The sequence below is a fragment of the Xiphophorus couchianus genome, chromosome 21 (assembly GCF_001444195.1).
Source record: "Xiphophorus couchianus chromosome 21, X_couchianus-1.0, whole genome shotgun sequence".
Taxonomy (NCBI): Eukaryota; Metazoa; Chordata; class Actinopteri; order Cyprinodontiformes; family Poeciliidae; genus Xiphophorus; species Xiphophorus couchianus.
Genome location: NC_040248.1, coordinates 20640998 through 20713086, shown reverse-complemented (window position 1 = coordinate 20713086; position 72089 = coordinate 20640998). Strand labels below are relative to the sequence as shown.

General features: G+C 41.8%; 1 protein-coding gene across 5 annotated transcripts; it reads left to right on the top strand.

Annotated features, from left to right (window-relative positions):
• The first annotated feature begins 28128 nt into the window (after nt 1-28128).
• On the top strand, nt 28129-67533 carry LOC114137061 (homeobox protein Mohawk-like). 5 transcript variants are annotated; one of them, XM_028005570.1, is made up of 17 exons: nt 28129-28278; nt 29396-29555; nt 29748-29854; nt 31381-31509; nt 32032-32143; nt 38139-38319; nt 38403-38464; nt 40641-40755; nt 43183-43371; nt 43548-43769; nt 52189-52445; nt 54922-55081; nt 57712-57865; nt 59681-60028; nt 65365-65398; nt 65516-65672; nt 67152-67533. In XM_028005570.1, the coding sequence occupies exons 6-17, from the start codon at nt 38164-38166 to the stop codon at nt 67191-67193; spliced, it is 1896 nt and encodes a 631-aa protein (XP_027861371.1). In that variant the 5' UTR covers nt 28129-28278; nt 29396-29555; nt 29748-29854; nt 31381-31509; nt 32032-32143; nt 38139-38163; the 3' UTR covers nt 67194-67533. The 5 variants fall into 5 exon arrangements, with proteins under 5 accessions (XP_027861371.1, XP_027861370.1, XP_027861368.1 ...); XM_028005569.1 differs by lacking the exon at nt 28129-28278 and adding an exon at nt 28895-29051; XM_028005567.1 differs by lacking the exons at nt 28129-28278; nt 29396-29555; nt 29748-29854; nt 31381-31509; nt 32032-32143 and adding an exon at nt 35467-35517.
• The last annotated feature ends 4556 nt before the right edge of the window (nt 67534-72089 follow it).

Sequence of the window (72089 nt, the reverse complement as noted above, 5' to 3'; positions counted from 1 at the left end):
GGTAATTCAATGGCCAGAAACAGCCCACTGAACGGTTTTAGACAGACACTGCTCTGCTGTTCCCTCACTGGTTCATTTTAATGACCCACTTCCTCTTAGGGGTTCTGGGATTTCTAAACTCCTCCTTGCTCCATGAGCAGAGGGCAGGTAGGAAATGTAGTCCCCTGCAATTCCAATCAGAGGAGCAGAAGTCTTCTATGAGGTCTTGCAGAACTTCACTCCTGAAGTTCAGTTGACTAAATTGATTAGTTGAGATGTAGCAGTGGAAGGCAGTCCCCTGACATGACCCACAGTGTTCATAATGAATTAGCATGAGATAAGTCTCTCTCTGTTTTTCAGTTATTTTAAAAACAAATCCTTAGAGAACTTGAGTTGAACAAGAAGCTGAAAACTTTGAACTGATGCTGAAAAAGAAAGAAAAGAGTGAGAGGAGAAGATGCAGGATGGAGCTGCAGAGCAATATATGGAGAGAGGAACCATCAGAGGAGCACAGTCAGCAGTAGACATAGGCCTGGTTCTACAGACATGGAAGGAGATGAGCCTCGCTCAGGGACTATTTCAGGCCACCTCAATGTTGCCCCAGTACCATAAACTACAGGTTAATTGGAGAAAACCTTGGAGAGCCTAAAGTTACTAAACGGAGGACAGAGGTGCTGATTGAAGAGAGGGTCTCTTCCTCTTCCTCTCTAGTCCAGGAGCTCCATCAGCTGGAATAATATTGGTGTTGGCAAGAGCTGCAGTCAGTGGGTCTGTTTACACTGAACATTTGTAAGATGAAAATAATCCCTTCCCTCTCTGCCTTCATTGATTCCTTCTTTGGTTAGAAACTGGCCTTTAAAGAGACACTAGTGCTGTTTAAGACCGTTCTTAATCAGCTCCATGTTAGACCAGCTAACTCTCAGCTTGACTGACCAGCCTGGCATTACCGCCTCCTGCCTTTCACCCCAGCTTCCTGCCATCAGTCCTTGGATCTCATCCACTCTTGGAAAACCTTGATGACTTTCTTTGCTTTCTTACAGAGAGTCTGTTTCTGGCTGACATGCAAACCTCTCCACTGTCTGACCGGTTGCTTTACAGACTGATAAACATGTGGACCCACTTATCTCTCACCTTGGGGGTCTCTGAGTCTCACTTAATACATTAAAATGTTTCCCATATTTTTCATGCTCCCAATCTCCGCAGTAAAGAATTGAACCATTTGAAAACAAGTCTTGGGAAGTCCTAAACCTGTCATTTACTTCAGGTCCAGATACAAGGGCCAACTGAGGAGAGTAATGAACAAGAAAGCAGTGTTATTCTCCCAAGGAGAGCCCTGTGGAGGCCACCCTCATGGTTCATCCACGTCCTACATTTTCATTTCATGCTTTTAGTCTAACTGTTGAGTTATTAGTTACACTCTGTGCTCATAACTCTGGGCTACGTCCAGGGCTCTTACCAAAGGTCATTTCTGTTTGTCTTCCTTCCTGGTTAGAGATCAGATCACAGCTCGGATGGTCTAATCCATACTAAGAGATCAGTTGAAATCTGAACGGTGCTGCTGTGGATCAGGCTGTTTTCCATAGCAAACAGCGAGACTGGGTTTTCACACTGAAACACAAAAGGTGAAATAGTTTCCCAGATTGCGCAGTGGAAGCATCAAATACAGCTTACAAAGTAGAGAGCTCTGGAACAACTTGGGCTCATCTTATTTCCTGCAGTCCAGCCTACATTTGCTTCTATCAGCAGATTATAAATAACATCTGCTTGATTCTTTATTTTAGCTTCATTGAAACAGTTTGGCTCAACCTTTGTTTACAACATGTCTGATTGTTGCTCGGGGCTGATTGGTCCTCTAACCAGCAGCACATCCTCTTCCCTCTGCGCTTCCATCTATTTAAATGCTGCCCTCATCTCCTCCATCTGTCATCTTCTGTGGTGAATTAGCAGCAGGCATGGGAGAACAGAGGTTGTACTCCTTTCAGACCCCAACTTCAGCTCAATGTCTTTTGCTCCCCTAATGTCTCCTTGGATGTCAGGATAAATGGCTCTCTGAACTGGCTCAGTGAGCCAGGATCTCAGTGTTCTCAAACAGATCATTTCCTGCCTGATCTCCATACTTCTCTGTTATCACATGGTGCTTCATTAGAGCAGGAATGCTCATGTACAAGGCCAGGAGGCCATTAGACAATGTGAACCATTCCTGGTCAGATAGACAGCAGATGAAAGCCTTGCACAGAATAATAAGGCAGCTCTGGGAAGGATTTAAGATATCTTTCTCGTTCTCATGTTGTCCTTATTGTTTGCTCTTAAAGCTTTGTTTCATCCTCTCTCTCCCAAATCACATCTCATCCTGTTAGAAATGTGGTTTGGCTGTTGGTTCAACTTAAAATTTCCCATTCCAGCAGGAGGAGGGGAGCATGAGAGCAGAAACTGATGTGAGCTCTAACATGCGAAACTAGATGTTAGATTAAGGTAGAAATATTTGGTTCAAACTTCAACACCGGTCTCTGCTCTCTGGCCCGTAGGTTGTGCCATCAAAGTACCCCTCAGAAATCAGTCCTGACTGCCAGCTGGCAGCACTTATTTCATCCATGATGCAGCTTCTCCCTGAGCTCTGGGGAGCAACAGCACTGGCCGGAAGCTGGTCTCATGCTGTCGTGGGTGTTTTTATTTCTCAGGATTTGAATGAATTGGACTGAGTGAAGAACAGGAAGCATCTAGGAATGTCTCCAAATGTCTTCAGAGATCAGAGCAGAAGTCACATGACCTTGCTCCAGCTGCCGTTTAGAAATCTTTAACCTGCTGTTGATGCAACTCAGGAGCATCTGGAGGAAATTCAAAGGCTACTTTAAATTATGGTGAAACATCTCACTCTAAGGTCCATCTGTCTTGCTTTTTAAAAAGTTCTTTTTAATTCAAGTTACTCCCATGATCTCATTACAAGCATGCAGCATCATGATGGAAGATGTTAACACAACCCTACTTACACAAGTTTTGCAGAAGCTTGTTACCAACTATCATGGTAACAATTTCTCAGATTTCAGTTTCCATCTAGTTGAGACAAGTCACTTGGTTCTCTACAGACACTCAACCACATCCATGTTTCTTCAACAGAGGCCTGAGAATAATGAGAACAAGTGTCACATGATGAATTCACAACCTTGAAATGAGGACAGAGAGGCCAGTCCTGCTTAAAATTCTTATCAACCATGAAATCTCAATACGTACAAGGTTACATCCCGGATCCACAGCCACTGCTTCCAAATGCTCTACCCAGGAACTCGTTAATTTTCCACCACAGAAACAACTATCTTGCAGAAGGAAAAACCTAAAACATACAGGGCAGTGTGCCTTGAGGACCTGGGAAGGGAAACCCTGCTCTACAAGACCTCAGCCTTTCCCCATCCTTTATGTGAGGGTTGTAGAAAGGGCTCACAAAGTCTCTTCTCCCAGGGCTCACAAAGTCTCTTCTTATCCTGGACCTTGTGGTTCCAGTGGGAGCTTTTTCAGCTGGACTGAAATCATGAAATTTCTTTGCTTGCGTCCAATATCTGTCTAAAACTCGACCCTCTTCACTCTGATTCAAAGAGATGGCACCTTAGTGAACAGAATTATTAGGTTTCATAGTTTGACTCAAAGCTTAATCAGTGTGAGTTTTTCTGGGTCTAAATCTTCAGAACCTGTCTCTTCCCTTTCAACGGGATATCACTAACGCTCCACTCTGATTGGTTGTTGTGATAATGCCAACTTTTGTCGATATCAGTTCCAGTTTGATGGCTTTTTACAGGAGAAATGTAGATAAATGGGGAGATGTTTTCCACTGTGAGGGGGAGGGAAAAGGGGTTCTGGTGCTGAATGAGTAGATTACTCACAGGAGAGATGGCACAGACCATGAAAGCCACAGCTTGGCCAGAGTGGAACAAAGTCTGCCTCAGTTCAGTGTAAGACTATATCCAGGCTGCGTGCCTTCACTGCTTCTTATACACATGAGCTTCTCCAAAAGCAGTGTTGCTGTGCTGCTGTGACTTACAGCGTGTTTCATCTGGAGCTCAGCGTTGGTCGGCAGGTCCGTCTCTTATTAAGGGACTGTTTGGAAAAGAACAAGCAGAGAAAAATGTGACTGAGATGTTTGTCGGCAGAGAAACACAGCTGTCTGAGGATGTTGTGGAAAGTATGAGGCCGGCTGTTATTTAGCCTCTCACTTCATCATTTCATTTTGCTTCATTCGTTCTGCATCATGTATCTGACTTTTTATTTATTACTGATTGAAATATAAGGAAATCCTAAAAGTTAAATCAAGTCTCACTTAAGAGCAGCAAGCAGAGAAATGCATTATTTTTCAGGTTTCAGCAACACTGAAAAAATAAACCGTCTGCTTAAATACATTATACATAAGACATCTGACATTCAGAGGTTGTAGTGCAGCTAAATATGGGTCATATAAAGCACAAAATTCTTGCAGTCATAAAGTGATGTAGACTCAAGTTTTAACTGTTTTCATCAATCATGAAGATTTCCTGTTCCAAACAGTGCACTCACTCTGAAAATCAAAGTTCGACAGTAATGTTTGCAAATTTGAACAAACTGCATAAGAACAGGGTGTTAAGATACAAACTTCATCAAAGATCCGACAGGATCTGGGAGGTTTCTTCAACTGATGAACTGCTGTGGGCCATGTTTTCACCAACAGCTAGTCTAGAATAATTTTTATTCTAGACCAGAATAACAAGTAATTATTATTACTATTTCTGTTTTTATAAAGGCAGAGCGGAGCTAAACACAGGCTGGTGGTCCTAGTGGGTGAGTAAAGAGCCTGATGGTAATCAGTGAAATCACTGCTCACCTCACACTCTGCTGCTGTCAGACTTGGCTCTGTAGAAACTGTTTTAATGAAACTCCTCAAACACTTCTAGATGTGTGACCTCTGGGAGTCCAGAAACTCCAGATGGATGGGCCTCAGTCTTCCATGATCCAGGAGAAACATGCGGTCCTTCATTTAGCTCTCGAGGGACAGACGGTGCAGAACTCGCATCAATCAGTCCCATTAAACGCTCTCACCTCCTGCACCTCTCTGTGTCTTTTAAACCTGTCCAGATGATGGAACTGGTAGCACCTGCCTGGAGCAGCAGCTACTGCTGCTAGGCTCTCCAAAGAGCTTCACTATGATGTGCCGAATTTAGTGGTTCCTCCTTCTGGGTTTGTGGTTGGAAGACGAGTGTTGGCAGTAAAAATGTTGGAACAATGAGCTGAACCAGGTGCAGCAGTGAAGCTTTAAGTCTCTGTCTAGACCAATTGGAGCGTCAGGGAGCTGTCGACTTCTCCTCGTTTTCCAATTTTAGGTTTCTGATGAGAACAAAAATGAGAAGAACGTCTCAGACAGAAATGGAGAAACAGCATTCCTCAAGTTTTCACTGGGAATCTCTTCATTGTTTCCATTAATCAAAGGAAAACTCACACATCTGTTCCAGCAGCTTCAGTTGGATATTTCAGGAGTTGTTTTTCTTTATTATTATCTAATCTAGAAGGTAAAGAGCATCTTCCTCCTTTATTTCAATGGTTTGTGTACCCTTGCTTGATTGGCCAACTGAGAGATTGAGAAACTATTTTCCTACCAACTGTTCAGAATCCTCCTAACATAGAGGATGTCCCATCTGTAATCTTCCTGAAAATATTTTCAGAGAACTTCCACAGGTTGGAGGACAGTCTGTGGACAGAGTGAAGTGGAGAAAGGAGGACTCTGCTTTGTGTTTCTCAACCTCTCATTCATCTTTTTCTGCATCTTTCCAGACTCTGTATTTTTCTTTTTAAACTACTTCACTCTGTTTTTCTAGAAGTGACTCCATATCTGTCAGTTTTACAGTCTAAAATGTAAGATGATTTTCTCAAGTGTTTGAAAGTTGTTTTTTTTTTTTATAGAAGTGAGTGCTGAGGACTGTCATCGGACAGGTCTTGATTTCAGATCATCAGGTAGAACGAAGAACTTTAAGCCCAAATCTCAAACTGAATGTGTTAAAGATATAACAGATTAAATTTTGTGACTGAATTAAAATGTAAGGACAAACTGTACTCGTTTCCACATTCATTGTTTTCTTTGCAGCTTTTCCCATAGCCAGTCATTTATCTCCATCTAACCCCATCTCCACATCTTTTTCTCTCACACCATTCATGCTATAGATAAATCTCCTCTTTGGTCTTCCTCCTGCCTAGCAGTTCCATGCTTAGCATCCTTCTATCAATGTTCTCATCACCCTTTCTTTGTACAAATCATCTCAGTCTCATATTCTACATGTGGGGCATAACCAATAATAACATTGAGCATCACACCTTCAATTTCTAACTTCAGACTCATCAACCTACCTGACACTCTTTTCACCTTCAAAACATTACTGTCAAACTCCTTCTTTAATCTCAGAAATAACACAACAAATGGTCTATGGTTTTGTCACTCAACACTTCTATCAAGAGGAGTTATTGAGTTGGTATTACTGGTTACAGCAACCTCAAAGCAGCGACCTGGTTTTCATTGCATCCCTACATTAATTTCGAACAGATTTACTTACTAAACTTAAAAGATTTTAGAAGATTCATAAAAAATATTAACCAAACTTAAGATCAGCCTGTTGCATCTGTGGAGTGAATAAAAGTGTTTGAGGAGCAGCTTCTACTTTCTAACATCACCAGTTGTTTTGAGTGTAGATCTTCCTGTCATCTATTAAAATGTGTTTCTGCAGAGAAGTGAAGTCTGTAGGAGCTGCACACAGGACATGGCACTCAGTGCCTGACTGGGCTTCAGCCCAGAACCTTTCCCTCTCTTTAACCCACCAGCTTTCTTGCACAGTGTTTTGGATCAAACATCCCTCTCTCTAAAAGCTTTTTCCTAATGCCTGAAGGGGTTTGTTCATTAAGGTGAAAGCAGCGTCAAAAGCAACCTCTAATGACAGAGCTGCAGCCTGCTGTGGGCACTCTGAATCCACAAACAGAACCTTTGGAACACTTAATTAAAGTGTTCTATTGATGAAAAGCTGAAGGTTGCTCGGGTTCCTGCTGCTGTCCACTGGGTGAAGCAGCAGCGTGAGCGCTGCTGTGATGTTGTCTGGTTCTGATGAGAGAAGCTCAGGTCTTAGTCTGTTCTGCTAAAGCTGCATGAGACCTGAATGTTTGGCCTGGATGTTCTTCAGTGTACCACATTAAAGGTATGCTGCTCTATTATTGCTTCTCTAATGAGAGCAATAATAGAGTCTGACACTTTTAGTGCTTAAGTAAACTGCGAGCAGAGACAGAAGGAGGGAGAGAGAAACCCAGAAACACAGCTCAGCAAAAACAGCAGCACTATTGTTGGCTTTGGGTTTAGATTGGAGCATTATGACTGGGTGGTGGTTCTGTTGGACCTCTACAGTGTTGGTTCTCTGATCCTGAGACTCCATATTCCTCCTCAGACTGAGGAAAAACTAGCCTGTGTGTGGTTTTGTGTCCTGCTGGGTTGCCCGTCTGCACTGCTGAGATAGGGATCATTAAAGAGACTCTTTTACCACGCTCTGCCACCTTTATGTCCTACAACAACATCGGTCCTGAGCCTTGTTCAAACAGCAGCACTGCATTCCTCCCATATTCCACAACCTGAGTCCAAATGAACTCCATTTCCTGATCTGAATAAATCAGCCTACAACTCAGCTCCTCTGTTCCTCCAAATGTTTTTCTCCGAATGTAAAACTTCTCTCTGGCTAAGATTGATCGCTGTCTTTGCTTCAGTTTGTGCTTGTTGACTTGAGAAGGTGACCACAGAGTGTCCAGAATGCCCCATGCTCTCATTCCTCAGACACATTCTGATTTCACTCTAGACGCTCTAAATATGGGCTGAAAGACTGACTGTGTGTAAAGGTTTCCAGTGATTAGAGGTCGGACTGAAAGGGTCATGGTGATCACACATATCGATCAGGTTGTGGACCTCCACTACACCTTTCTCCTCATTCACCATTCTTGTCTCTGTTGTGGGACACAGAGACAAAGGAAGAATAACTTCTTCTCCTGAGGATTTGGTTTATTTTTCCTTCCCTTCCTCACTACCGACTGAAGTCATTGTCTGTTTTAGAGGAGCATGTTCACCTGAAGAAATGAATGTTCAATAGGGCTGACCAGAACATTCTGACCAGAACATTAGCCATGTCAAGAATGTGGAGCCAGATCAACCGGTCTTAGACAGTCCACACACTGCAGAGGTCCAACACTGAGTAGCTGAGCTATCCTCAGGTCCAACTCTGATTTCTCATCCAGTTTGGTCAAGAAGTCCAATGGGTGAGGTGGTGCTGGGAAAGTAGAAGATAAGACACTAAGGAAGATGTAGAGAACCGAGGGGATGTTAAATAGTTTCCAGGAAAGGAAAATTTATCTCAGTCTTTGTTTCCAATAATTATTATGAAACAGATGAATAAACCATTAGAACCTAGAGGTCTATAATGAACCAAATCAATCTGATTTCTGAGTTTAACTCTCCTGGTTCTTCATACGGGCCACTGTAAAAACCAAACCACTCATTAATCAACGTCATAAGTTTATCTGCTCTTACTTATTCTGCTGGTTCTCACACTGGGAACATGATGGAGAGCACAGCTGACCAGCAGCAAAAAAGTTTTTTTTTCTTAATCTCTTCTGTAAAACTGGGTAATTTCTCTATGGAGGAAGGAAAGTTGGAGATTTTTATGGTAACTGAGGTCAAATTCTGTTTAAGTATTAAAGCATATTTGGTCATAATCTACATCAGCACATCTGGTGACCTTCCATCAAGCAGGAAACAAATGACCCTGGTTCTATAGGGTTCTGAAGGATCAGTGTGAGTCTGCAGCACCAACAACAGAACCCGGCTGTGAACCCATCACTCATTTAACTCATAGTCACTTTGTCCTTTCCCTTGTAGAAAAGCTGCAGTCTGGGTTTAAAGGAATTATCAGGACTATTAGTATTAACTGCTGTATTTTTCCCATGCATGAGGCATGCTGGACATGTAACACTTAGAGTCAGACACCCAAAGTGTCCCTGGTTTTAAAATCTGTTTGCGGTTCTGTTATCTGTTCTCACATGTGATGTTGTTTAATTCAGCCCAGATAGTCAGATATAAACCAGATTGGCACAAGCTTTGTCTCTCACTGAGAGGACAGAGGTCCAGAAAGTGTCCAGTCTGTCTCTGTCTCTGCTGATTGTTGTCAGTGGACACATGCAAGTTTTCAACCCTTACTGTTGTTTCAGATACAACCTGAAACCGTTTTGTTCATCTGAAAACAGAAACCTGGAGACAGCTGCCAGCTTCAAATAGATATCAGCCATCTGACACAAGGAGCATGCCATTCACCCTGCAGAACTCAACTTAAACATTGTGATCCTGATCCATGCTTATGGATGTTCTCCAGGATTACAAAACAAATGCACTTTCTTTTATGTGCTTGGATTTCTTTTTCCTGCCACCAAGCAGAGCCCAGAACAATGTGTGGTTGATGTTGCTGCTCTGAATAACGGCTGCTTTACAGCGATGCTCTCAGTGTCCATGACATGGAGAGTTAATCTCCTGACCCTGAAACATCCAGCAGGCTTCCTGCTCACGTTCCCTCCAAGTGCCACTCCCACCACCCATGTGCAGTGACGCTTTCAGCTGAACGACCGAATAAATGCTCCCAAACTTGGTCATATTCCAGCTGCCAACGCCACGGCCTTGGGGCCACGTTACAGGAGACACATTTACTCAGACTGTGTAAAGCAGAGCTGAGTGTCTGCTGCTGCAGCCCTTGCAGGTTGTGGGTTTTATTGGTCTGTTAAAGCCTCATATATACAAGGCCTGTTTTTCAGGCCTCCAGATCTATTATGACGTGGTCCAGTTTCAAGCAGTTGGTGTTAGTGGTGTACAATAATTACCGGCTCAATAGCAAAAAATTATGACATCATTCTTATTTGTCAGATATAACGAATAGCACCAATGACATGTTCAATGGTGTGAATATTTTTTTTTAATCAAGAACTCAAAATCATGCATGAGAACATAAAGAGTTCAAGGAGTGTCAGTATAATTGGAGAAATCATTTTTCTGACTTGAAATAGATTATTTTGAAACGATCTCATGTCAGCAAACAACTCATTTATCATTTTAATAATAATTTGAAATAATATAGCAATTACCCCAGGGTGCTGTCTATAACAGAAATATAGACATAAAAGGTCAGAATTGACTCCCAACACCATGTGAATGCATCCCAACCTGAGAACATAGTTTGGAACTCCTTGAAGGTGTTAGAGGAGGACGATACGCTGGCTTTGTTTAAAAAATGTTGAAAGAAATTTCCGTAAGGAGAAATACTGCGTTTTTAACACATATTTTATCAGTCACCTTAAACACAACCATCACTTTGACAGACTATTCAAAGTGTTTGAGGATACCTGCAATGTCAAAGACCGTATCAACAAGCAAGTCTTCAAGAAGCCATCATGACACAAATCCATTGGCAAAGCTTTTGACTTAAGAAAATTTGCTCAAGAGGACACAAAGCCTGAAGCAATTAAAGATCTCATAATGGAGGTGACTGCATTTAGTGACCAGGTCTCCATCCTCATTGAAGACTTATTAGTCACTTAGAATAGCGTTTTATCATGCAGAGCCACCGCTACTTTTCTAATGTGCATCTTTCAGATAAGTATGATTCAATCACCAAATACATTCACAATTTGATTGACAGCAACATTAATAACATGAGCATAATCTTCTACTAATAATTTTCAGCAGGCTGAAGACTGGTTTAGAATAATGTCAGTTTGTCTCATATTGATGGAATGTGTTACTGTAAATTATTGATCATTGGCTGTGATTATTTTCTGCTACTTGTTGCATTTATTGACATGACATGTTTATGTTTCTGCATATACTTATGTCAAAAGTCTAACATTACAGAGCCTCCTCCAAACTCCACTAGAGGAGGGAGAGTGCAGTCTGTTTGTTGCCACTGTCAGTTTGGTGTCAGTTGTGAGTCTCTGTAACTCAGTGATCTGCTGATGACGGGGCGGGGCCCTGTGCTGTAACTGGTGTCCAGACAGGGGACGCCAGGTCTCCGTCTGGGCTTCCTCCTGTACTCGGGTTCCTCTCTCTCTGAAACTGGCCTCAGGGCAGCATATCGCCACATTTGTGGCCAACTAATTAAAGTGCTGGTTGTAAAGCTCAGAAGGATGATTGATGCCTTTCTGCTGCTGGAGGGGAGAAAAAGAAGACATAGTCCTGCTGCAGGGTGGACACGCAGGACATTTGTCCACAAACATACACAGTTCCATCCAGAGTTGGACATGGAGGAAGTTTTGTGGTCCTGAGTGAACGCAGACAATCCCAGCATGCAGAGAGCAGGAGTGGAGGTTGGTGGCGCTGTTGGAGGAGGTGTTATATTTAGGGCATGCTGCGGTGGAGGTGGAGGCATGCGATGTTTTTCACTGAGTCGGAGGGATGAGTGGCAGAGCTGTGATGTGGGCTGGAAGAGTGGAAATGTCCACTGTGAAATTACAGGCAGCTCAGTGAAGGAGAGGAGATGAACTTGTTTATGTTGTGGCTCATTGCAGCAGCAGAAACGATACGCTCAGCTCCCAAATAAGAGGCCACAACAACGGTGTGCTCAGCTTGAAGAGCTTTCCCAGAGGAAATCCTCTTCCGTGTCAAATAACCAGACGGCCTCACATTTGACTCTTTATTACATCGGTTTGGTTTCAACAAAGAGCAGGTGAGTTTTAGTACAGCAGTGAAGCAGGTGTCCTCCTGATGAATCGTTGTGTCCGACTATTAAAAGTCAATATCTGGACACACTGCCAGCGAAGGGCTGAAAGATTTTACAGCCCCCACATTCTCTTGAACAGGAAAGATGGCCAGTCTCCCTACCCACAAAGAATGTTCACCAAATGTCACAATATAACCAAAAACAAAAGAACTAATACAAACACATTTTAACTGAAAACAACATAATATCAATAATCAACATGGGATGGAAACCCTGGTCTCCATCACACAGTCCATAAGGAGGATTTTCTTACTGCTCTGATTTTAGAGCAGAAAGCCATCATTAAACTATAGAACAGACACAAAGCAACAGAGAAAACCATTAGAAATACACAAAAACACTGCAGCGAGAGTTTTTGGCCTCAGGATAACCTTTAGTGCTTCGACAGGGCTATGCTGCTCCATGAACTGCAAATTAATAAGTTCTGGCTGCTGTTACCTCTGACCAGGCTCAATCACTGGATCCAATAAATATACACTCCTCTCTGACTGTTTCCTCTTAATGCTGGGAAACAACAGACTCTTTCAATTTAGCTGTGAAGCTTATCTATTCTGAAGCAGAAAACCAGCAGAGATATTCTAGAGCAGCTTCTGGCCGAAGGCGGCGTCTCCAGAAACTGAGCTGTTCAGGAGTTAGAAGTTCTCACCAGCCTGTTTGTGTTCATGTTTTCTGCTGCCACTCAGTTTGAATCCTGCAGGATTGTTTGTGTCTCTGAGTTTCTCAGCATGAACTTGTATCTTTGTGTGTTTGTAATTGTCTGTTTGACAAAGTGGTTCTCCATAAAACCACATCTGTCCTCCAGTCTAAAGCTGGATGTTCCCAGTAAAACCAGAAGGCTAAATGAGTGCAGCCATGTTCCAGCTCTGCTGCTGCACTGAGGGGGTCGGGGTCATAGGGGTCAACCAGAAGCCACATGGCTTCAGTCGGTTTGGTGAGCTGTGCAGTCAGTTCACAAGCTCCCATCACACAATGCAGACTGACACAAATGTTCCCTTTCCTTTCTGTAAATTAGAGCTGTGTGTTTTGCTTTTTGCCTGTTTGGAGGAGATTTCTGAGGACGTCTTGTTTTCTGAGTGGAGTGGATATTCCTGTGTGTTGAATGGAAGAAAAAAATTAAAATTTCTTGAAGTTTCAGATCATATCATGTGTGAGAATCATGTCTCATTGAAGATAGGACAATCTCTGCACACATTGCTTTTGGAAATGTGTATTCAAAGCAATGTTTTTTGTTTTATTTCCTGGAGTTAAGCCCCATTTTATAATGCAGATACTTTTAACATCTTCACAGAGCTAATTTTACTACCTGTTTATTTTCTTCCTCTGTGGTTTTGACTCTGCAGGAGAAGGACTTCCAGGAGATGTGGAACACTGCTGAGATGACGGAGAGTCAGTACGGCAAACTGTTTAAGGTTATAGTAAATGATGACTTCATTTCTAGACCTGCAAAGCTAGTATTTTGTGGCATTTACTGTGATAATGAGAACAGTCTTGATTAAAAGTATCATAACTTTTGCCACATTATTTAGCAATAACTATGCCATTGTAAACAGTCAAAACTCAACAAATACAGAGGTAGCTTAATTCCGTGAACAAGCTTGTAAGCCAATTTCCTTGCATTTCAAATTATCTTTCTCCATTTAAAATAATAATATTTTTTATCCATTCTTTGCCCAGTAAAAATATTCCCAAGCCATGCTAAATTATAAAAAAAATACATATTTTTTGTTAGCAAAGAGACATGTATACTTTACTCGTGCATAATAAAAGAATAAATGCTTCCAGTGTTCTTACCTTGGGAGCAGAAGGGAAGGTGGATGGTTTGCACACAGTGTAACATTTTCTGCCTTACTAGTTTGATAACTCTCGCACTCATGCATGTCTGATCTTCTGGTTCAGTTCTTCTTTTAAGGTTTTTGGGCGGTTGGGAAAAAACCTTGGCTGTGTATTACCGCCACCAACTGGAATTCCTGCGTCATTTCAATAAACTTCATTCTTTTCTTCGTGTGGATTAACGAGTTGAGGTTTGAGCTGATGCTATGTCCATGCTTCAACTAGCGGCGGCATCTTGAAGCACGACTCGTAACTCAGACTTTCACTTGTATTCCAGTCAATCCTTCACTGACATAAACACCACTGAAGTATTTTAGGGGTGCACAATAATTATCAGCCCACTATCAAGATTTTCTTTAATGTTTTATTAGCTCTAGTGGCCTTTATTTGAGATTGGTCAGACAGAAAATTGAGTAATGAGAGAGGAGGAAAACATGTGGCAAAGATCATCGCATTGTCTGAACATCAAAATGTACACAACCTTCAACTTACTGATCAAAAATACAAATACAAGACATAAAGTATGTAAGTCCCAACTTTTAACCTCTAGATTCCTACACTTAAATCTGAGGTATGCCACTTTTATTTAAAAACTTGTTTTTACATATTTTTTTAATGTCTCATACTGGCATGACATGGTGAAATTTTTTACAAATATGTAAAATAAATAATTGTTTTATACAAGTTATATACCCCAGCTTTGATGAACAAAGAGTTGTCTCTCTGCATATAGCTTTGGCTAGATTCACTTTCGTCTCAGGCTCCAAGCTACTTTTAGAGTTACAAAATTAAGTACACTGAATATGATTCACTACAAGAGCAAAATAATACTCCTAGAACCAGACTTAGTAGGGATATCACAATCTGTGAATCACCTAGTCCTGCCACTTACAAATGATAGCAAAAAGGTACAAAGAAACCACAAGTACCATCTACTGAAAAAAATAATTTGTAAACATCTTACCGTAGTATGGTGTGTATCATACCATGTACAGACCTGAAGAAAAATAAAACAGGAGAGAGAAATGATAACTGTGCCACTATAATTTAACATCGTGCCCTTCCCCCGAAAACCAACCTCAAAGCAACAACCCTCACCAAAGGTTCTGCTACACAGCTCCCCTATTAACCTCAGGAAAGCACCGAATACAGACAGACTGACATAATAAAATACAAACTAAACATAATTCATTTATTTAAAAACAGAATTATTTTATATAAAGAATATTTTAAAAATAACCAAAATAATGTGGTGACACTTATTAGTTTTATAGCTTTTCAGAGTTTTATCATTAAGGCAGTGTTGTCATAAACTATTTCATGGGTTCATATGGATGAAAATCATTCTTATATCTCAATCTGCAGGAATTACCACCGCTTTTGTCATATTTAATCAATACATGTAGATTTCTTTTTTTACTTCATGTTGTTTTTAGCTTTTTAACTCATTTTCTGTTCATCAGAATCCGATTTGTACAGTCTCTAGAGAATCAACGGGTTTAAGTCCTTTCTGTAAATGATGTTAATCAGGCAAGTTGTATGAAATAATACTACATTTCTTAGACAGAATTTAATTTAACTCTCCTAAAGTTGTATTCATTTTTGCATTTAACAAAGGTCTTGGAGATTTGGGAGGAGGATCATTTAAAAGGATTCCTGTGGTTTAGAGATTTGTCCCACTGAGTGTCACTGGAATCTATTTCAGAGAAAAAAATACTCCAGTTCATGTATTTCATCTTGTAAATGAGAGCACTAGAGAGCAGTAAGTCATTCAACAAATACTTTCCATACTTGCATACTATCCCAGCTGAATATGAAGAACTTTGTCTACATTCCAACCTCAGTTAATTTATTAATCCAGTTGGTTTATAGCGTTGTATCTCACTGGGACTTGATCTCCTCAGTCTCACTTAAAATGCTGAACATTAAACTACATATAGTGCCTGACCAGAAGCTGACAATGTTTTGGGTTAATACTAGATAGATGGGATGGTAATTGACAGGAATCTGGGTGGATGTTTCTGTAAAGTTGGTTTATCTTTTCTGGAGTTTTCATGTTCCCCATCGGAGGGTGCTTAGGACCGCAGTTCCCAAGTCAGGAGGGTGGGGCTGAGCAGATCCAGTTCTGTGCACCTGTTCTTCATTCAGGATCGTCATCTTGCGTATAGGAAGAGCTGACCCTTCATTGCTTGAGTGTTGACCTGAATTTTGGCACTAGGAAATTCCAACTAAAATGCCCTCCAAAGTGAAACGTCCTTCTGGGAAACCAGGAGAAGCTCCCGAGTGCTGCCATTTACGACTTGACAGACGGACTTCACGTTTCCGTGTGGCTGCTCATCGCATCAACAGTAGTAATTTTATGTGGGTATTTTGCAAGACATAAAAAACTGCATCTAAAATACATGTTACATGTAACACATGCAACTCTACACACAACAAATTAGAAGTGAACAATCTAGAAATTTATCTATGAAAGGTAAAGCTTAAAAGATGTTTGCAAGAGCTGTGCAAACTATGTTTATGGGCGTCGCCATTTTGATGTTCCAACGACTTAAGTAGAATGTTGTCTGACGTCAAACCCAGTGCCAAGTCACTTCCCAGATAACTGGAAAGCAGTACAAGTGGTAACCTAAGCCCTCTGAAATCTTCCTCAACTATTGTGCAAACCTCCACTGCTTCCATCACCCAAACTCCATCACCGCTTTCCATTTTTTACCAACCACAGACCAACCTCCCCACCTGTCCTCCACCTCTGCATCTCTCAATAAGCTCAGATTCTCCTTCTCAATCATCTATTTCACATTTTCCCCGTTCACTTTGTCCTCACCACCTCAATGGCTCACCGTCCCAAACGTCCAGCTGCACCTCCCAGACCAGGAGCTCCACCTTAAGGAACTTTCTAAAATCTTTCTCTGGTCTTCTCCTAAGTATATGTCTGTTAGGTATTTCAACAAAAAAATGACAATAAGATGTTCAGTTTTACCACAAGAAGTGAGCCAAAGGTGTCTTGGTTGTAGATTTAAGGAATCTGCCTCTAACCTCTTAGATTGTTGCCTCCATTGTCCAACTCAGGCCAGTTAAAGTCATGTGTTAAATGACCAAGTATTTCATCTGCTCTGACTTTTCTGTGTTTTTTGACTCCGTTTCACTTTAAGGAATCTGAGCTGTGTTTTGATTCCACTCAGATTGCTGTAAAAATGGTTTCTGGACTCTTCAGACGTGTATTTTTTCTTCCAGTGAGTTTCTGATGGACTGTTATCATTGGTACTGATGGACCCTCTGGTTCTGCTTGTCAGTTTTTGAAATGCTGTCAGCTTGTTCCATGAGGAGTGTGTTGCGTCGGCCCAGATGTTGCTCTTTATTTACTTCCAGTTGAAGATGACAGAAACATGTGTTCACAGATCAGGTTGGTTAATGAACAGACAGGATCAGCCACATATACCAAGGTACTTAACATGAGCGATGATGCTTTAAAACTATGTGTGTACTTTACATGTAATGTATTAAATGGCACTGCACAATATAAGCACAGGAATGGGAAGCTTTCATAAATCTTCATTTAATGCAGAGAAAGGAGGCCGTCTGGCCTTAACTGAGTTAAGATAACAAATCCCTGTTTTCCCTTTCTTCATGTTTCTCTGACGTCCTTTGAAAAGTGAGCTGCCATGTGTGTAAAGAGCAGCCAATGACTTCCCCAGCTTGGTCATGAGCAGCCACCAAATCAAAAATCTGCTCCCCTCCTGACGACCAGAACGCTTTAACAGAACTTGTTGGAAGTCTGAAGATTTATAAGAAGTAAAGCTCTGCTTGTATCTCAGATCCAGGAGATTCGTGGTGCTGTGTAGAAAGGTCTGATGAGGCTCTTTCTTTCTGTGTGATGAATTCATATTCATCTGCATAAACCTATGAGAAGCCATTGTTTAGCAGAAGATGGAAACAGAGCCAAACAGCCAAAAGCCCGGCCCAGTCTGAGAGAGCTGCCATAGTGGGTCTTTCAGCGTTCCCCTGATGCATTTTAGAAACCATTAAACTGAAATGCCTCCGTCTCCCGTCTCCATGTACGCTGCAATCATTTTTATTTACGGACCGTGTCCCAACCAGGGCCCAGTCTGAGGAGCTCTGTCTGGATAATGTGTCTAATTGTTCAGCGTTAGCATCAGAAGGACTCCTGCTGAGAACTCTGGACTTTTTCTTTCTGAGGTTCCTGCTGTTCTTTCTCTCTTGTTTCTCTATCCTGCCTTTTGCCCGGCCTTTCATGTGGCGACTCAGTCCATTACCTTTACTTTACCACAGAAACCATCCTGGGACGCTCCGTTTTCCTCATTTTGTGGTAAATGGACATGGAGATGATGTTGCTGACAAATGGAGCATCAGGCCTGGAGTTTCCACCACCTCTGTGTTCTCCAGATGATCAGCCTCAGCACCACCTCAAGTCTGCATCTAAAGGTCTTTAGTCCATGTTATCTTGAGCTGGATTTCTCAGTTAAAGTACTTCATCACCAGGAGAGCTGGAAAGTGAATACAAGATGTCCTTCATTCTCTTCTAGCCTGAAAACACATTTTTAACCCTGATGAGATGTGTAGAAATCAGAGCAACATGCTCAGTGTAAAAACTGCAGACTAGTTGGTCTTTAAGGTGCGATGTGTCAGACTGCAGGTTAAAAATTAGGTCAAAAAGGTCAAAGTTCATCTGCAGGGTCGGCACAGTTTAAGAATTCCACTGACCAGCATGGAGTAAAAGCAGGATCTGCCGAATCTGAAGGAAGCTAAGTTCTAGAGGAGTTCACAGATGACCACCTGGTTCCTCTTAACCTTTCACTGTGGCCTTCCCCTGAGCGTCACTGACCTCTGTTGAAGCAGTTTGTATTGACATAGATTCAGAGTTGCCATTTTCTATGCCGGATTCTCTAAAGGTCAGAACCTTCCTATTCTACAAATTAGTCTCGAGATCTGCCATCAGTAACGGGAGAAGAACAAAATACTACACCTTTCTCTAAATCTCTGTATTTATTACAAATAAATATTCTTTTTATAGTGAATTTTATTAGCATGAAAAGATTCAACTCTCAAATGCAAGAAGCTAAATCATGTTCCAACTATCCACTCTGAAGGAGCACACTTTGGACAATATGTAGCTCACTTGTATCATTCAAACATATCGCTTTCAAAAATAAGATTGTTGAAGGAGTTTTCAGCTGTAGATAAGATACTAATGTAATAACCACATATGATTGTATTAAATGACAGGAAAACCATAAATCTGTCATATTGCTCCTTACAAGCTTGTTAGCCTTCTGCTGTATTGAAATTCACCAACATGCTGCCACCAAGGTTTTAGCTCCTGTTCAGTAAAGTCACAGTAACAGTTAGTTCTGTAGCTCTGCTGTAGTAATTTCTTGAAAAAGATGAGAACACATACAGTATATCAGTGTATCTAAGACCTACCCTGAGCTTAGGGAAGCTGCATACACTCTGATGGTTTGTAGTTATGTGATTCTAGTCCTGATTTAATGGACCACAAGCCCAAAGAGATGCATGATGGGAATTCACCTGATAGATTCAGATTCAGACCATGACCAAATGAAAGAGGGTTGTGAGACTTTCTTCCTTGTTAAGAAAACCAACAAGCAGCAGAGTGATTGTGTAATGAGGCCTGTCCCTTTATGAGCTGATGTCATTTCCAGTAAAGAACCACTGGTCCACAGAGGATGCCAGTATATTATGTGTTGAGCAGGCAGCAGACGCTGCTACCAGGTTCTGCTGAGGCCCAGCCAGTGAACAGAGAATGGATCTGTAAAAAAGTCGGTTCCATCCAACATCATAAACTGACCAATCAGTCTGTCTGGTGAGAGAAACCATGTGGCCGGGTCTGAAGACAAACAAACCATAAAGCACAACACCAGTGCCAGAGACGTTTATCCTCCAGTGAGAGAACTTGTGGACCTTTGAGGTGCTGATGAGGAAGTACAGCATGAGGTCAACATGAAATGAGTGAAGAAAGAACCTTCTAATGTGTAAAAGAGTCAGAGAGAAATGTTTGGGGACTCATTAAGCAAAGGCAGCAGAACCAAAGGAAATCCTCCGAGCCGACGGTCAGAACCTCCATGTCAGCCCTCAGTAAGTGTTGATGGTAGGGAGTGGTTCTGCAGTGGATGGGGAGCTTTTCAGCTTTTGGCCATAATGAGTGGTGGTCCACAGGGACTGGTTTACAACCAGTTATATGATGAGGAAGTGGAGCTGTGCCTTCCAGAAACTGGAGCTTTCTGAGGAGGAGAAATGCTGTCAGGCTAAAGTCTGGCTGCTTGATGCTCTGACCGCTCTGCTGAGGGTTCTCATTCCTCTGAAGATCCTGCTTCAAGGCTGAAACTAAGCCCTCTTTAGTCAATGCTGAGGGACACAGGCTGCAGACAGGCTGATCAGTCCTTAGAGCTCTGGGAGTCAGCTAAAGGGTTGGTGTCTGAAAAACTCAGTCTGGATGTCTTGGTCTGTTCAACAGTTGTACAGAAATATCTTCTCACTTTCCAACTTCTTAAACAGCAAAGAGGTCAGAGAAATACTCCCTAAGAGCTGCTTTTCTTTGTTGGAGCTATGGACACATTCCTGTTTGGGCCTAATGGGTTACTGACAGCCATTATCTGAGGATCGGGTTTTGCCTTCTTGCCTTAGATTACTGCTTTAAGATAGGAAAGAAATGCCTCAAGATGCTGAGCTCTACAAGGCTTTTAATGAGATCAAGCATAATGTGTTTCATGTTACTTTTAGTTTTCTCTAATTATAGAAACTTTTTTTTTATCTCTCCCTTGGAATTTCAGCTTCTTGAACTTAAAGGACACAAATGCCTCACAAATCCAACCTGCTTCAGTAAATGTTTGAATAATTACATTGGAGCACATTGGCTATTATACAGTTGAATGCAGTTTACCATTTGCCAGTACATTTAGTTTTCTTGTAAAACACCCTTCCTGTGCAGCAGGTCAGTCGGCTCCAAGCAAATCAAATGAACACGAGGTTTTAGATCGAATGGTCAGACAGAAATTCCTCCTTCTGTAAAACCAACATGGGTCAGCAGAGGACCATCAATGTTTCTCATTCATGAATCTCTGTTCTTGCCGCCTGCTGAGGCTGATATTGCTGCATACCTGCAGCCTGCTGTGGCTGCATGTTAGTACACAGTGTGGGGTTAACTGAGGCTCTTAAAGAAAACGATAACTGAGGGTCAAACATGTGAGTTCTGCTGTGGAGAGAATCAACTACAGCTCAGCCGACATGTAGATGGTGATAAGAGCTCACTTTTCTTCTGAAACAGGTAAAAGCTGTTTGAACATTATTAAGGATCAAAGTTTAAACCTAATAAGTCAAACATTATTTTGCTAAGACCAGCAAAACAACGACTGTAATCAGAACCACAGAGCTGCACTCTGCTGGGCCCTGAATAAATCAGGTGAATCTGCTCTCAACTGAATGTGTCTGTTTGCAGGAAAGTCTCTTTTCCCTCTTCATGTCTTTCATAGTGATGTCATTATTTCCCAGCAGCAATATTCCTCTCCTTTCCTCACTGATTGGTCTGGCAGCAGCAGCACTGGAGCTGCACCAACATAAAGGTCTCAGGCCGAAGCTCCTAACGATGGGAGAAAATGGAACCAGCTCTGACTCACCTCAGACTCTGACATGCTGTCCTCTTTGTCCTCCCATCAGCTTCTCTTCCCACCTTTTCCATTTCCCATCTTCCAAGCAACATCCGTCTCCATCTCAGTTTTCTTTCTTCATCGACATGTTCTTCTCACCAGCAGGTCCACCCCTCTACAACTTGACCCTCTGTCCTGCCTACTCTCTTCTCTTCTGACATCTCCATCTTCTCTCCTGACAGAGAAGGGACAGAACAAAGGACTATTGTTGTCTCTTGAAATAAAAGTCTCAGCATGCTGGAGCACTCAGGGATTTGAGAGAGTGTGAAATATTAACAGATGCAGATGCTACGCAAATATAGTAAATACATAAATATTTACTCTCAAAGATGAAGTGATGGAAAAAGAGGAGAATGTAGAAGATGGGAGGAGAAGTAGAAGTGCAATATTCTGGACTTTTATATAGGTGATTTGACTCTTCAGAAAGTAGGAAGAGGAGAGGAAAATGGAGGAGCTAAAGCTCAATGGGTCTTTAGAGGTATATTGTTTTACACCGGTTGAAATTTGTTAATGTTTCTTAATGATATATTGGACCAAACAACAGAGCAAAAATCCCAATGAGACAATAGTAGAGTTAGAAAGACAAATTGGATTGTTTGTTTAGTCTGAACATCTTTTGATAACAGTCAAATTACTACAGTTTACTGTTTATACGATTTCATAAGAGCTTCATCTCCTCCACTTATTTAACAGATACATACATTATATGGAGATCACGTCGACATTTGTCTCCAAGAGAATGATTTGTGCCAATGACATTCATTACTCATTGCTTTCGATACATTTTTGCTGTTCACACAGTCAACAATACATTCAAGTTCTCATTCGCAGTCAGTTTTAATTTGACTAAAAGACACTGCTGCTATATATACTGCAGTATCACCAGCAAACATTGAGATTCCTGCTTTTGGCTTAGCGCTGATGGTAAGCCATTTGTAAATATTGTATATAGAATTGGGTCAAGACAACTGCCTTGTGGCACTCCATGTTTTACAGTTTTACTGTCTGAATAGCAGCCGTTATAATGAACCAGTTGCCTCCTGACATTAAGATAACTACTGATAAACTGCATCGCTGATTCTTCAAAGCCATAGGATTCAAGTTTCTTCAACAAAATTTTATGATCAATAATGTCAAAGGCTGCTCAAGGTTTTCATCTAGGATACAGATCAAGATCAACCTCATAGCAGCCTTTGGATATTTTCTAGAGGGCTTTATGTAAAGTGTTGATCCCATGGTTTTATTATTGTTCTTCTGTTTCACATAAATTGACAAACTGCATTAAAACCGGCCAATCAAAGCAACTGAAAATATTCCAGTTTATGATGATGTGATTTTCTCAAAGATGTGTTTTGTGTGCTTTTTAATGTTCCCATTTGGCTCAAGCACTTAAAACATAGGAGTCAAGTGTCCATGAACAGAACTGGAACCAGAACAGTCTGTGAACTCCTGTATGCAGAGTTTGACTTTGGGTTTCTCCACAAGTTTTATGGCCATAAATCTCACAATGCTTCTATATTTGACAAAAGTCTGTCCCCTCCAAAGAAAACAGTGGCACCGAGGCCTCAACCCCTTTAAATACAAACGAACCACATTATTCCAAAGCCACAATTACAGGTTTGTGTGCATAACAAGTCCAAGCAGTGATATGGAAATCTTCTCAGAGGTATCAGGGTTTGTTTACTGAGACTCATTTAGATCAGAGCTGATTGGTTCTCATGTAGCCAACATTATGTCTCTATGACCCTCTTGTAGTTCATCCACCTCATGGATTAGGTCATAGTTCAAAATCTTCTCAGTTTGTCAGGTGCAAACGAGTTTTACTCAACATCAGGAAGGAAACAAAAGCAGCACCTACTGCTGTTGCTGCTTATTAATCTAATAAGAGGAAGAAGACATTTCTTCATCCTTCAGCCACAACTGCAGGCTTTACTTCAGCTGTCTGTCTAATGCATCTTTCAAATTTCGTAATTTCTTTAGAGTCACTAAGTGATCTTTTTACTGTCAGTAAAGTAAAAGACATTGTGCAGCTAAGCTGTAAATCTGAGTACATGTGAGCTATAAGAAAGAAACTTACCGGTCAGATTTAAAGAATCTTTCAGCCCCACTTAACCAAGTTTAAAAGGTTTTACCATTTTCCTGTTTGTCCCAAATCACAGAGGATTGTGGGAAAAGACAGGCTGGTTTCAGAGAGTATTTTACAACTTTGGGATGTGGTCACACATATCTAGCAGCTCCTTCTCACAATGACCAGAGTCACCTTCATATTTCCCTGCTTTAACCACATGAGCCCCACTGATCTGGATTTAACACAGAGCCTGGAAAACAAGTGAACTCCTCGGAGAGAAGAATGTGACTGAAAAATGACAACAGAGACCCGATCTGACTCTCTCCAAACCAGGAACAGGAACAGTAGTAGGAGTCTGAGCACCTTCTCATCACTCTTACTGCTCACACACTCCTTCTGTGTGTGTTTGGTTTGAGCTACAATGGACTGGTGGACACACTGAACTGATGCAGGCTGCAGTAGGTTTCTGTGTGTCATCCAGCAGTTTCCATGAAGTTTAATCAGGGCCTGAGCTCCTGCAGTGGAGAGACAGTATGGAGAGCAGCCTGTGTTTATTATGCTGTATTAAGTTTTAGTCACAGAACATGTAAGAGAGCAGGTGCTTCTAAACACGCTGCAGATCAGTTTTCCTTTGGAAAAGACCCAGAGATCATTCCATTTAATCTCTGCTTTAACAAACAGCAATTAGGTCGGCTAAAGAGACCTGGGTTAGATATATAAAGACCCTCGTTTATCCTGCTTCTGCTTCCACATTTTCACGCAGTCTTCAATCCATCTTCTTTCTTTGTTTTTCCTGTTCAAAGCCAGTCAGGTGCTCACATTAAATCATGCACTAAGTTAACTCTCTAGTGTGTCTGAACTCTGTTGCACACAGAACTCAACATCGACTCCAGCAGCCAGTGGCACATTTTCAGAAAGTCCTCCAAGTAAAATACCTGCAGAAGGAGGAAAGCTCATAAATTCACTTCTCTAACAACAACAGCATCAGAAATGATTTGTCTTGTTACTGTAGATGAGCTGCTGCCTCTCCTCCTCTCAGGGGGAATTTCACTGATCGGTTCACATTCTGACCCCATCAAGCTGATTCCTACAAACTGTGGAGACAAAGACGCTCCACCTGCTCTGACTTTGTTCTCAACCATCTGAAAGACAGAGCTCACCTTCCTATTGGTTCAGCTGGCAGATAAAGCGTCAAACAGGTCAGCATCAGAGGAAATCAGTGACTTTACTGATAATCAGAAAGACGTTCTCTGGGTCAGACGTCAGGACTGGAGAGGAGGGTTGACAGCAGGAAGGTTGCGACAGTACGGAGACTGAAGATGTCTCCTTGTCTCTGTGGCAGATCAGTGTTTGGTTTCACCACAACATTGCTTCTTATCCTGCTCAAACTGGAGAACATTGTGGAAAATCAGAGAACGCTGAGATGAAAGACCTGAAGAAGAACTTGTACATTCATCTTAAAGCAGGACCTTCCAGCCTGTGGTGAATAACTCTGAACTGAGTGAACCTTTGGGTCTGAACAGAGAGAGTGAACACAAACAGAATATTTTCAGTCCTCAGTGTTTGTCTGCAGCACAGAGCCAAACCAGAAGCCAGAGAGGAAACGAGTTCTCAAATATGAGCTGAGGTGGACAATCTTATTGAGATAATATTTACTAATATTTTTTCACATCCTGTCATTGCATTTCAGGCTAACATATATCAAGAAAACTGTCTGCCTACATGTTCCAGGGCAGTTTTGCTTTAAAAAAAGAAAAACCACACACATCTGAAGGCATCCGATTTGCTTGATTAACTTCTCTAACCAGAGCATCTGAGAAAATTTTGAATGTAAAAGTTTTGGAGACTTTATTAAGATATTTTTGTTGAAATGTAAAAAGTACCTTCTATGTTTGAATGTAAAAGGTAAAAAACATCTCATCATGTTACGTTTTAACAGTTACCTTTTATTTTTAACTGTGTAACTTTTCTGTGTTAAGAAAAAAGAAAAAACTTCCTAGAAGTTTAAACGATTATATTTGTAATATCAATACTAAGGCCAGCAACTGCGTAACATTACAAACCAATGTGTTTACTATGTCAGGTGATTCACATCAAAAAGTGGGTTGTAACTAGTTCTAACCACCTTTTGTGGTACTCAAGTTCCCAAAAATTACGAAAGTAACTTTTTATTTAAAAAAAAAATAATAATAATAATAATAATAACTTTTAGGAGTAGTTTTATAACATTGCACTTTTTACTCTAATTCGAGTAATATTTCTGGATACTCAAGAAGAACAAATGTTTAACCAAAAATGTGTTCTTTCTCAGTTGTAATGTTTTGTATCTGCTGAGCCTGCTGTGCTATTTGGCGGTCAAATTAATGAAGCCCAGATTAATAGAGCACACAGAACTTCAAGTAAAAGGAGTACTTTACTCTCAAAAGGCACAATTTTCTCCGAGTTGCAAAAAATGGAAAATAAAGTTCAAGAAATGTAGCAAAAATAGTCTTGTTAAGTGAATGGCCCGTAAATACTATTCTAAAATACTTTATGCTAGTCAGTAAATACTAGTATAAAGTTAGTATAAATCTCCTAACCAGCAACGGCTTCCACAAAATGGCGCCTTAAGAGCATTATTAGGCCTAAAAGGTACGTGGAAAAGCAGCTTCACAGAAAACAGAAATACAACAGTTACGGCAGGGGCACCTCTAAAAGAGGGAAATGACGTCAGCAATATCACTTCAGCTTCGTATACGGAAAATAATACAGTTCAGACATTAATTACCAAAAATCTGGATTCTTCACTCTTGAGGCCTTAAAGTTGTCTTCTCCGACAGGTTTCGGCTCAAAAATGTCCTTCTCTTCAGTTTTACCTGTTAAGTACGGAGCCCCCGAGGGGACATGAAGGATTTACCTTTTTTTTTTCTTTAACGTTACCTCGCAAAATTGTGGCGTTTCCTTGCAATATTTTTGCTTTACTTCCCAAAAGGTTTTGCGTTCTCTCGCAATAATGTACTGATCAGTTTATGCGGAATAATTGAATATTGTAAGCTTTTGTTAAGGTGGCCATCATTCTTTCTGCTTTGATATAAAGTTATTGTAAGGTTTTTGCATGTATATTAATATTTTGTTGTATCTGTTTTATAAGTTTTAGAACTTTTTCTTTAGGATAGAAATGCACCACAAACCTATGATATACACAGAAACTTTTCGAAAGTAGAAAAGAAAAAAAATACATTCAAACTATTATGACTATTGAGTTATTATCGCGAGGTAATAAAAAAAAAGTCAGCTGACAGTTTTGATTGTCTCTTATGTGTTGGTAATCTGAATGGTCTGAATGTGCAGTTCCATCTCAACCTTATACAAATAGACATAAACATGCAGTGAATAAGTCGATTTTCAATCAGTTTTTTGCACCAAAGAGTTAAGAATAAACACGTTTTCACTGAGGCTCTTTAAATGTGTATATATTTTAGAATTTAAATTTACATTTGTGACTGTTTACAAACTAGACCAGCAAATATGCCAGGGAGCATATTGTGAGGGAACGCAAAGGTTTTGCGAGGTAACGCAAAAGAAAAAAAAATTCCCTATGTCCACTAGGGGGCTCCGTAGTTAAGAATGCCAGAGTACGTAAACAAGATGTTTGTTTGTTTTTTTTATTTCTGGTCATTTTAGACCTTTTTGTAAAAACAGCACCACATACTGACAAAAAACAAGAATTACAACCAGTAGGTGAAATAAAAGCAAAAAAGGGTTTCCAAAATATATTTTTCAGGCACCCATTTTTCACCTAGTGTTACAGGTACCCATTTTTCATATAGTGCAAAATGGGTACCTGTAACACCATATACTATTACTGTAGTATATGTAACATACTGTAACACCATATACTATCACTGTAGTATAACATACTGTAACACCCACCATATACTATCACTGGAAGTACTTAACCCAGTTCTAAAATACATACATTCTGAAAGTATGTCTTTCATATTGAAAATATTGTAATCATTTGTTAAAAATACAGAATTTGGACATAACTTTCTACTTTTGTCTGTCTAATTATTTTTAAGACACCAAAATATTAAAGTATCAAAACAATAAACAAGTATTCAAGTCGCTCAAGTCTTGCCTACTAGCCACCTCTGCTCACACCTGGTTGTATTTTTTCCTTGTTGTATCTGTTTTTGGGGGTCAATAAAGCATTTTTGAATTGAACTGAACTGAATTTTGAAACGAATTTTTAATTTTGAGAAGACGTAATTGACGCAGTTTCTAAGACACAGCATAGCAGTATCAAAGCTGCTTACAGGTTCCCCTGACCAGCTTGGTTTCCCCGGTAACCATTAATTATTGTCACCTGCTGACGATTCTACAGAACCACCTTGTTAAAATACGGTAATGTCATATTTTAATGATATTAAAACACTTTTACCATGGACAATAACTAGTTTCTGCCTTCAGCTGAATAAGTGAGTTTGTTCAACGATAGTTGAGCTTCAGCTGCTTTCTGTGTTGAAACTGTCAGCTATGGCTACTAGCTGCTCCGCTCGTGACTGCCGCTCGTGTTGTTTTATTTGCTATACAAGACTGGTAAAACCAAGAAACAACCATTTATGTCAATTTTCTCAGCTTCAAGGTCTTTGTTCAAGAACCACACTGAACTGAAGCGACAGTTGAGTTTTGCCTCCAGTTTGTTCTACTCTTGAGCTTCAGGAGGCGCTATTGAGCTGATACCGACCAGGGCGGCGCAGTGGACCTGCTCCAGAACACCGGCTCTAGCACAGACGATTTGCAGTCCACGCCACTGACCGGGTATAAGGAAATCCTGGACTTGTTGGGGAATTTTGTTTCCAGGCACCCATGTGTTTGAGGAGCCGCTTCAGTGGACCACCACGTTAAAGAAATCTGATTTCAAAGAAGACTATGTCATCAGGTTGGTCTAATGATGAACTGGCTGCTGCTCTCACTGTTATCTGTCTCACTGAGGCAGGCTGTCATCACTCAGTCTCTCAGTGTCAACACAATCTCAGGAAGTTCGTTTTCCTGGGCCCTGCTGCAGCAATTCAGACTGTATCCAGCTGAATAACTGAGTTTTGTTGCAATTAATTTATTTTTCATCTTCAGTGAAACAGAGAAGGTTCCATTTTCATACAATCAGATGTTCTGGTCTGCTTTTATTGTGTGGTTGAAACTGAACCTCCCAGGTGTGTAGTGGAGAAACGCTACAACAGGATTAAACATTCCTTCCAGTGTTTTGGAGAAGGAGGCAAGGAAGCTACATACCTGTGTGAGTTCAATGAAGCATAATCAAGTCAACCTTTACTTTTTCACTTTTTATTTCCATTTTTTTTTTAGATAAAAGCCATTTCTGTCTTTTCTTTGTGTGGCAGATGAAGTTTTGCCTAATTTCTCCAAAATTTTAGGTGACCCAGTTATTTATGTTTTTTTTGCTTTTATTTCCCGTGCAGTGGCTGGACATAAAAACAACACTGTGTTACCTTTTATTTTTAAGTTTTCTGTGTGTTCAATTAAAAATAGTTTGTAGAGGTGGGACAGCTGTACAGTCCCTTGAAAAAGACAGTGAGGGGAAGCCACTGTTGCAGTATTTTCCACCTTTTGTTTCTGTTCGTACCATCAGCCAGCTCTCTAAACTGCTGCAACTGGCAGCTGACAGGAAGCGTCAAGAGCTCCAAGCGTGTCTAGAAGGTAACTGTTTCCATCCTAAGCTGTCCAGCGTTCCTCCATCACCTCCTGATCTCATTTGTCTGTGTTCCTGCTGATGCTCTGAAAGCATCCAATTATGTTGCCTTTGGCAGTTTTTCATTGATGGCCTTTTATTTTAGTGCCACAGACAGAGATGGTAATATGGACAGTATTTGTCTGAGAAAAGAAGGTGGAACTGATTTCCTGGGTTCTGGGGATGAAATATTAACTTCATTTCAGTGTGTGAACATGTACAGTACATTATAGGCCAGGGGTATTGGCAGTGTAAAATAATAACTATCATTGTTTGTGTTTAACTCTGTAAATCTGATCTGTACTGTGTCCAGAAAATAGAGACCTCATAGCTAAGATTGTTGGTCAGCGTCTCGTCAACACACCAGAGGAAAACCTCTCAGCTCTGGAGTTAGATATCAGAGTCAAGCTGTTTATCCTGCTCAAACACATTGATGAAAAGATCCTCAACAAGTTTGTTGGAGAAATAGCAAAGTGAGTACCTCTCTCTCTACTTAGACACGTCTTCACATTCAATCAGACCACGACTACTGTCCTCATTCAGACTGATCTGCTGTGACCTGTGGTTCTGTCGGACAGAAACAGGCAGCATGATAAAAGATGGCAACATGACTGAATCAGATAGGATCTTTGATCTGTCTTTATTTTTCTACATTTTGACTCCAGACAAGTCAAGCTTTTACCTGTCGCAGTGGAGGAGGAAGTGGAGTTCTTGAAACAGTACTGCACTGAAGGGGGGAAGAGGCTGCTGAAGTCACTAAGATACACATCAGGTTGAAATCTTCTTCACAATTTACTGTTAACAGGAATGCTGGCTTTTCCATAAGAAAAATATGAATATTGTGCAGCTGGAGCCAACATGGAGGTCATTCTGTCTGACAGATTCTGGTTTACAGAGTCTTTAGTCTGCAGATGCTTGTTGTCTAACTGAAAACAAAGCATGAGGCAACACAAGTTTCCATGTCCTTCTGCTCTCCAGCAGAATCAATTAAAATACTCTCAACAAATAATTGTCTGGATCTGTTCCCCTTAGATTCCTTCATTGCTTCAGTCATTCTTATGGACAGGCTCTCTTCAGGTTCTAATTGAGGAAACAAAGTTGCATCATTGCAGCTCCCTCCTCTGATGGCAAAGCAGAAGCTCAAACCCACAAAGCAGCAGCCAGAGACACCAGCAGCTGATCTCCAAACATGTCTGCTTGTTGTTGAAGTTTAACCAGCAGTGCTGGACCAGAGGACCCCAGAGGGGACGTTAGGACACCTACCAATAAAATAGGTTTTAGTGCTCAGAACTCTCCGACATCACTCTCACTTACAGCGTTTTAAAAACATCTGGAACAGAGTTTGATTTTATTCTAGGGAGTGTTCCCTTCAGCAAACACATGGCTCTTGTCCATTTCACATATAAGAGAATTACAGAATTTTGGTTAGCCTAATAAAGTCTGCCTGTTAGTCTGTGGTTGGTTGAACTGACTTGTATGTTTCCAGTAGCGAGTCACTTTGTGTTTAATGAGAGACGATGGGCCGTGCTTGGCTCCAGCTGATGGTGAACCCAACCTGCAGATGGACGCGTTCATTCCTTTCCCTGCCCTTAACAATGTGCAGCTCCTAACAGCCAATCAGAGTCTGAGCTGTTCCTGCAGAAGCAGGTGTCTGTGATTAAACTGTGACCTGCTCTCCATTCATACAGGCACGTTGGCATTTTTCTACAGGCTGTAAAGTTTGCTGTTAGAGCTTCAAATCCTCCAGAACCAGAATCAGACCTGATGAACAGCAGCTCAGTTCAGACTGAGCTGGGAGCTTTTAGTTGGATTCTGAGGAATGGGAGACGTTTGATGTCATTCAGATGATTAAAGAGGGATTTGTGCTTTGGAAAGCTTTGGGAACGTGTTCTTTTGTTCCAGTTCCTCAGTAAAGAACCAGTCCTGATGCAGGCCTGCAGATTGTTCACAAGGGATTTTATGGCAGTTCATGGTTTCTCATTTGCTTCTAATAACTGCTCTGTTGTTTTCATTTCCCTCTTCTTGGACTGACATGACAACACTTTGTTAGACATTAATATCCTTTTTGTCCAACAATGAAACATAACTAAACTCTAATGTTGGTTGGGACAATATTCAGAACACATCTTCACAAGTAGCAGGAATCAAACTGACCATTTGGGTTTAATAAGTAACATTTGCAGAGTTTTACAGACATATTTTACAGATTTGTTCCATCAAGATTTATTATATTTGACAAAAGGAAATCTTCTCTCTATTTCTCTATTTTTAACCTCTTTCTTTTTCTGTCACCATCAGTATTTTGTAGAACAGAAACCTCGTAAGAGTATTCATCTGATCATTGCAGCTCCCTCCCTGATGGCAAAGCAGGGGAGGGATTCCTCTATGTCAGAGATGGAGGAATCTTGGTGTGCTGAGTATATTTGGGTAAGTGAGAAGTGATGTAATAAAAGTGGCTTTAAATTTGACCAGACTACCATAAAGAGATCGAGGCAGTGATCCTTCTGTTAGTGCAGAGGAGCTTTGGAGCAGAAGGATGCTGAGCTCTCTCCACATCTGCTCAGCATGCCTGCCAGCAGTCACACTTTATGAAGAGATAATTGGATGCTTTATGAATATCAGTGGTAATATTCCTGATGGCTCAGTGATCGGAGTTAATAAAGACTTCATAGTGTGGAAACCCTGTCTGCCCAATTACAGACACCAAACCAAGAGAAGTTGTGAAAAAACCCAGCGATCACATCTGGTCTCTGACTGATAAATAGATCTAGAAAAAGCTGAGCTGTTGCAGCTGGAGCTTTAGATAAGTGGACAGACTGGAGGAGAAACTGGCTCAAGTTGAAAGGATCTCAGTGGCTAAAAAGTACCAGCCTTGTCTCAGATTGTTAAATAATGATGATGATAAAAAGTAGAAGCAGTTATAATGACTCTTATTTGAAATTATTGCAGTGCCAGTGGAATAGAAGGCCAGGAAGAGCTCTGCAGAGAAGAAAATTCTGGGACCATGATGAAGGGTGGACTCTGCATCATCTTCACCTGGACTCACAGCCTTCCTGAGGAGGTAAGTCTTATCATTCTGAATGGCCCAGCTTGGTTGAACTGTTGGCGGCATGTGTTTGATGTTCGTTTGCACACAGACTTTTCACAGTCCACAAGGCACACTGAGCCAAACTCCACCTCCCGCTGCAGTATACGTCATGGTGTTACACATGTGTGACTTGCAGCACAGTAAACACGGCAGTCATTGCAGAGAGGAACGACTATTACGAGTTCACACGTTTGGAGGAGGAGGATATAATAATTGATGGGCTGGAAAGCCAAATTTAATTTTTCACAATTTGAAAGAAAAGGAACAAATGGCAGAGTTGCATATTTCAGTACACATTTCATCACTCCCTTGGACAATTGCTCTTCAATTGTTCTATGATTAAAACCAGTGTTGTAACTATCTGTGTTACCTGACAATCCATTATACTTTGCACAGATAGTCAGAGTATAGGCTAATGGTTGCTCAGTATGAGCCATGGACGTAGAGTGGTGCAGTTTTACACACAAATGAAAATGCCTGTAAAATTCAGACCAATCCAACATTAAGTTTGCACAGAGAGGTGGACAAACAGTTCACCAGGGAGGTTGTGACAAGAAGGATGGATGACATGAGGATGAGAACAAAATGACATAATCTTTGTCATGCACCTGCAACTGACTAATTACAGTCAACTAACAGTTAACTTACTAATTTCTCACTTTTGCAGTTCAGCTCGACCTCTGCAGATTCCAGAGCAGAGTGCTCGAGTCTAGAAGGAAAGGTTTTTGCTCCACAGCTGAAAAACTCCCACTTTACTTAATCACAAAAACCAGAAAAAGGAAGCTTGTGTTTTGTTAAATGAAAGCAGCAGAAGTGATGAAACTTGTAACTCTGACAACTACAGAAATGTTTACATGTGGCAGCTGCAGCAGAAGTGGTGACGGAAACAAATTCATAAAAAATGAAGAAGGGAAGGCTAGAAACACTGGAGAAAACCAAAGCTCTCTCAACTTTGTTCTGTTTAGTCTAAAATAACCATGTATCTGAAAAAGGAACCTAGTTGTGGTTTCATCATTGTTTGTACATCATAAAGCAAATGCCAGAACAGAGCCACAGAAGCCATTAGAAAGCAGAAGAGCCATGCTATTTTAGGCTCTTAATGTTAATCCAATATTTTGAAGTGTGGCAGACATGGATTGAACAGCTTTGTTCACGTCCTCTGCTGCCATTGCTAAAACTACAGGCATGCTACAATTCTGCAGTGCAGATAATGGATGCCGTCGTTCATAACATTTCCTTCTGTTCACTGATTGGTCTGATAGAAATTCTACTAGAGAAATCCACTTTAATTGGAGAAAGTCCAGATGGAGCCCTGAACTCGATTAGGATTGAGTGGACTTGCGTAGGAAGGCCATGGCCAGATTATCAGAGCAATAATTAAGCCAAAGCTATACAAAACATATGAATTTTCCATTTAAGATATTTAAGATTTCTGTAAATATGTTCTATCCACATGGTTTCTGTCTCATGTGGTTCTTTAGAAAAACAAAAGAAGGAACTCCTACTCAACACTTTTTGTTATCCAACTATTAATCCAAAAAATAATCAACAGATTAGCCCTGCACTGTATTAATGGTATGTCAAACAGAAAGGACTGAGAGTTTCACATGTTGATGCTAGAAATATTTGCCTTTAGTTTAATGTAAAGGGATGCAATGTTATTGTATTTTAGACAATAAAATGTTTTTTTTAAATCAATTTAATCATCAAAATAATCTATAGAATAACCGCTTAATGAAAAAATTGTTAGTTGCAGCCCTAATCTAGACAGGATCATTCAAACAGACTACTTTAGAAAATGATCTCCCTCATTCCCTCATTCTTCAGTAGTAGAAAACCATTATAGCTCAATAATCTTAGTGAGACAGAAGGGCTTGATGTTCAGGAAGCAGTTTGTGATTTTCTGAAATGATTCCCTTCTGACTTCCAGAGCTTGTTGGTAAATATGATCCTTCTCACTTCAGTTGAGAAAATGTTTTGTGGAAAACTCTGCAGTCGAGAAGATTTCTAAGTGAGAAGAAAATAGAAAATAATGGAAGGAAATTCCCTGTCTAAAAGTAGGCATTCACTCTTTCCAAAAGGGGAACAAAGAGATGGAAGTGATATGAAAGAGGCAACATTCAGATCAAATCAACACACTGTTCAGTGTATTTTAAAGTTTAACATCAGGATTGTGCTGATGGCTTTAGGGTTTTGTGTTTTCCTGCAGCAGAAAGATGCATGTAACTCTAAACAGCATGTCCTGCTCTCTTTCTGTCTGGAAACCCCACAGTGCAGTTATTTATGATCTTTGGTCTGCAGTCATTTTACAATATCATCACCATAAATAAAGCAAATAAAAAATATCTGTTTTTATTTTAGGAACTGATCTTTTCCCTCTCTCTCCACAGACTGCTGCTTGTTGTTTAGAAAGTGAAACACTTTCACACAGTGACACATGCATCATGATCTGTTTGATGTTTTAATGATGTTTATGGGGGAATATTTGCTCAGGGGTCTGAAGTGTTTGCTGTTCTACCTGGACGGCTGCAGGCCTGTTCCTCTATGAGGCTCATGTTGATTCTCACAACATCCAGAATGCAAACTGAAGTCAGTTTCTGACAAACATGAATTCATGTGTTTGTTTTACATAATTCTCACTTTCCTCTCCAGTTTCTGATGCATCAGTGTTAAAGTATGAGCTTCGTTTCATCATCCCTGTTATAAACAGATTTATTTTAACAGGAAGGAACTGAGCTGATAAAACTAGAGATATTTTAGGAAGATGATGTTAAACTTGTTTAAATATCAACTGAGATTTTCATTAAACTAATGAATTTAACAGTAGCTGATTGATGCAAGCTGTGTCCTCGTTAAGGTTTCCTCCCTCTGCTGGCCAGAAGCAGAACTGCTGCATTGTTCTTCTCAGATCTTCATGACTGATTGCTGCAATAAAAATGATCCATAAAGCAGTCAGTAGCAACAGGTTTTCTCACCAGAAGCTCATTTCTGTCTCATTATGTTGTCCTCTAACATCTGATGGTTTGTTTTAGTTTTTCTAATAATTATTTATTCTCACAAGTTTAATGATGACATCATTTTCTTCTTGTGAACAAAGCATTTCTCAACTCAAAGACTAGAACTTCATTCTAGTCAAAGACTAGATCTAGATCAAGATCTAACCTTTTAGGAGTTAACCATTAGAGGTTAACTCCTTTTATGACACCGATAAATATTAAATCAGTGTCATAAAACTGATGACACTGATTCATGCGCGGGGCCGCACCCTGCGCCCGGGGCACTGGGGCACCGGCTGCTGCCACCGGGGCCATTTGGAAGTGTTCAATCAGCATGGAGAACGTAGCTATGTATGCACACAACTTTACTATTTATTGTCCCTCCTGCAGTCATGGAGATACATGTTAACACACCATGTTAGACATACAGAACACATGTTCTCTGCCTTTCTTTTTGTGATTTATTTGGGGGGTAAAACTGATCAGAATGACTTCAACAAATCTCTACCTGCTCACTGGAACAGCGTTTGATACAGTTCTGTGTGAAAGAGGTTTAATAAGAATTAGACATTTCATCCCCACGTGCCAATAACCTTTGGAGCCTGTGCTTGCTCAGCTGATGTGCTTCACAGCAGTTTCTCAGTGTGCAAAGAATTAACACAATGGATCCAGAACAGGAGGTTTAGCCTGCTGCAGCTTAATGTGGCATCAGTTCATATGTGAGTTTTATATGCAGCCGTTACTTAGGCACGACTCACTGTGTCATTGTTTCCACTCTCTTCTGTCAGATCCTTTTTCAGTTTATGCAGTTAAAGAGATTATTGGTGTAAAATGTTCAGACTTTGTTCAGATTCTATCAGCTCTGATCTTTGATGTGTTTACTTTTAGATTTCAGTCTTTCCTCTATTAACAATGGATCAGGCAGATGTGCAGACTTTACAGGCCTCAGTCATTTAAGGCCCGTTAGAACTCCACCAGTCGGGATCACAGTGAAATCAGCCTGGAGACATTTTTTTGTTCTCTCAGGATTATTGAGTCTCTGATCAGAATCTGAGTGAAGCAGTTAAATCATTACTGTCAGGAACAAAGAGGCTGCTAATCAAACAAGGTTTTAAGGCCCCGCCCTCTTTTCAGAATCTGTCACAGGCTGACAAGTGAAAAGAAAATCCTGTTAGAAGATTTTAGACTGTTGTAATAACTGGAGCAGTCTGAGATTTTCTGTCTTTGATTAAGTTAAATTCATCTTCCTGCAGACAGAATTCAGTCTTACTTTAGTGACTGATTTATTTGGTCTGGACAGTATGGAGGTCTTGTGGATTTGAGACAAGTAGCAGCAAATGTTAAACCTTTACTGATTTAATGAAGGAATGAAATGAGAAATGATTGATGTCCTGAAACATAAATGTGTAAAAAGCTCATTGTCACAGTTTGTACTTTTTAAAGGCCTCCCACTGAACCAAGGACAAGGCTCTGAATAAAGTGTGAGGACTGAGAAACAGTGAAACATTTAGTTCAGATTTTTAGCTTGTCCAGATGTGTCCTCTTGGGTCTGTGGACAGAGGTGTTATAGACACACTGAAATGCTGTAAAGGGCTTTAACAAAAGGCTGAAGCAATAGGTTTACAGTGGAAAGTGGAGACTGCCAAGTCTTGGAGTGTGTTTGCCAGAGCAGCAACGGTTGGGTCAAGATTGTAAAGTTTGCTTCCAGATCCTGGCTTCCTTCCATCTTAGTTCTGCTGCAGGCCGACCACGAGCAGAACATAATCTCCTCTTTAAATGATTCTTCTCTTTATCCGACTGCAGCTCAGCGTTTCCTCATGTTAGTCTGTGCCCTGATAGATTGATTTGTTTATTATATTCCTCATTGATTCAATGATTGTCAGGTTTCTGTGGTCGTTGCTGGAGATCTCAGGGTCCCTGAAACGTCTTAATATCACTTGGACCTTCTCTGAAGCTCACAGTAGAAAATTAATTCTCTATAATGATGAGTTGGTGAAGAAAGGACTGAAGATGAAAACGTGTTGCTCACACAGAAGCTCCTCTGTGGTTCCTGTCTGCTCTAACATGCTTTATGAGCCTCCAGCCATGTAGAGGCCTGTGTTTTCAGTTGGAGCTGCTTCAGGCAGCTTTGTGTCAAGTTACTCCTGCCAGAAAACAATTACCTCAGCTGGACCTGACGGAAATAGACATGACACAGTGTTGATTTATCATTGTAGAGTAGTGAGCTGCAGATGATGGAGGAAGACCATTGTTGTTCATGATGCTGAACTGGACTAAAGTTCATTAGCAATGTTTCACTCTGAAGAAGAGGCTGTGGTTCAGTGGACCCTGCCCAGAACCAAACAACCTTAGCCGTCTACAATAGCTTACAGGCTATGATGCCAGCAACCGTAACTGGGAATAAAAACAGCCAGAGAAATGAACTGTGCACCAGAGGGTTGCTGAGGTTTTAGTGGAACCACAGTATATCCCTTCTGAATGTTGACTATAGTTTACTACTCTATAGCGAAGGCAAACAAGGCAAAATCACACAGTTAAAGATGGAGGAAGAGTTTCCAAGGTTTGGTGCTGCAAAGCGAAGATGAGGGACGGCTGTGAGGAGCCGTGGGAAAATTGTTTGTTCTGCTGAGTTACAGCAAGATGCTGATGTTACTGAAGGGAAAACAATCTTTACCTTTGACCCAATCATCTGATGATCATGTAGCTCTGTACAGAGGAGGTTCAGGAGACACATTGTTAGTCTGGCTGTCAAATCACTGGATCATGGAAACTTTAATAAATTTGGCCTCTGGGTTGAAAACTAAACTAGTTTCAGTTTTGTTTCACAGTTTTGTCTTCTCTCTCAAGAGCAACAAGATCAGTTGAATTGACTTTTAGTCCATGTTAGTTGTCCAGTTTCTGTAATAAATGAATCAAAGCACCTTAATTATATTCTAATGCAATCATCTCTTCTTGATGTTGTTCCTTCAAAGCTTCCAGGAGTACAAAGCTCTGCACATGCTGATTGGTCTGCTGACTGATCAGCCTGAAGAGGTCCTGGTCAATGTAGTGGGAGCTCTGGGACAGTTTGCTCAGATCCAAGCTAACAAGGCCGCCATCTGCAACGGTGGGGGCATAAGGGCTCTCATTAATCTGCTCAATGGAACAAACCAGGTATATAACTTTGGTTCTTCTGCAGTTCTTGTTCAAAATAACTCCTTTATTGATCCAACATCTGCTCTGTGTCATTTAACCAGGCTCTGCTTGTAAATGTAGCAAAGGCTGTGGGAGCTTGTGCCACAGAAAGGGACAACGTGGCGTAAGTTTATTTCTTCCTTTTCAATGCTTCATGCTCTGTTTATATTTACAGTAGGTCCATCAGGCGCCTGTTAAAATGTGATTAGTGGCTTATTTCCCATAATCAGTGAATCAGCCCAAACTCACTCCTGGCTGTTTATTGATGTCATGTGTTTTTACAAGGAAATGAGACCAATTGTAGGATGTAAACACAGCCTCATTAACCTGTCCTGGGCTGCTGCTCAGAAAGATTCCTGTAGTTTTCATTGGGAGCTGTGCAGGTAGGCGTCTCTTTCATCCTTAGCCCAATGACCAATTTTAAAAGCTTTGTTTATTGTAGCTGCTGTGTTAAATATGGTTGTGGTTTCATTCTCAGTGTTTTACTATAGCCATGCGGTCGCTGAGCTGCTCAGACTAACGTGCCTAAAGCCCTGCCCTGTCCAAAACTCCACGGCTGGAAAACCCAGAGAAGCAGAGTCTAGAGCGGTGGCTTTCTCTCTGCATTTAACCTCAAGCATCATGGAGCTTCCATCTGCACCTCATTGCTTTTATAAACCGGTTCCAGACTATAAGAGCCATCTTAATTATCACTGGGCAGAAATATCACTGAACCTGTGAGTTTATGGTGTTAGTTAACTGCTTCTGCTGCGGTACGACTCTGTTAGACTGGGAAACAAACAAACCCTGGGCTGGATAAAAATGAAGCCTGTCTAAATAAAGCTGCTGACTGTGGTAAACTTGACACAACCAGAGACGTCTGTTACATCAGATCATCATGTTCTCCATGTTCTCTCTCACTCTCCATTTTTACAGCAGATCTTCCAGTCTGTCAGCCTCCATCTGTCAACAGAGCTCTGATTCAGACAACCTTTGTCTGGATGTTGGGCCCCATGGCTTGTTTCCACGCATGTTGAGTCGTTTGTAAAGAAATTAGCACAACTCACAGTAGATATTTATTCCAAACCAGAACTGACAGAAATGTTTGTCAGATTACCAGTTTTAGATGATTTATTGCTGATGATGTGTGATAAAACCCAATCAGCTGCATCATGTTTGTCCCTGCTGGACATCATTTTACCAACAAAGTTTCTGTTATCAGATCAGACCTTCTGCTGGTCACCACAGTTCTTCTCTCATCATGATCCTGAATCAGGTCGTCCAGAGCTCATGAGAGCTGCATGATCACTTCCCAGTTTCCCATCAGATCCTCCTGTTTGTTTTCATTCTTCACCAGTAGGCAGTGTGTGGTTAATGACATCACACTTCCTCCAATGAGTCCAGGGGAAGAACAAGAGTGAAGACGGATTTTTAATGCCTTCAAGGTCTGTGGTCTCCCCTCTAATCCGTCACTGTCAGCTGCAGCTTCATTGTAATCTGTTTCCTAGCTGCACCATGGGAAGATGGAGCCGTTTTGGAGGATGATATGAAGCTTCACTTTAGTTTTTGGTCCTGGACTGAAGAGGCCCTGCAGACTGGAGTCTGATGTTCTGATCCCTCTGGACTGATTTCTGTGCAGAAGGAAGACAGATGGAGCAGAGGACGTCCCTGATGAGCGTCCGCTCATTGGAGTCATGAAGACACTGTGATTAGGGAGTGTTTAGGTCATTATGACAGCATCAGTGTGGGCTTTGTTAGTTGAAGCACACATGGGGAACACATTCCATGTTTTTATAGCAGACAATGGAGGGTCTGTGGTGGAAATCTTTGACCTCTCAGAGGCAACTCCAGTTTGAAACCAGTCATGTAAATGAGATGAAATCAAACTGCTGCTTCAGAAAACTTCACTTAGACTTTCTGAAATACGGAGCCACCTGTCTCTGGTTCTGTTTGTCTTGGGAAGGAGTCAAACAGAACTCCTTTCCAAGTCAGGAAAGGAGTTTCCCATGTTGGCCAAAACATGAAGTCAAAGTTTGTCAGCATCTATTTATAAATCCATGTAGGAAGAACTAGATCCAGATGTGTGCTGGTTGACCTCTGACCTGAGCTTTTCTGAGATTCTTGTGGAAAATGAGTTGAGAGTGGGTGGTACACAGACCCTGCAAAAGAGCTAAGTGTGAATAAAAAGTGCTGAAATCAATTTCTGCTTCCATGCTGTTTAGTTATAGTCATTGTTAAATCTGCTTCTGGTCGGCCTGATGGAGCCAAATCTTCACGTTGATTTGATTCTGCAATGAAACGATTCTCTGTGTTTCCCTCAGAATCATTGACCAGCTTGATGGAGTCCGCCTGGTTTGGTCACTACTAAAGAATCCCAATGCAGAAGTTCAGGCTAGTGCTGCATGGGCCATTTGTCCGTGCATCGAGAATGCAAAGGTAAAGTAAAGATTCAATTTTTTAGTTCTGGGAGACATAAAGTTCATCATTGTTTCTCAGAGCAGAGTGTTTGCCTCTTAAACACACATTTATCAATCAGAGATTTTCACATTAAAAGGTCGTCTCAGTCAGAAAGCAGAAGCTTGTTTCTGTCACCCAGTTTGTCTCTCAAGCTGCTGCTTCTGCTGGGAGGTCAGCAGAGGCAGGGCTGTGTCAGCAGAGGCTTACATGAACCCTGGGCTAATATGAAGCAGAGGAGCTTCCTTGGCACACTGGGATTGATGAAGTGAGGAACAGACTGAGAGAAAGATTGTAATATCCTGTGGGTCTGATTTCCTTCCTGAAAATCTTCCCTCAACATGCTGAGAGATGGTGGACCATGCAGCTTCTGTGAAGCCACTTCTCCAATAAAAACACTGAAACTGGAACAACTACATGACCATAAATACTGCTTATATCATTTTAGCTGCTACTATATTTACTTCAACATTAAGAGCTTTTGTTGGTCGATTTTCTGTCATGAAAACAGAAGATCTTACCTGCATTTAGACATCACTATAACTGACATTAACGCTGCATGTTATAATACATCTGTGTCTACAATATAAACTCCAAACCATCTGCTGGAACATAATTTGTCAGACATTAGCTCAGTTTAGATGGAGCTGTTTTGTTACATCAGAAGTGAAATCATAAAAATGTTGAGACATTCAATCAGAACAGACCGATCTGACCCCGCTCAGTCAGTATCAATAATCATAAACACATTAGCAGGATTATGGTTTTACTCTTCTCTTCTCAACAACAGCTGTTATTTAGACATCTGCATTCCAGTTTTGATGAAGCTTCACAAAGGCAGTTTCTTGGTGTTTTTATGGGACGGGGCAGTGATGAGCTGAACCCGATTCAACTGCTTTACTGCCGTCTTTGTTTGGATGAAAACCCAAAATGTTTGAGTTGGCAGATCGGTTGTAAATTTATGACAGAACAGTGGTATAAATGCAGTGATGTTGCTGCTCTGCAGACACGGATATTTACAGGAGCTACACTAACTGTCTGTAGGTTATTAACTGGAGCTGATTTTATTCAGTAAAATGAGCCAAACTACAGAGCAGCAGGTCCTTCCAATCAAGTAAACGGACCCCTCTCAGTTCCACATGATGAGGTGTGTCATTAATCTGCCTGGTTGTAGAAGCACATTTAGATGATTGGTTGATTTTTCCTTTGCATGTGAGCAGTGAAAGTCCTAGAAGTCTGATTGGTCCAGAGAAGAGCCTCAGAGCGTTCTTCTGAGCTCAGCTTCATATCAAACACAACAGATAATGTGTTTTCTATTTCATTTCATCCTGAGGGGGAGGTTAGTAAAAAACGTATTTCCAAGTGCAGCCTCTTAATGCAGCAGCCTTAAGAACTGGGGGCCCGTCTGGGGCATGAAAGGGATTCTGGGTAGTCTGTGGCAGCTGGTGGCTTGAGAGAGCTTCCTCTGTCGCAGGGACTCCCAGCCAGCCATCATCAGTATTCCTGAGGAAAAGCTTCCTGTGTGTCGGGGGCTCTGTGGCCTTGGCAGCTCCCTCACTGGCCTGCACTGTGCACACGCCTCATCCTCTGGCATGGAATCACAGGGCCCATACACTGCACTGACTCCTGATCCCAGCTCTGAGCTCCCTGCTGGAGGGGAGAACACTGAAGTACATCCAGTTCTCCCCCAGGAGTTGACGAGCCAAACTTCAAATCAACTTTTGCTTTTTATCTTTGCTGAATTTCATCAAGACGCTTAATTTAATCTGAAAAATGTACAAATTTGATTAATTCAGGACCACAGAACCATGTATCAGCTCCTGACATACAGGCGATGTTGAAACAGACTTGATTTCAGCCAACTTTGCATTTTCCATTCAGTCGTTGAAAATTAATGCTTTGAAAGACATTTCATCTGCATCTTTAAAGCCCTGATCATTACAGACTGAGCCGCCTTCATGTGTTCTTCTATGGCAGTGATATGGTATGTTGAGTTTTAACAGCAGTCTGTTGCTCCAAGTTCTACTGAAAGCAGCCTCTCTTTCTCTGTGGTTCACTCTGTTTGGTAGGAATCTCACCACAAGTGGTTCGGAGTCTTGCGGTTCCAGCTCAACTCAAAGCTAGAGAGCACAGAGTTCTCACTGTGGAACAAAGTTTTACATGTCGCTTTAAATCTCTAAATCCGGTTTCAGAATCATTGGGACAAGTTAGGATGCAGGAAGAAAAACTCAACAAACTGATCAAACTACAGGATAGAGTTGGGCTGATTCCAGTTCTTCATCCAGACTTCCTAAATGTGGTCAACTTAACCTGCCCTCCTCTCCTTTTCCACATCACTGTCCCTCCTTTCATCGTTTTCTGTGTTGACCTTCACTGAGCAGCAGCTACTGTGTGTCTCTGTGACTGCAGGACGCCGGGGAAATGGTTCTCTTCCTGATCGGTGGACTGAAGCTGATCATTCAGTTACTGAAGTCACCAAGCAACGAGGTGCTGACAAGCATTTGTGCCGTCATTGCCAAGCTAGCCAAAGACAAGGAGATCCTGGGCGTCCTCTCTGACCGCGGGGTTGTCCCTCTGCTGGCCGGGCTGACTAACACAGTAAGAACATGTCGCTACTGACAACAAAGCAGCTTTTACTGTCTGAATACTGGGATTCTGTCTGGTTTACAGTCAGGTTGAAGTTTAGTTGGTGTTTTCCTTGCAGTTTCTTCAAATATCAGCTGATCCGGAGGATGTTGTTGGTCAAGAATTTCTTCCTGTTCTCCTCTCTGCAGACTGATGACAGACTCCGCTGCCACCTGGCCGAGGCCATCGGCCACTGCTGCATGTGGAGCTCCAATAGGGCATGCTTTGGTGACCATGGAGCCGTTGGCCTTCTGGTTTCTTACCTGGAGTCGAACGACAATTTGCTCCTCCTTAACACAACCATGGCCCTGTACCAACTGTCCAAAGACCCCAACAACATCATCACCATGCATGAGGAAGGAGTCGTTGAGGTCAGTTGGGCTTCCTCTTTGACTGGATACCTGCGTCTTCTTTAAGTCCTAATTTGTTGCTCATTTCCAGGTTCGAGTCTGTTTCACAGCTTTGAGGCTAATTTTAGCATAGCTGCATTGAGGAAAATGTGCTTTAGTCTCCTGCCGCCCTTGTTTCAGTGATGTGTGAAAAACACAGAGTGATAAACTTTGAGAGGCTGAGACTATTTTCAGAGCCTTTGACCGATGGAGCAGAAACAGTCGGTGAAAACAAGTCTCCACTTTCCAGCCATCATGGGAATTGAGAAAAGCAAACAGCTCAGTGTGTGCAAAGTGCCAACCCTACACTGGACCCTAGATGCCATTGCAGCACAAGGCAAAGGACTGTAGCTGGGGGCAACTGTTGCTAAGGGTTGTTGCTTTACCTCAGGGCAGAATGCAGCAGCAATATGTTTCAGACCAAGGACTGATGGAGAAACGGCTGAGAGTTGAAACACATCCATGGTTCTGTTTATTTTCCTCACAGTTGGTTAGTATCAGCTTCCCTGTTCAGAGGAGCTGAGATGAAGTTCAATCTGACCAATCAGGCGATCTGTGTTGTGTTTCCATGTCTGACATTCAGATAAACTGCTGAGCTGCTGCAGCTACAGGGTCTTTGGTGATTAAGCTCTGTAAAGTCCAAAAATACCTCATGGTGAAGTGTTGCAACTCTGAGCTGCAACACTAATAACAAGCACACACACACTAAAAAGAAGGAGTGTTTCACACACTAATATAGACACATAAAGAAATGGTCCAGTTTTTGTTGCGGCTCAAACTCTAAACACATTTGATTTCAGCAGCTTTTGTAAACTGGGTTGAACTCTGAGAACAGCTGAGGTTCAGTTCAGCTGAACCATCATGGCTGCTGCTTCTGAGTTCAAGTAAACCAGTTCAATGAACATGGGAACATCTGGCTTCAGCTGCAGAACCAGCTCCGAGTTTAGAGTCCAGTTGGTACTGGGAGATCGTTTCACACACTTGTGGTCACAGATGGATTTTTATGTGGTAGTTTTTCTGTAAAACCTCATTTAATGAAAGGATCAGACAGCAAGGTTTTACCAACATGGACATTTTATCCTTCATAACAAGACTTCAGTCACAGCATCGTCTTAACGTTCAATCTATTTTACTGTGAGACACAAATAGAGTGTGAGGAGTTGAGCAGGAAAATACAGAAGTAGCTCCTGGTTGGAAGACATGATGGCCCCAATGAAAAGTCTGGTGGATGTAACCAACTGTGAGTCCAGAGGAAACACACTGTGTGGGAGCTTGTCCGTCTCCACAGCTGAGTGTGTTGCTCTAACTCTGGACTTCATGATTTAGTGAGATCATATTTTTTTCTTCTCCTGTTGGATAAAAAATGAAAACAACCAGAAATGATGGAGCTGCTTCTCTCAGGGGAAATGCACTCCAACCAAAACACCAAACGCCTCTCAGTTTGATCTAATGTTTGCTCTCAGCATCTCCCACTTTCCTCTGGATGAGCCTCGTTTTGTGTTGTGTATCAAATCAAGCTGCCTTCCTCCTGGCCTGTATGTTGCCTCCAAAGTTCAGGGAATTGTTTGCTGAAGCCATACATCCATTCAGACGGATTCAGACAGCTGCTTGTGTTAAACAGCCTCTTTCATAAGCAAAGCTTTGTGAAGGAAATTGCTGAAAATTACTAAATGCAAACCGTAATTATTGGTAATTTGCAGCTGAATGTTTTCCAGAATGCAGCCTTTGCCAGGTCCTGGTGTGTATTTTAGGATTTTACTAATCTAAATGAGAAAAACATTTGCTCTTTAGTTGCTCTGAGTTCCCCTCTCACCCTGGCACGGTGTGTTTTCATCTGATTCTTCTCTCATGTTTTGTTCTTCTGGAGATTTGATAAAATGAGCCTAAAGAGGAACCAGGAGTACCTGGAGATTCAGCCTCACAGGTTTTCTTTTAGTTTGTAGAGAATCTATTTTCAGCTTGTGGTTGTGCTGAGCAGATGATACAGGAGCTGTGGCTACAGCTTTACTAGGACCATCATAATTTAAATCCAACGTCTCAGAGCCTTTGACTGAAGCTTCTGTCCCTCTTGTTGTTCAGCTCTAACAGACTCTGGGTTCAACCTGAAACTTTTCCTCCTTTTCCTCTTTGGAGACCCAGAAAAAGCAGCTCAGCATCTGTGGCTGACTGGAGGCTGCAGGGAATGTTGTTTACCTGGACTTCTGCACCAAGTTCCCCTCGACCCGGCTGAACACAGCCGTCTGTCTGTCCTGTTTGCCTCCACAGTTGAGTGTAAAACATGGGGAAGCTGGGAAGGGAAACTCCCTGGACTCACTGGAAACATCTTCAGAACTCCTGCTGCAGTTTTCAAACGCTAAGCAAGTGTTGATGTTCCTTCAGTCAGGGAATGTCTAATAAGTGCTGGATTATATTCCCAGAGATCCCAGCTGGGAGGGAGAGATGGAGCTGGAAGAAAGGCTGCAAAGAGAGACGTGCTTATCTTAGCCTAGCTTTGCTCTTCAGGAGACCTTATTTGGCCCCGTCTGAATAACACGCCACCAGGCTGGCAAATAAAGCAACCCTGGCACTTCTCAGGCATCCTGCTTTTCACTAAAGAGCCTTGTTTAGGGAGCTGCATGTTTTCTGGAGCTGCTGGAGGGAAATGTGCTGCTGGAGCTCTGATGAATGGAATAATAATCCTGCTAAATGTGTCATAAATAATTCTCATCTGGAGTTTACAAAGAGGATCTGGCTTGTTAGTCTGCTGCTCACCTTCTTCCCCAAACTTATGAGGATGTTAGTTTCTCTGTTGAATTGGACTCAGGCTGTCCATCTTTCCTTTGTTTTCCTGTCTCTGTTTATCTTTGTGCTGAAATTCATGGGAATGTTTTCCCTCTGTCCCTCAGTCTGTTGGTTATCCTCATTAATGTAGAGAGTTCATGTAACATGTAGAAACCCTGATCAGCTGGTGGAGATCAGACTGAATTTATCCAGAAAATAATGTTTAAGTTGCAGCTCAGATTGTTGGACACAGACAAGCTGACGACACAATGAAATGAGTCTCTTTCTGCAGGGACATTTTTAAAGCATGTTTGTGAATTTAACTCTTCGGACGTCCTCTGCTCTTAAAAAAAGATCCGAATCACTCTGAACCACATGGACCAAAGAGTGGAGGTTGTTGCTGCCGTCTGTCAGAGATCAGCATGTAGAATAAAATCCTTCCAGTTTTTCCCTGAGTATCCTGCTTCATCTGCAGTTTAACCAAAGTTTTTTTTTAACACATTTGTTATCAATCAGAAGATCCTCTGCCTTTCTTTGCTCCTTGAAGTCTTTACCTCCCATTGATGCTGGCGTTGCTATGGTTACAGCCATTTTCTTCAGATAAAAAAATATTGACATTATCATGTGTCCTATAGAAAACTTACTACACACGTTTTTAAATGTTTTTTTTATGAAAGAGGAAAATGTTGCAAAAAGCTCAAAGTGTTTCAGATCTGCTCCATCAGATAATCTGAGAAGAGACTCAGATGAAAAGTCAGCCTGTGTTGATGAGAGAGCTTTTATTTAACCTCTTGCTTCTGTTTACAGAAAACTTTGATTCTGACTTTCTTGTTTCTATCAATGACATCATCACAAGTTAATGCAAACAAACCCTTCTCTTGCTCTCGTACACTCGACACCTGGAAGCTATGATGATCAAAATAAAGATTATTTTTGATGCTTCTTTTGCCAAATGTGTTTTAAAAGTGAAACACTTTGGAGCCCCCGTCTCTGCTTTTGTTAAGTGATTCAGAGGAGACCACAATATTTAAACAGCCACATCTGCTTCTGGGAGCTCAGTCTGCTGCAGTAGTTTATATCCATGTGTACTTATATGAACAGACCCAAAGCTTCAATGCAGCGTTTAGAGAAATGCAAGAAAACACTTTGGTTCTGTTGAACACACTGAGTCTGTACAAACACTTTCTAAATAGCATTTTTATTCCATTCCATTTTTAGTTTCAACATTTATTAGAAACGGTCAAATCTATTTTAGAAAGCAGCTCATTTTTTCTGTCAGTAAAATTTAAACTCCTTTTGGTTTCAGGAATCATCTTTACACACTTCTAATGCTTTCAGTCAGCAGCAGCTACAAAAAATCCCAGTGAGTTAGAGAACAGAAAAGTTGCTCAGCTTTTTTCTTAAACTTGTTCTTTTTGTTCCTGTTGCAGATTCCTTCACTAATTTCATCTCTTTCTGTTCTTCCAGCTTACAGACATTATATCTCTTGGGATGTGTGAGTGGTTATCATTGCTGCTGATCTGGGCTCGTCTTCTGGTTCTGTTTATTAGAAACTGTCTGGGTCGGGCTCCACAGGCCCTCCATAGCAAACTGTTGGCTTCAATCATGGATCCTCCTCTGCTGTCCTGGACCCACTGAGCTCCGAGATGCTGGGCTCTCCACCTCAGTCGCTGCCACAAAGTCTAAAGGGATTTTCATCAATATCTGCTGCATGCAAGAACAGAAAATTAGTAAAACATAGAAAATATGTGTCTGGAGATCTTCATCGCTCTTTGATGTCTAAGCAGCAGCAGCTGCTTGCTGGGGTCACTGGAAGAGCATGATGAGGGAAGAGTGGCTGAGATCGCTGGTTACATGTGAAGATGGAACTTCACATGAAACAACACAAACTGGTGAAGACAGAAACTCGGAGGGAAAAATCACAGAATCAATAGAACAAGATGGATGGTTACTGCTACTTGAACTGTTGTCAGGAAAAAGTCTTAAAGATTTTTCAACTCTGAACAACGTGACTCCACCATGTGGAGCTAAAATGTGGCGTTTACCTGGAAACAAAGCAGCTAGCTTGACGCTCAGGGTACATCAGCTCTGGAGAAGCTGGTTCTGTTATGATGTTCTAGGTTCTGATTCATCAGACTGTCCAATGTCTGCTAAACACCCTGAGGTAGAAATAGCAACATATGACATCACACTGTCATACTTAATGTGGCCCAATAGCTCAGCTTCTGTTTGCCATCAGGATGAATTATGGACAAAACAACCAGTCAGATGAAATACAGCAGAAAGAAATGATGGAATCACTCAGTGATGAATAAAGACTGATGATCCCCACGAGACGTCTGTCAGCTCAAAGGATTTTAAATCACAACTTCAGGAAGGATTTGCACCAAGAACATGTTGGTTGTTTCCAGTCAGCTTGTAAAACTGAAAACACACAAAGACTAAAGAAGACGACAGAAAACTGTCAACACCGTGATTTGGAAGTTGGACATGTACAACAAAAAAACATAAAAACCAAATGGAAGAAACAAGAAACAGTTTGTAACTGAACTGTAATAAATCAGCTGAAGGAAAGTCAGACAGAAACATTCAGATGCTCTAGTGTGACCTGAAATGTGCCGTTCACATTCAACCACTTTTAAATATGGTTGAATTAACATCACTCCCAAAACGCTTGTATGTCAGATGATGGTTCCACGACGACATCACTGTCCTCATGATGGTTAAGACGTCATTTCTGCACAGAAGAGTCGGCCAAAATTCCTCAGTGTTGATGATAAAGTGTTATTACAAGTTATCACAAACACTTGATGTTTCTTGTTCTTGTCGCTGTAAAGGAAATTACTTTTTCTGTAGTGCCAGGGTGGTTTGGACAGCTTTGGCCTTGTGAAAATCATGCATAAAATCATTTGCAATAAAAACTCATATATCAATATTCAATCAATATTCATGAGGGCGATCGTTTTCCTTTGAGTGACACTTCCCAAAGTTCGATGATTTACCCAATGAATTGGTCTGTGGCTTGTCAATAAAGGGTACTAGAACCAAAAAAGTCCTTAAAAAACTCCAAGTTGGACTGTGAACAGATGGGAAAGTACAGAGAATAGAAGCGTAACTGAGGAAATCTGTGCCTTTGTAAGCTGTTATTTTGGTTCATTTTTAAATTGTTGCCTTTAGTTTTAAAGGCAACAATTGTGTCATAACGAAGTATGTCATTCGTTAGAAGAGGATTTGGTAAAGAGTTCCTGTTGCAATATGTGAAGCTGCAGAGCATCTTGGGTCTCTGCAAAGCTCCTCAGCAGATATCCACTGTCTCTGACATCAGAACTCTGGTGCCAGGCCTCAAAACTCATTACTTGTCCAACCCCAGCAGCCATTGAATGGATACCAAAGAAAGCAGATGCCAGTGTAATTCCTGGAGTCCAGTCTGAGATGAAACAGAACTGTGAATCAGGATCGCCTGCAGACTCCCCGTCACCGATCCCTTTGAGTTGGGACATCATGATTAATGTTGGTCTACCTGTTGAATGGTTTTATTCAACCACAGAGGGCGACAGACAGGCAGCAGTCTGAGGTGCAGGGTGGAAAAGCTGAAGCTTTGGAGAGGCTGGATTAAGATTCAAGAGAAGCTGCAGCAGGTTGCTGATGAGCCACAGGTTTGGATAACAGCAATAATGTGAGAGGAGGCAACAGAAGTTCACCTCAGGCCAGAAGGCAAAGCTACAATATTGTGGAAAACCTGAGCAAATAAACCCTTCCTGACCTTAATTAACCCCGTTACATGACTGGGTCAATCATTGCATGTTTTCACAAACTCTTAGTAAAAGTCAGTTCCCCCTTTTAAATGAAAATAAGCACAAATAAACAATAATTACACAGAGGCTGAACACTTCAGATGGTTAGTCACATCCCTGGAATAACTACTCTGGATAAACCCCAAAGGAACCCACAGCTGAGAACCTCAGAACCTTTGAGTCATGGGCACATAATGTGACAGGAGGAATCAGTTGTGGCAAGGCTATTTATAGTCCAACTGTTTCTTCCATTTGTCTGGATTTCACTGAAGTAGCAGAGAGCAGAGATGCTAACTTCAGCTTTAGGCAGATGCAGATGGTCCAGCTGTCTAACTTTGTTTATGGATATAATTAAACAAATACAATTATCCTGATGATCACTAATAATGATCAGAATAACAATCCTGATCATTATTAGTGATTAGGATCAGCAATGATCAACATCCTCAGCAACACTGATAATGACGGCTACTGAACAAACTTACTATTTTTACTGAAACTGGATTTGATTGAGAGAAATTTAGTTTTAAACTCTAACTTTTCTAACCTGCTGTAGCAGCTGGCTGTGCCACAATGCTAATGCTAGCTAACATAAACAGGAACAAGTTCCAAGTTATTCAGTTACAGTTGCTGTTTTATCTTTTTCATCAGTGAAAGTTTGAAGTTGCTCTGTCCTTCAGCTTCCCGGCCAATCAAATCAAACCATGAATCTTTAGCAGCTAAAATCTATTCAAGCTTTTTGACATAATAAATTAAACTCCATCAGCAGCAGCAGCAGCAGCAGCTCCTAAACAGACATTATTTGTCCATTGGGTCTCTAATCCTCAGTGGCTCAGACAGACAGCCTGCTTCTTTCAGACTCATGCCCGCCTCCCTCTCCTTCCCTCTGGGGGCCGCGGCCCCTGAACCGGCCTAAAGCAGCAGCAGGATGTTCGCAGGCTCAGCCTCTGTGCAAGGAAACATGAGCAGGCGCAGATATTCAGAGTCCCGGGCCGCCGGATAAAACCAGAGGAGGAGACGGCGGTCCGTGTGGTTGGAGCTCAGAAACTCAGGCGGGGAACATGTGAGCGGGGCATGGGCGGCTGGGAGCGGGATTATTGTTCAGCACAGCCGAGAGACGCAGGAGGGAGCCGGGGAAGGTAACTGCCACAGATCCACTCACTGGTTGAATGAAAGGTTCAGATGTTCTGAAGGCGCAGCTCCAGCTGCTTCAACCCAACTTGAATCAGTCACATTACTGCCAGCATCACTTTAGTCGATGTCAAGGAAAAATTCCAGCTGTTTTCCACGAAGCTGCTGCTGCTGCTGCTGGATCCGCGTCCGAGACAAATCAGCTGATAACAGCGATGAAGCTGCAGAGAGAGAGAAAGAGCAGGTCGTTTCTGAAGCAGGAAGTCGGTTGATCTGCTTCACACTGTAGTTTAGAGTCGCTTTAACAAAATTCACATGAATTTATTCCTGCAGAATAAATGAGATTCTCATCATCCACAGTCTGCGTGTCTCTTCGTGGGTTGTGTTTTTCCCCCCACAGCGCAGCAGGAAAGTGGATCTAGAACCAGAAACTGTTCCGCTGTCCGCACCGACTCATCCCGGATTTATTTCTTAGCTGATTGTGCTAATTAATGCGCAATGAAAGTGCGCAGAAAGAAGCGCCTCTCCGCATTAGAAGCGGGAGGAGACTGAATGAAGCAAACAGGTTGGGATTGTTTCCAAAGAGACACAGAAGTGGAGTCAGAGCGCCGCGGCTCCGCTCGCCTTTAACTCTGAAGCTGCTGCATGTGGAGGAGTTTAGATGAAGGATTTAGTTCATATGATCCTCAAACTAAATGTGATCTATTCTTCCGCAGGAGAGACGCGGGGACAGTTTTCCTCCACGAACCTTTTGGATTCGAGCGCAGCAGAGAAATCTGCGGACCGAGCGGCCAAAGATGAACACCGTTGTGTTTAACAAGCTGAGCAGTCAGGTCCTGTTTGAGGAGAAGGCGAAGGAAGTGGAAATGAGCAGCAGAAATTACCTGGAGGTCATCGACGGTCAACATCCAGATCTCCTCTGCAGCAGCCCGGCCATCAGAGACAGCCAGGCGGCCAGACACAGGCGGAGCGGGTATGTGAGGCTCTCTGTTCTGGTAGAGGCTGCTGCTCAGCATGCGTGGATGTGGGTCGGCTGTAGTGGGTGAAGGAACCCACGGAGGGGGAATATCTGACAGTCTGGTCAACCTGCTGGTCAACCTGCTGGTCAACTTGCTGGTCAACCTGCTGGTCAACCTGCTGGTCAACCTGCTGGTCAACCTGCTGGTCTCTCGTTAGCTGAGCGAGAAACGGGGAAAAATCTCCGGGATTAAATCTTCGGGTTTTGCGAAAATAAGCGCAGCAAATGAAACATTTAAACTGGAGATTTAAAGACTGATATGGGTTTAGATTTTAAACCCATATAAATTTAAAGTCCAGCAGCAGAGTTTTTAAATGAAAAACTATAAATCAATTCATGAACATGATGGAAGTTTTTCTGTTGTCCTGCGTAAATACGCATTTGCTCCAAATTTGGCTAAAAATGATTTTAAAAGCGTCTCTGTTCGGATTTCTACTTATTGGTGCTTTCTTTAATTCCTCGATATTTTCTTCCTGGGGTTGTGATGTTGAACAATCTAACAAATCAGATAATGAACCATCAATACTACTTCAAATCCTGCTGATTTAATAATTACATTTATTAAAAAGCTAGAATCAAAGTTAGAATCAAAAAGCTCATACTTGTTCTGTAGCTCCTTGTTCCAAAGACACAATTTAAAGCTACACCTAAAGACTATTCAATTAATTAATCAATCAATCTCTTAACTCAATATTCAATGATTCCACCATGCAAATAATTACCATCTCTTCACAAAACACTTTTATTTATTTACAAATAAAGTTTTGCATTTTTCACATCTGGCCAAACACAATTTGTTCCTTGAAGTATGTAATATATGAAGCGCCACATCCAACGTGATGAAAATAAAATGGATGAAGCCTTTGTTATTATGTCCAAATAAGACATGTAAAATGCATAAAAATATTCAAATAAAAAAGCTGATTATTCAAAATGTCAAATACGATGAAGCTGATCTGGAAAAAAAAAAGAATCTAGCCGAGTCCTGAGTGGACCTCGAAAAGAAAAAAAATCTGTTTCAAATCAAATCAAATCAAAATGTACTGCTTGAAGCTGTAATTGCACATAACTTCTGTATTATTATTGTATTTTTTAGCCTCATTTAAATTTAAATAATTAAGGAATTATTAATCACATGAAATGTTTTTAAAACTGAATCATTTAAGACTGAACAAAGTGTCACATCAACACTTTCTATCTCACTGCCCTGATTTTATTTCGTTTTTTACAGTTTTATACAAAATACATTTCTCTTTTGTCGAGCTAAATTCCATTAAGTTCAGATCCATCAAAAGAACCCAGCAATGAATCCGTCCATTATCCTCCTGAGGGCTGTTGGTGCCCATCTCCAGCGGTCAGTGGGTGAGAAACGGGGTACACCCTGGACAGGTGGCCAGTCCATCACAGGGGAACCTAAAGAACACATATGCATTTGAATTTATGCGAAATAATGCATATTTGGGCATAACTCCCTCCACTAGATGGCGACAGCTTGCCTCCTACGTCAACAGTCATTAGTGGTATACATTGGCCGCGTTGTGGTTTAATGTGGTGAATTTGCCACAATAGTCAACAGAAACTTATTCGGTTGTCAGATGCTCATCATGTATGGGGCTCCTGTTAGTGTCACTCTGAAAGTGTTCATGGTGACACCAACAGGAACACCATGAACACTTTCAGAGCCTCCAACCCCCAGTTTATCATCCACTGATTGACAGGAAGCAGACTCTTTGTCCTCCGTGTTTGTTTCATGGAGCCGATGACTGGAGCTGAACACAGATGAAATATGATAGACAGATACATGTACTGCTGGAGAGGACAAATAGTAGATCTGTGTGCACACACACAGATGTCCTGTGGAGGTAAACAGGTGCAACTTTTGCTTAAAAGATAACTATTAAATTCATAACAATTGATGCATCGTCAAACCGCTTCCCCAACTCCACATCTGTTTCCAATAAATGAATCTACCTTTAGCTTTGTGTTCTGGTTCACCACATGAAGAGCTGAAAGGATCTGACATTGTCTGGAAAAGGAAGCTGCTAAAACATTCAGGATCAGGTGAAGGAATGTTCTCTAACAGAGCTCTGGGGTCAAAGGTCAGAGTGAAATGCGCTCCACGATGTTCAGGCTGATCCAGATTACAAGGAAAATATTTGGAGAACCAGAACCTCGGGCCCGCTTTGAGGTCCGACTAAAATGGTTCCATCTGCAGCCAGTGGAGCCGTTTTGGGAGCTAAAGGAGAAGTGGAGAGCAGCACCATACTGACATCTGCAGGTTCAGGTGTTCCTCCTGTGGGTTCAGGACGTTTCTCTGATTCATCTGCCGACATTTTAGACGCGGCGTGAATTTCTGACATCTGCATGCTGAAGCCCTGGGGTGTGTCCGGTTGTTTGCCTGCGTCTAAATGCTGTCCCTGCTGGCGCACAGGGGTCGTCCCAGCGGCAGCAAAGTGCGACACAAGCGCCAGGCCCTGCAGGACATGGCGCGGCCGCTCAAGCAGTGGCTCTACAAGCACAGAGACAACCCGTACCCGACCAAGACGGAGAAAATCCTGCTGGCGCTCGGCTCGCAGATGACTCTGGTCCAGGTGAGACGCTTTCTTCTGCTCTGATTCCAGGAGGAGACAAAGAAAAGTCACATAGACAGGAGAGTGATCAGGCTGCTGGAGTTTAGATGTTCAGCTTTTACTGTTCCTGAATGTTTAGCAGCAGCTGAGCAGGAGTGAAGTTTTGTTTCCTCTGCCTTCCAGATCCTCCTGCAGCTTCTCCTCTCTCTGCTGAGCGTCTCAGGCTTTGATTTGTTTCTTCCACTTTCTTCCAAAAGCTGCAGCTCAGCTTCATCTCATGTCCCAGAGAGTCTAAAAGTGTCAGAACTAAATAGGTTTTGTTAAATAATAATAATAAATTTGTCCTGCTTAACATTTTGGTTTCAGAAACTCTGCAGAGAACAGATGTTTACCTGTTTGGAAATGATTCAAAATGATTTTCTTGAGATATTCCTGAAATATTCCTACGTCTCAATATGTAAACCTGTTCTGCTGCATTAAAAAGCTCCAGAAAAATGTAATTTCTGATAAAGATTTGAGTCAGGAATATTTCTGCTGCTTTGATCTTTATGACGTCTTGAGAAACCAGTGAGATGTTCAGAGCAGAACTGTTAGAAACTGCTGATGGCTCCAAGTTTAGAGTGAACATCTGAACTTATCTGACAACCTGACTGCTGAGAGGAACACCCAGCACTGAGTGCAGCTGTGTGTGTGTGGGCGTGTGTGTGTGTGTGTGTGGGTGTGTGTGTGTGTATAGCAGCGTTTTCCTCACATGGTCACTCTGTACTTAATCTGCTTCTCATTTCTGGGAGCGCTTGATGTTGGACGCTGTGACCCAAACACACACTGTGTTTGAGTGTAAATATCATTAGTGGGGTCAGAGGTTAAAGGTGGAGAATTTGAGGGTCAAAAGTGCAACAACCTGACATCAAATGAGATAAATATTTAAATGCAATATTAAATATTGATAAATTCATCTAGAAATTAATAAACGAGATTTTCTCTCAAGGAACATTCTGGTAAAATAATGGCTGAAATAATTAATCATATTTAGGTAAAAGTTTTAAATGTATTAAAAGAAGAAAACTATAAATAACAAAATTCAAATGTATTATAGTAAAATCATTATTATCTGATTATTTATTGATTTATTTTTCTATTTTCTGATTTACAGTCAGTCATAAAATAATTGAATCATCCAGTAGATATAATATATAATATTCAGCTGTTTAACCTGCACAGCAGTTTATCTGCTGACCAATCAGCTGCTCTAGAACAGAATCATCCTACAGACTGTCTCTGATTGGTCAGGCTAAATGAGATCCAGAAATAATGAGATTATTTCATATGTTTTAAACAAATGTTAAATTTAGATTGTAATGATTGACTTCCACATATAATTATGGTGTTCTATAATTTTTGATACTTATTATTATGGAAACAAGTAATGTGTTGAATACATATATTTCCAGTTTTATTGAAGTGATCATTTATAGAAATATTTATTTTGGAAAAATGGTTTGATGCAAATCAGTTCTTGATCTAAATTTCTGTTCTCTTTTGAAGAACCTGGTTCTCCATTTTCTCTATTTTCAGTTGCTGAAGGATAAAAAATCTTGTTTTTTGCCAATTAGGAATATGAAAACAGATTGTTATTAATCTTTAACCTCTCAGTCTTTGAAAATATTTCTGATCGTTTTGTCCCAAAGTGTGAACATAAACTCAGATGTGACCTTGACGTCTTTCTGTCTTTCCACTGATTGCTGCTGAGGACAGCCCAGGTCTTCCACTGTTTAGTCCAGACAGACCGCTGTTAAGGCTGCCAGTGGCGTTGAACGCATCACTTCCTGTGTGTTTTTCCCTGGAGAGGCCGACCTGGCAGCAGGTGTTAAACAGCAGCTAAATCTGTCATGTTGTAGGGCAGCAGTTAGCTTTGTTCCATGTCGATGTTGTGAGATGGAGCCGATGATCCGGTGCCGTCTCCATGGTTCCTGAACTCCGTCTCCGTGGTAACACGCCGTCTCCTCTGGGACCTCCCGTCCTCATGAGGACGCCGTCCCTTCCCCTCCAAGTCCTGCAGACTGAAGACGGTGGGACGGTCCTAGTTAATGAGAAATGTGATCCTGAAGGAGAGGACGTGAAAACTAAGTAGTCCAGCATGAGGCCGCCGTCCCCAGCCGTTCATAAGCAGCTTGAAATCTACTGAGCATGAAAAGTTATTCCAGTAGAACATCTAATGGTCTCCACTCCCAGTGGAAGAAAGAGCAGCGGCTCAAGTGTCTTTTTTTATTGGATCTTAAAGACAGAGATGGAAAAAACGTCTTATTGGAGGGAGTCTGGACGTGTCCAGAATAAGCAGGATGGGGACGTGTGTCTCAGTCAGAGCATTAGATCATGAAATGATGCGTTCACTGGCCGTCAGCCGATTCTTTGTACACAGTAAAAAGCTGAGAGGCTTCAGTTTTCCTGCAGAACGTCTGGGATGTTCCTCTCAGCTCCGATCAGAGAGCTGCAGCTGATCTGCAGCTGGACTCTGTCTCTGCAGCGAGGCGATGTCTCCACTGAGGACAACACGTTTAGTCTGGCTGTGAATGTGGACGAGTGTGGACTCTAGACATTAACACGTCTTCCTGTTTGCTGTGTGTGTCCCCTTCCTTCTTCGTCCCTCTCAGGTGTCCAACTGGTTCGCCAATGCCAGGAGACGCCTGAAGAACACGGTGAGGCAGCCGGACCTGAGCTGGGCGCTCCGGATCAAACTCTACAACAAATACGTTCAGGGCAACGCAGAGAAGCTGAGCGTCAGCAGCGACGACAGCTGCTCCCAAGGTACGCCTCACCTGCTGCTCTGAGGACAAACTGTCCAAACTGCACAAACACTTGGATATGATCTTCTGAGCTCAGAACCAGAACATTGCATGTTCTCCTTCTATCAGTCAGTGGAGCTGACAAATGTGCAAACACACGCTGGCTCTCATGGGAAGGTCCGGCCCGTTTTGGTGAGGAAGCGTAAGAAAGTCAAAGTTCAGTCGTCCTGCAGTGAATGAACAGAAAGTTCAGAGTTCTGTGGTGTCAGTAATTTCTCTCTCAGTGTGTGAGGAGGAGAAGCTGAGCGTGTGGCTCCCAGAGGAATGTTTGCATGGTGTTTGTGTTGTGTGTGCCGCAGGCCGCTGCACCACCAGAGGCTCCGTATATCTCCCTGACTCGTCTCCCTGTCATATTCTGGTTCTGGAGCGATCCGCAGCCCGCTCCCACTGCTGGCCCGTGTGCTGAAAGGCCCTCCATTATGTTCTGAAGCCTATGCTTTTGTTCCAGAGACTATTTCTGGGAGCAGATCTGACCCTGTTGACCGTGTCTTCATTCCTCTTACTGTCCTGAAACGGTCCAGCTGGTTCTGGAGCTGCAGCAGCAAATCCAGGCTAAAGTAAAACCTGTTTTCTGCTTGGAGTCCAGAGCAGACCTGATGTTCTGATCAGTAGAACAGTTTAATATTTTTATTGGATTAAATCAAAAGGTCAGATTGTTTGGTGACAGAGGAGATGCTGGAAGAACCATGTGGTTCTGATTATCGGAAGTGCTCATCTTAATTTGGACCAGGCCGAACCAGACATCTAACCCGGCCAAATTACAGAACTGCAGTCCTGGCAGCGACAGAAACTGAAGTGAAGTGTCTCTGATTTTCCTGCTGCCAGAGAATCTCTGGGTTTTCATCAGAGTTTTATCTTCCTCCTGTTTCTTTCATCAGGTGGGAAGCTGGGCTTTAATTCAGTCTCCTCAGCTGCAAAGCATTCTGGGAAGGATGTATTGCTGCAGGGGACGAAGGTTGAGATAGAACCAGCATTCATCACGGTTTGGTTCTGGGTCTGAAGTCTGAACTGGGCTTTTTGTTCTGGAGGCGATGCCAACATGTGGGCAGGAGCAGCAGGCTGGAGTCTCCTGGTTCTGCTGTTTGAACGAAAGATTAGCTCCAAATAACCGTTTTCCTTCAGACTGGCTGAACAGAACTGAGACAATAACTGAACCTGGAGTCCAACATCTGATGGAGGAAATGAGTCATTACAATGTGCACTTCCACTGATTGTTTTTAGAGACTTTATGACCACAAAAAAACTGATGGGACCTAAATGCAGTGACCCAGATGAAGATGGAGAGACTGGAACCAGTCAGTGCCACTGGTTTACATCACCATATGTATATACAGGCCTTATGCTGCAGTCTTTACTGTTTCTGCATCAATGTGACCAACAACAGATGTTCTTTATCCAAAGAGAGTTCTACAACCCAACGAGTGGATTGAGCTCTTACTTTAGGTTGAGAGAGAGACTTGAAGACGAGATTCCCTTCAGGTTTTCACTATCAGTAAAATGAAGAACAGACCTGAGAGACAAACCAACAGAGATCAATTCAGACACAGTTTTCCTTATTGTGGAGAGTTGAGGTTCATTTCCACTGTTCTATGTTGATAACTGATCCCAGTTAGGAGTCGGGACAAGAGCCTGAATAAAAATGATGTTTATCTTATACTACAGATCACCATGGCAACAGAAGTTTGTGCTAAAGTTTTAAGAGATGGTTCTTGTTGTAGAGAAGACTTCCTGTCCTCCACCAACAGAACAGTCATGTGAGCATGTCCTGATGTTGCAGATGGAGACAACCCTCAGAGGACACAGAGCGGTCCTGAGGATCTCACCAAGCCCTTGTACCAGAGCGTCATCAAGAAGGAAGGCTCCCCCATGGTGGGCGTGGCCATCGGCATGGACCCAGGGCTGCGTTCTGCAGTGGAGGTCGAGGACTACGTGTCTCCACCCAAGTACAAGAGCAGCCTGCTGCACCGCTACCTGAACGACTCTCTGCGGCACGTCATGGTGGCCAACGCTGTCATGGACGCTCGCAAGAGGAACCACTCTGGCTCCTTCAGCTCCAACGAGTTCGATGACGAGCTGCTGTCGCCATCGTCCTCTGAAGCTGAGGCCCACTTCGTCTATCGAGCCGGTAAGGAGACCACTGACTCTTCCAGGAACTCTCCAACACACACCACATTCCTCATGTCTGATCTTTGTCTTCTTTCTGGACGTTTGTTTTCATTCCTGCAGCTTGTCCATTATGTCCAGCTGTCTGTCCCTCTGCAGGATCTCTAATATCTCTCCTGCTAACTTTCTCTCTCTGCTTCCTTTAATTGAACATGTTGGATGTGTTGCTGAATCTTCTCCTCATGGCTGCTGAAATGGAGAGGCTGTTCAGGATCTCCTTGAAGTATTTTGTAAAATTTAAACAAGGTGCAGTTCATCTGAAACACACAAGCATATCCAGTAACCTGCACACTGTCAAACCCACACACACTGAACCACTGGTTGTCTCTGAGGCCGTCCAGAGAGGTGGGAGGAGCTTCACCTCTAGCTAACCAGGGTCTAACAGGTCAGACACAACAAGACTTTCAGGCTGCTGTTTGTCCCGTCTTTGTTCCAGCTGTGGCTCCAGATGAGAGAGCAGAGCAAAATGTCCGACAGGCTTCTTGAGACTGAGAGTTGAATGTGGGACCTTTGCAGTCCAAAGCGTCTGGAAGCTGCAGGAGTTCCTGCAGCGTTTCTGAGATGTAACCAATCAAGGTCAGCTGTGATTGTATCGGCTGAGAACACTGGGTCTTTGTTCAGGTGGACTTCACATCCAATAGTAACATTTTCCCTTTGTGTTGAACACGACCAGAACAAGGAGGGTCCGGATCTGAACTGGATTGTTGGAGGGAAGAGCTGCTGTTATTGTGTCTCTTTTGGACAAAAGTGTTTCTTCTTGTCTGAGTGTGAAGCAGACAGAGTGTGTGTATCTGAAATGAATCAATGAGTCCAACAGGAACAATTAAAACCCTTTGACCTGAGCCAACATCAGGCTGTTTTCACTGCTGAAGCTTCACTCCAGCAGATTTTATCAAGACAAATCCCAGAAGGGCTGAATTCAGCTGGCTGAGCTGCTGCCTTTAATAGACACTGACTGTTTTATCTCTGGTTATTATAATTTCTTGCCACTGACGTGTCCCTCTTGGCCTCCTTGGACTCCGATACATTTACACAAGTATTACTCTGTTACATGTGACAGAAGCTTGTTGGGTCAAACGGAACGATTCATTCAAAAGGGACAAGCTCCTTCTGAGAAAATCAGATCTGATCCAAATTACATTAAGAGTTGAGAAAATAAAAATTTCATTCCACATCTGATTTTTGAGGAACAAAGCAAATGAAAAATTGCAGAGAGAGAGAGAAATGTTTTCAAGCTCAAGTTTTTATCATTTCCTGCAGTTTTTTTCTCCTGTTTGCTGGAAATTCCAGATATTTCTTTAGAGAACACATTCTTCTTTTGTAAAGAGTTTTATGTTTTACAGCGAGAGACAAATGTGTCCCTGTGCAGCAGATTTGACATAAATCTGTTCTTCTATCACCTCCACAGAGGACACAATGTCCAAATAAATCTGATTTAAGATTACTGAAAGCTTCAAGCCCAGACTGGGTTCTGTTCTCTGGCTTTAAAAGATTTTCACATATTAAGTTTGTCCAGGGAGATTTTTGGTCATATTGTCTTGGTAAGTTCCAGTCTGCAACAAAGTTGTGATTGGACAAGGAAAAGTGGTGAATCTGGTAGCTGGCGTCCCATTGGTTCAAAGTCCATTTGTGTCCCAGTTGGTTGTTGTGGGCTCGGCCAGAACTCCTGACTACAAAGACCAGTCAGACGTGGCAGCAAATGGAGATCATGGATTGGCTCCAGTGAAAAACTAAACTTCAGTCGTTTTGAAAGGAATCCCACTGGTGAAGCTCCAAGACCTCAAACATCACATCCACACTAGAGCTGCCTGGTAGAAGGAAAACAAGCAGCATGTGATGATACAGGTGGATGTTGCAGTGACAATGTCTTAAGATGAATGAATAAAAGATAAGAAGTGTTACTGTTACAAACATATAAACTCATTTTAAACATATGTAATTTACCCATCTCCATAAAAAAGAAAATTGGATAATTTTTGTCAACCAGGTTTTAATGAAAAAGATGCTTCTGACCGATGTTTGCTGTTTTAGCAACTCTTTAACTTTTACTCTTCTAATCCTACAGCAAGAAACAACCGACAACAAATACCCTGGTCAGAGAGAGCCTTAATGCATGGCACTTAAGTAATGAGCTAACATTTATTATAGAATGGTGATATTGCCATGACAATAAATCATGTGTTATGCTGTGCAGGTCTCATGCACACGTGCATCAAACACCAAATTTAATTTTACAAAATTGGAGTTTGTGTTCCAGTTGTAAGCCCAATTAACTGGATCAATCAGTCTTTTTCTCAAATCCTTCTTCAATGGATTTGAGAATGACTGATGGATTAAGTAACATCGTCTTCTTAATGATTTATAGAAATGTATTTTTCTTAGACGTCTAGGATGAATTGATTGAAAAAAAATCTGCTTTTGTATATTTTACCATTTGATGATGATTTTCAATAAGGGTAAAAGCTTGATGCATAATAAAATGACATCTATTAAAAATAAAAATATAGACCAGTTATGACATTTTGATTTGAAAAATGTTGTTTAGCAAATTTAAATTAAATTTATCTTAGTTATAAGCTTGCGAGGTAAATTAATTTATCCTTAAATACAGCAGTCAAAATGACCTCTTATTGCCATTTTAGTGATAAATCTCCCAGCTCAGATGTTGGATCTCTGTCACTGGAAGAAGATGTGTTTCTGCCACTTCATGGACACAGACTGAGACCAGCATGTTCATGCTGTCTGTGAAGCTGCAGAGAAAGGTTCCCAAACATCAACACAGACACATTTTACACACAGTTTACTTGTAGGCAGCTCCCCAACGTGGAACTGGAAGAGAGAGGAATAAAAAGCTCTCTCAGTCTGAGGGGTTTTAAATGGTCGGAACGCCAGGACTTTGTAGCACAATGAGGCTCACACACACCATCAGATGTTGAGATGTGAGGAACACAGCTGTCCGCCTGCTCAGGGAGCCGCACTGCCCGACTCTGTGGAAAACACAAACTGTTTCCATTTTAAAAGCCGAGTCGGCTGTAGAACAATAGGTAGCCTCTGTGTTCCCACGGGATGGAGGAAAAGAGAGCTTCACAACCAGAGAGCAGAGGTGTAACCCAGTCAAGACACACAGAGGGCAGCTGAGTTCCCAATGTGAACAAGGGCAACATAATGATGCAGCAAGTCCTGCACAAACATGTCATTTGGCCTCCAGATCCCCAAAAAAGGCTGCTTTTGTCCACATGTAAACACTTACAAATGTGAGTAATGTTTCCCTGTGGTTACTGCTTTTTTCCACCCTAATGTGAGGGTTTTATTTGCCACCAACAAGAGCTGATCATTCCTGGGAATGTTTCAGAGAAAGCTGTAATAAAAGCTCCTGGTGAAAATGGCACCTAGCTCTGTTTCTTCTCCACCTGGCCGCCACGCACAACTGTCAGTGCTGCACCGAGTGGCAATCACACTGCGCATCCTTGCAAATGTTTCCACCACCACTTCCAAAAAAAGTGTTTTTTGTTTATTTTAAATAGGGTTTTTTATACACCAGTAACAGTGACCGTGAAAACAGCTTAAGCTATAGGTTTATAGTTGACCTGTAACAAAACTGGATGTGAGGAGGTGCACACCTGCCCGCTGGTCTCACATGCTATTAATTCCAAGGTTTGATGCCTGTTTGATACATATCATCATAGACAGATACATCAGATGGGGTTTATGTACAATGCTGCTGTTGAAAGACGGCACAGCAGGGAATTGTGGACAGACATTAATGTGAGGACATTGTTGGAAATCTCTGACAAACTACAACCTGAACTAAAACTGAGTGGTTTGTAACTCTGGGTTATCACGTCCTCATCTCCCTCTCACACATTCCTTCTCTTCTTCTAAGGAGACAACTGTGGTGAGTGAGGTCAGGCTCCTCTCTGTGGAAGAATCCAAAAGTGAACCGGAAAACTAGAGGGACATTTCCTAATCAGGGCCATATCAGCCCGGAGCGTCTCAGACCTTGTCCTGTCATCATGGCTCAGACTGCATGGGAAGCAGACAGAAGAGCAGCGAGGAGATGGAGAGTCTGAGGCTGGTGGAGCCTGCAGAGATGAGATCAGTGGATCAGGATATTTGGAAACTCTGGAGGCTTTTAAAGCACAAAGAGAGGTGACCAAGATAAAGCTGTAAAAATCAGAGCAGTTGAATGTTTTGGCTTTCACATGATGCTGGACTTTTATATTCATAAGAAAAGATGCAGTGAAGATGAAAATGTTACTCAGGAGAAAGGACCGATTGACATGCAGGATGAGCAGAGTGAGGTTGTAGAAGACGAGGTTTCCCTGTGTGAGGGATTTGTTCTGAACAAAGGACGACCTGCTGTACGTCTGACACTCTTAATACCTTTGGACTAAATAGAAACTTTCAGATAATTTTCCTCTTTTGAACATTTTCTGCTCATCCAGTCATCTCTAGCTGGTAAAGACCAAACTTCTTAAATGTTTAGTGAACTTAAGGAGAGCGCCTGGAGGCTGCACAGCTAGAAGGTCCAGATGTTCTGCTGTCTTTTAATGCCTCATAAAACTTCAAGCTTGTGTTGTCATTTTCACTGCTGGTCAGATCTGAGTGAAGGCTGGACGCGAGACAGAAGACAGGTTGAGGTCTCAAAACACCAAGAACTCTCAGTAAACAGCTGAAGTAAACACTCTGGCTGCCATAAAGACAACTTTACTTTCATTGTTTAATGACTTTGCTGCTCCTCACTAATGTTTCACAGATGAGATGGAGGTTGGTCCCATTGAGGAGGGGGGAGGAAAGCCAGCAGGCGGCCATCTTTCTCCCACTGACTCTCTCACTGCCTTTTCATTCCCTCTCAGATCTGTTTCGCTTTGTCTTTTTCGATCTGATTTCTTCAGACAACTCAATTATGCTGGCTGGGCTCCATTTGTTTTCCAACTAAATATCACATCCATGGACTTTATGAGTCATAAGAAACATCTTTCAGCTCCATCCTATCAGTCACCTTTACGCTTGAAAGCTTCTTGATAAACGTGTTTTTTTCCTCCAGCATCTTAAATAAAGACAGAAACCAGAGCAGCACATGTTTGCTGAGGACACGGTGTCCACTGAAAGAACAAAACACAAGTCAAAAACCACACACACACACACACATATCCACTAATCTGCTGAACATGCAGGTTCTCATCATCAACCTTTATTTAACCAGGATAAAAAACTTGAGATTAAAAATCTTTTACTAGAGTGTCCTGGTGTTCTGACCCAGAGAAGTCTACTGAGCTTTTCTCTCTCTGCTTTCAGAAGCCACAGACCATGGATCAAGTCAACATGACAAGTGAGTCGACCTTCTCTCCCCAGATAACCTGTGTCCAATCACCAGCTGAACGTGAGCTGTAACGCTCTGTGTTTTGTTCTCTCTGTGCACATGTTTGCTTGTTGTGCCGGTCGTCAGGGGCAACGGTGGCGTCGCAGCGACGCAGAAGGCCAAAGATGAGACGTACTGGAAGGAGATCAACGCCGCCATGGCCTTGACCAACTTGGCTCAGGGGAAGGACAGCGTCTCCGGGACAACCAGCTGCATCATCCAGAAGTCCTCCCATATAGCTGAGGTGAAGACTGTTAAAGTGCCATTGTTGCAAAAGTTTTAGCTCCGATTTGCCTATGCAAAGCAGAAACATTTCTCTCAGTAAACTTGTTGGAGTCAAAAAAACTCTCTGTGACATTTAAAGAACTGGTGCTTAAGGAGGAAGGTGGGCTTGTGAGGAAAAAATATGTTTTGGTCTTTCTGAATCTATTCAAATGATGGATTCCTTTTTTTTAAAAAAAAACATAAATATTTTGTAATGTTAACTTATTGTTTTGAGTCTTTTTATTGCTACAAATATATTTTCCAAAGTGCCTTTGTTTTCAGCAGTTTGCTCACTGATTGTGCACAATGGAACATATGATCACAGAGATTTGTGAAGGAATGTTTTGTCGAGTGCAGGCTCCTAGTCGGTGTAATTCAGGATTTGTCCCTTGTAACATTATGTGCCTTAACAACACAGTGAGCTCATTGGCATTGATGAACTCAAATAGCATGCATCTGCACAGGAACTGTTCCTATTTTGACTGGAGTTTCCATTTGGGCTGTAAACAGAGCTCTGCTTTGGGACTGCTTAACACGTTTCGAAGCGAAGAACTTTGTCCATCATGTCCGCCTCTTAACCTTGGATCCTATCAGCCGCTGAAGAATTTTTCTCTTTTTGAGCCGTGTGTCCACCGAAACGTGCACAAGTTCTCAGCTGGACCCAAAGCCGCTAATCGCCCACGTGGCCAGGCCGATAAAGTCGAGCAAAAGACTGCGGTGACCTAAAAGGGATGTTTTTACTTTACGTTATCAGTCTGCCATGCGAAGTGTCGTAGCTTTTCCCCTCCTTTTTTTTTGTTGCAAACAACAGGATGGTACGGAGTAAAAAAAAAACTAACCCAAAAAGCCGAGCACCGCTCCCTCTCTGCCTTTTGATCCGCAGCCTCCCCAGATGTTCGACATTACATTTAAATTGCTGTTTACAAGAAGCCTGAGGACAGGCTTAAAAATGTAACTTTCTCTTCCATGGCCTCTTTCTGTCCTGCACAGTATTATTTCTTTGTCAGCCAAGTGTTTAAAGCATTTATTATGGCTGCCTCTGTGTGTCTTGTGTCGGTTTTGATTAAAACTGTCTCGTCTAACTGCGTTGCATTAAAATCGTCTCCGTCACCCAGTGGAAAGAATCCGCTTCTGAGAAAGTGATTATTGCAGTTGCACCTGATTTTTAGCTTTAAGGATGTCTTGGACGTACTGTTGGTGTGCCTGAAAATGAACGTTTTGTATTTACAGTGGTCTGACTGCCGTGATGAAGGACTTTAAAAGAGAACAAAACTGCACAATTACTTTTTTTTTTAAACATGCATTGAATGTTTAACCAGACGTTCACGGCTACATCAGTGTTTTTAACTAAGAAAAGTCAAAGAAACAAATCTTTTGGTTATATCACTTTGTGTATACATGGAAGTTGTTTGTAATTAATCACACCGAACCTCAGGCTCTGTTTGTTTATGCACTCGAGACGCTGGCCTCCACCTCCGGCGCGTGTTTCCCAGCCAGCTGATCCAGGCGCTGGGAGACCTGGAGCCACGGCTCGCGTTTCAGCTTGCAGCTCTGAGCCTCCGGGCCGCTCACGCCTCACACAACGGCCGCATGCTGGTGACGGAGGCAGAGAAAGGTCAAGGGGAGTTCAAAGGCAGCAGCAGGAACACCAGATGTATAAGCAAACGGGCTCCACAGCCATGACCCCGGTACTGTAACGCTCTCCAGCACAAACTCTGCTCTTAACCACGCTGAGAGATATGAAAATGTGTGTTTTGTAATGTATAAATTATTGCATTGAAGAAGCAGTGAAAGTGGTGACCGTAACTTGTCTATTATTGTTAATTTATGTGAATGGATTTTTTTTAAAAATAATAATTATTTTGATAAAGACTGGATTTTCCATCCAATGATCAGATTTATATCTTCTTGTACTGTTTCATTTGCCTTCCTGTAAAATGTGTTTGATAAAACTGTTGTTGCTTGGTGATGATGATAAATAAACATCTGAGCAACACGACTGGTGTAATTTTCCCTCCATTGGCTCTAGTGACACTTATGAACTACCTAATAACTCCAACATTAGGGCATGCTGGCAAACATCTAGCAACATTAGGTTTCATAGCTAATAAAAATGGGATGCTATTTGATTTTAATTTAATAAACAAATACATAGTATTTTTGCTTAATCATGGGAATTCTCAAAAAAGCAATTTAGTCATGGCTTCATGGTTTAATTTAAGAACCTAAATCTGTTATCGATGTGCAAATTGTATTTACTCTTTCTCCTGGGAATCCTGAAGGTAAAAGGTGTCTTCTGTTGTAGTAACTAATGTCTCTTCTGTCACACACACACACTTTTTCAGCTCTTCAGTTTTTAGATTAGGACCTTTTCTGAAATCTCATTTCATTCCACTTGTGGAACAATCTCCACAGTGAAACAAAACCATCCAAACCGCCTTCTGGCATTGAACACGCTGATGTTTATTGTACTTTTTGTGCATGTGAAATGTATCCGAGTTTAATGGTTAGTATTCTCATTTTGTGAATATGGAGCAGATAGAAGTTTTTACTCTCTGCTCCCTTTTATTCGTGATTTCTTTCGGCTGCTCCGTGAACCGGTCATCCCTCTCTGCTCACACCATCACAAACAGCAGCGTGGAGGGAAAAAAAAACAGCGCAAGGCTTTTCATGCAGGCGACGTCTGTCTTTGTTGTGAGATTTATCAGCAAAGTATCGACTCTCATCCCAGAAGAGTGAGAGCTGATGACCCTGACTGAACCAAGAAAAGAACAACGAAAGGTTTTGCTCCCCAAAAACTTGTGGTCGCCACAGACCAGACGTGCGTCTTTCGTGCATTTCACTGTGGAGGCAGAAAAGCGACAGTGTGACCCTGAACCAGACGGGACCGGACTGCCCAGTCCCTCCTGCATGCTTTCCCTTCCTCCTCGGTTTCGTTCTGTATCTTAATTATCCTGGAGTGAACCGGCAGAAGCACACACGCTACAGCAAAACTGCCGGCAGAAAGCGATTTTTAATGTATTGGGATTTTCCCCCAAAAGCAACGTATTTTTAGCGTGTAAACAAGTCAGTTAAAGTGTCTTGGGTTTGTTCAGGTCTCTGTTTTGGACGCCGCTCATCGTGGATCACATCTTTAAAAGATGTTGTTTGTGGCAGAAGGCAGGGCGGCCTTTAAGAGCTAAACACACTAATCATGACAGACCACTGGAGGAGCCCAGTGCATACACTGAGGATGTGCATCAACCACACACCGCACATTAGTGGTCTGGGTCCCAGCTATCTGATGTGTATTTTTGCTACCTTTCACAGGAAGATGGCTGTTTGGCTTTGTTTGGTTAAAATGGGATCACTGCAAACATTCCAGTGGAAAACTGGGTATTTGTACAGTATCTGCTATCTTAGGAGCTTGTAATGGGAATGAAGTTATGCTAAATACCCTCTTAGGTGTTTGGTTCTCCTCAGGGTTCTGTTTCTTTCCTGGGTAATAAATGCCCTGTTCATGCCACTGCTAGTCCTACACATGAGCTCCCTCAACTGAACTGAAGAAGCAGTCAGGTAGACACCAACAGTCCAAAAAAAGAGACAAAAACCAAAAGCTACAAAGATCTTAAAGATTTTTTTCCCCTTACCTGGTGAACTCCTAGATCTCACGAATCTGTTATCAATCAGAGGCGCTGAGGACACAGCCTGTCCAAACACCTTGTGATTATGTATTTCCTGCTGCTCAACTGTCTTTGAACTCCTGCATAGTTTTATTAATTTGCTCAAACAGCTTCCAGAACCACTCCAACCATTTTTAACCCCCCCTCCCTCCTTCACAGAACTGAGGTGGACAAATTCCAGATTCACTGATCCACATTTTCCATTGAAATGCTAAGTGATATTCCACACTGCTTATAGTGTCCCCATTCTCTCTATCTCTTTTTTTTTGCAGCAGCAGCAGCAGCAGTGTGTCCCCTGTGTGCTGCTGAAAGGTTTGAAAGAACTCATGGAACTCCACATGTACCTCAGGTCCGCCGGTGGGCAGGCGGAGGTTCGTGGTCCGACGCTTTACACACTCCAGACTTCACCTTGTCCACCTTGATTTTCCAGAAATGAATTCAGGTCAATGGCAGGTAAAATGCCGCAGAAATAAAATCGAAAAATTGCAGCCATTCTAAAAATAATCTCACAGTTGATGAGGTAATGTGACTCCCCCATGCCGGAGTAATTAGACGGCCATTAAGGATGTCCATATTTTCATCAGAGCTCCATCCTTCACCCCAAACATCTCAGAAAGCTCTGGGTCGAACTGTCAGATCGCAGAGATTAAAATGACTGTTTAAAGAAGTCAGTCCAGACCTGGAATGGTTTCAGCATCTGGACTGTTTTGGGTCAGCTGTGATTTCACAGGTGTTTGCTGAAGCAGAGCTTCTAGTCTCAAATCATGGATACTGTGATCCTGGTCCAATCACAAGAGAGACGGCAGCAGGTCAAAGATGTATTATTGCTCCACAAATTACAGATACAAATAAATCCTTTTTTTTTCCACAAGGAGAAATTAATCTACTTGTAGCTTCCAAGAAAGGAAGATGATATCCTAGGTAGTGATGAAAAATAGACATTTCACAGTTTAACTTATTTTATTTACTCAAAGCACCTAGAAAGAGTTCAGATACCCTGAGTCTCCATGATATTTCTAAAATAAAAGTAAAAAAAAAAAAAAACCATTAACTTCAGAATCAGAAATCAAGCTGGCTTCTTCTTTTCATCACGAAAGTGGAACCTTATGCCTGACTGCTTCTTGTTGGAATCACATTTGGAGCCACTTTCTCTGCCTCCGACTTGTTGAGCTAACCTAAGGCACTCGAAAAATATTTCCTGTCTCCGTTCCTCATAATAAACTAGAGCAGAAACCGCCGAGAACAAGATGGGGAGAGCTGATGCTTACACGGAACCACATGTAGCTGCTGACGGCGGCCAAACCAGGACATTCTGGGGCATTTTTGGCAGATGGGCATCATCGCCACGTTGTTGTTGTTTGTTTTGGTTTTTTAAAGGGAAACTTATAACACATGCCAATTCAATACAAAATAAATAAATAAATACATAAAGCTCAGTTGCACTTGTAACTGAGAGAACAGGGAGAGGAATGAAAGGAGGCCATGATGGTGGTGTCGGTGGGTGTGGGTGTGGGCAGGTCGTCGCCGTGGTGACCCCATCTGACAGTTCAGAAACATCTCCAAACTCAGGAAAAGGTTTCACTTAAACATGACGAGTGACAGAATGCGTAGAAGATACTTCTGTAAGACATGAATCCATCAGTCAGTCAAGGTCGTTTGTGCAAAGCTTTTCAGCAGCGAGGCGGTTATGAAGAAAACGCCACACAGTCAACGACTGGGCAAACATTACATTTTGACGAGAGCAATCGCTAAAATCAGACACATCAATATGAAGGTCAATGTTCTCCAACCAGGTGGGTTCTGGTCTTGATTTAAAGGAGCTCAGTGTTTCGGCTGTTTTGCAGTCTTCTGGAAGTTTGTTCCAGATTTGCGGCGCATAGAAGCTGAATGCTGCTTCTCCACGTTTGGTTCTGGCTCTGGGGACGCAGAGCAGAACCAGAACCAGAACCAGAAGACCCGAGAGATCTAGAAGGCTTATACAACAACCGCTGTTCTCTGAGCTAATTTCATCTCAATATTAATATTCCGTTTCTGATTCTCTTCATTTACAAGATTAAACTTCACTATTTACCAAACAAGACTGAAGATGACTGAAGAGGGCCTCCGGGCTGTGAGGAAGAACTTCCTCCTCACAGGTCCAGTTCTACAGAGCTCTTGGCATGTATCTGTATTTATTATGGCGGTTTCCCTATTGGGCTTTTAGATCACTATCATGCATAATTTAATCTTTATGTCCTATGAATGTCTGCTGTATAACGTACAGCGGTTTGTAACTTTGACAAAAATAAATAAATTACTGTCACATGTTACATCGGAAACAGATTTTCTAAGTAATGGAAGTAATTTAAAGTATCTTAAGTTCTAAATGTTTTGATGTGGAGACATTTTTTTTTGCAGCTCTATTACGATGTGCAAAAAGCCTTTTTAATATTAGAGGCATAATCATGAAAGCCCAACCTTTAATTTGAGGAGCTATATTTATTCAGTGGGGTCATGACCGATGTTACTTTTTTTTTTCATTACAATTATTGATCCCCTGCTGATAACAGTTTGGACCCCTCATCCCCTCTTTAGCCAGTAAGTCAGCCATTTTTCTAAAACATTTCATAAAGCTGAAGCATACATGTAGAAGGATTTTTAATAATTCCTCTTCACACAGTTTAAATGTCTGGTTACGGGTCGTCTCTTCACTCTCTCCTCTACAACTTGCCACACACGTCTTCTACCATCTGATT

What these genes read in the sequence shown, in the direction of transcription:
- LOC114137061 (XM_028005567.1), top strand. An exon ending in GCCAGACACAGGCGGAGCGG is followed by an intron (nt 52,446 to 54,921) that starts GTATGTGAGGCT and finishes GCTGGCGCACAG; the next exon opens with GGGTCGTCCCAGCGGCAGCA. An exon ending in CGCAGATGACTCTGGTCCAG is followed by an intron (nt 55,082 to 57,711) that starts GTGAGACGCTTT and finishes CGTCCCTCTCAG; the next exon opens with GTGTCCAACTGGTTCGCCAA.